This window comes from Protopterus annectens, chromosome 12.part0 (genome assembly GCF_019279795.1).
Source record: "Protopterus annectens isolate FY-2018-M chromosome 12.part0, PAN1.0, whole genome shotgun sequence".
NCBI lineage: Eukaryota > Metazoa > Chordata > Ceratodontiformes > Protopteridae > Protopterus > Protopterus annectens.
The window spans coordinates 358,099,995-358,172,083 of NC_056746.1; the positions used below are offsets into that span (position 1 = coordinate 358,099,995).

At 38.4% G+C, this 72,089-nt stretch overlaps 1 protein-coding gene across 1 annotated transcript; it reads right to left on the reverse strand.

Annotated features, from left to right (window-relative positions):
* Nucleotides 1-40,114: 40,114 nt before the first annotated feature.
* LOC122816567 (hemoglobin subunit beta-2-like) lies at nucleotides 40,115-45,136 on the reverse strand. The gene is made up of 3 exons (XM_044089430.1): nucleotides 44,697-45,136; nucleotides 43,533-43,755; nucleotides 40,115-40,579 (listed from the first exon to the last, which is right to left on the reverse strand). Exons 1-3 carry the CDS (start codon nucleotides 44,786-44,788, stop codon nucleotides 40,448-40,450), a joined length of 447 nt encoding a protein of 148 aa, XP_043945365.1. The 5' UTR covers nucleotides 44,789-45,136; the 3' UTR covers nucleotides 40,115-40,447.
* Nucleotides 45,137-72,089: the final 26,953 nt, after the last annotated feature.

Genomic DNA, 72,089 nt, shown 5'->3' on the forward strand with positions numbered 1-72,089 from the left:
TATTTCAGTTTTCAAAGTCATAGTTCAACCTCTTTTCCATCTTTTATATTTTTGTTTCTCACCTTAATCAAATATCTTGTTTTTATGAAAATAAATCATCCTGAAGTTGTGTGCCTAGATTCTGATAGCAAACATTTTTTTTTATTTTTTTGCATTCAAACAATTTCTCTTTTAAAATTTTTCACATTCCTTCTGAAGTTTTTCCACTGAACGCACCACTCCAATTAATTTTACTTAGTGACTATTTTGCTTCGTATAATCTGTTATTAATCTTCTGTACATTGATTTAGATTTCAATTTGGAAGAATTATCTAGCAACAAATTAACCTTTATAATTCTATGATCACTGCACATCAACAGTGGTAAAACTTGATATGAAGTAACAATAATCTCTTTAGGAATACAGACAATATTTAATATGTTTCACAATCTGGTAGGTTTGTTTTGCAATCTGAAGCAATTGTTGCTCCTGAGAATACTTTGTAAATAATTTTCTTACTAATTTTGTTAAATCAATATTATTTCAGTCTGTTTCTGGTAAATTTAAGTCTCCAGCCATTATTATTCTTCCCTTCTTTGTTACATGCTAGAAATGTATGAATTATTCTATGTCATCAGCATTTGTGATTGGTCGCCCACACACTCCAAGAACTGTTATATGTTCCAGGGTTATTTTTTATCACAATTAGAGCGTCTTCTGCGTGGAGACATGTGTGAATGGGCGTACCTTCGTTGAAGGTTGTGCGTCAGGCCTGGCAAGCCGGTACATAAAAATCAACTGCCAATCATTAGCGGACCGGAGTTCCGCTGTGGCGACCCCTAACCGGGAAAAGCTGAAAGACACAAACAAACAAACACAATCTACACAGGACTGGTATTATCATTAAACATGTAATAATCACAGGTCTCATAACAGTCTTTAATTCCTATCATAACACCTCCAGTTGATTTTTATTAAAATCTCAGTACAGCAAAAAACATTTATACTCTGACAGAAATGATTTATAGTCATTAAACAATAACAGCATCAATCATGTGGGAATGCAACAAATTTTCTAATAAAACAACTTTATTATTAATGCTCCTAGCATTAACAACCATCAGAGATGCATCAACTGTTGCTATTTGTGAACTGTTAAATGTTTGACCTGGCAAATGTCCTGCCTTGTATTTGTCAAATACTATGAAATATCTGCTACAGAAATTAACTTCTCTGATCCTGATGAGTGCACACCATCCTGTCTGAACACGTGTGCCCAAAACTAAGCTCAGATGCTCTACAAATTTTCTTTTTTTAAATAGGACATTTTTGTTCATGCAGGTATTTATCCAAAATATATTTTTATTCACTGTGACCTAACTCTCCTTTCTATATGTAATTTGTAAAAATTATGTCATAAAACCTGTAGAAGCTATGCTGTCTAAGAGGGTTGTATGTTCCCTACAATCAGAGATCATTTGTACAAACCTGAATAAAAACAGATTCATACATTAAGGCATTCTAAGGCCTGCCTCACACCCTTTTTTTTTTTTTGTTCCTGGCAAGCACTATTCAATGTTCATTATCTTCTATGCAAATATAAGAGTCAGTTCCTCTAATAACTGAATCTGCAATTACAAGAATATCTTTTCTGACCAGATTTGAAGAATCTTCAGCTTCTAATTCAGTAATATCTGCTCTTTCAGTGGTTACAAAGGAACAACTTTATCACCGTTAATCTATTAAGTCTACTGCTGTCATTACTTATTACATTTGCAAGCATACAAATCTCATCCAGCTGGCTTGGTACATCCAAACAATGAGCCATGTTGTCAATGTCTAATTTCTCATTTTTTTCTTACAGGAATGTTATTTAATTCCTCAATGTTCAATTCTGATTTCTTCATTTTCACCTGCCTGTTGCCTCTTTTTTCTACATTCTCTTTTGGAAAAATTATGCCTTTTTCTGTAGACTGAAGGAATTCTGGTAGCAAATAAATGTTATAATTCAATGTAATCAGTGAGTTATATAACAAAGCAGCACCTTTACTATATATTCTCATTTATGGACAGCCATCATTTTCTTTTCTTCCTTGCTATTTGTTGTGAAATTCATTCTTTCATTTTTTTTTTATTTTCTTCTTTATGGTCTGAATCCTCAGATTGCTGAATACTTGTATTGAGAATTCCAAAGCTGTCAGTGGTATTTATTTATTTATTCATTACATTTGTTAACCGGGTATGTCCGACTGGGTCAGAGGCCCATTTTCAGTGGAGACCCGTGGAGAAAAGCTCCGCAGTAATACATGACAATACAGAAACATAGTAACATAGTAACATTAGTATAATAGAATTATTTTACAGCATCCAGAAACAGTAAAAAATCAAAATCAAGGTCCTTTTAACTAGTGGAGACCCAGGAGAAAGACTCCACAGTAGTACAATGCCAACAAGTAGTAGTAAATATAATATAATACAATCAGTAAAACTATACAATTACATTTGCAGAGACAATCTAGTACCAGTAAATATAATACAACCAGTAGGACTGTACAAGAGTAAAAACAGCAGATAGAATATAAGTTAAAGTTTGCAAAATAGACGTTAGAAGGTCAGGTGAGGAAGGTAACTAAGGGTGGGGAAGTACATTAACCTGGGGAGAGGCATGAGCACAGCCAGTGACCAGTGAAGTGTTCCTTTAAGAGTGATTTTAACTCATTATGTACAGGAGTTTTTGTTACTGTGTCAGGAAGGGTGTTCCAGAGTTTGGCAATTTTGTGTGAATAGAGAGAGTCACCATGTTGGTTGTGGGAGTTGGATACTTTAAGTAGGCGTTTGTTGGAGGATCTGAGGGATCTGCTATTAGTATTAGATTGAACTAAAGAGGAGATGGCAGGGCAGTTGTTGGGGTGGCAGATTATTTTTTGGACTAAGGATAGTTGATTGAGAGATAGAAGGTGGGGGTGCTCTAGCCAGTTTAATGTTGAAAGAGCTGAGCGGTGGTGGGATCTGGGTGGGTAATTAATGGCAAATTTAGCAGTTGTATGGTTACATGATTCTATTGTTGAGGTCAGATTTTTGAAGGTTTGTAAATATGAGAGAGCCATAGAGAAGGGTAGATAGAAGGTGTGTGCGAGCAGTGGCTAGCCTGGCATTAGGAGTTAGGGATGATTTGGCTCTGTATAGGGTACCTAGTTTGATGTAGACTTTTTTGATGGTTTGGGAAAAATGTATTTAAAATTTGAGGTTGTTATCTATGGTGACACCTAAAAGCTTTGCGTGGGTAGTGGGGGCAATTTTGGTACCGTTTGCAGAGGTGATTGATAGTGAGATCTGGGAAGTCATGTGTTTTTTGGTACTAAAACTATGATTTTGGTTTTGTTGGGATTTAAAAGGAGTTGGTATTGGGAGAGGTAGGCTTCAATGTCCTGAAAAGAAGACTGCATTTTTAGTTGGAGTTCTCGGGGTAAGGGGGCAGAGCAGATAAGGGTAGCATCATCCACATACCGTACTATGGAGGCATGTTGGGTTGCTGTACTAAGGTTGTTTGTGAATATGATGAAGAGAAGTGGACCTAGAATAGCACCTTGGGGTACACCCACAGAGATGGGGAGTAGGGGGGAAAGAGAATTTTCCCACTTTGTTGCTTGTTGACAGTTGGAAAGATAGCTGTGGAACCATGTTAGTGAGGGTATACTAAGGCCATAGAAAGATAGTTTATTTAGTAGAAGCTGGTGGTTACGGTGTGAAAGGCTTTAGATGTGTCGAGAAATATGAAAGCGACATGTTGGCCTTCATTCATGAGACGGTGGATGGTGTTAGTGAAAGTAAAAAGGGCAGTGCTGGTGCAGTACTTTGGTCTGAAACCATGCTGAGAGTTGGAAAGGATGTTATTTTTAAGGAAGTAGGATATGAGCTGGTTGTGGATGCATTTTTCTAAAGGTTTCCCAAGGGGGAAAGTATGGCTATATATATATATATATATATATATATATATATATATATGGTTAGATCTTTGGAGGGACCACCTTTGTGGAGAGATATGATATGAGACATTTTCCATAAGAGTGGGACATAATGTTCTTTGATAGAGCAGTTGATCAGGATTGAGATGGGGTATGCAATTGAAGGGGCTGCAAGTTTTAAAAATTCATTAGGGAGTTTGTCTGCAGCTGTGCAGCATGGTTTGAGTTTGGACAGGAGAGATTTTGTGTACTTAGTGTGAATGGGTGAGAAGAAGAAGGGGCTATGATTGTCAATAGCTGGGGTGGGGACAGAAAGTGACTGGGTTGGTTGGTTGTCTAGAAGAGAGGCGACGGTGTTGATGAAATGGGTGTTAAATTGAGTAGAGATAGGGACTGAGTCATTTGAGGTAGCAGGCAGGGGGGTAGAGGTATCCCCTGGTTTTAGGAGTTGGTTGATGGAAAGCCAGAATTTTTGTGGGTTGTTTTGGTTTATTTACTGACAGGATAGAAAGTAAACTTGGTTGTCTCTTCTTATTTCTTTTTTTGTTAAGTTTCTTAGTTGTTGATAGTTAAAGAGGTCAGCTTTGTTTTTGAAAATATGATAATCTTTGTCTCTATGTCCCATTAGTAATTTGTTGTCTTTGAATAGCCATGGTAGAGGCTTGGCCCTAATACCAACTCTTCTGGTAGGGGTTAGATTATTCACTATTGTAAGGAAGGTTTCATTGAAGTACTGTACAGCATCATCTAAATGTAGGTGCTTAAATGAGGACCAGTTACATTGTTGTAGTAGAAGGTTGAAAGTAGTGGGGGAGAAGTTTTTCATGGAGGTGATGCATTTGTAGTGAACATTGGTTTGGGAGTACACGCATTTCCTGTAAGGTTGGATAGTGGTCACAGCGGGAGTCAGGTAGGCACTCAGCTGAGAAGCCAAGGCTAGGTTTGTTAGTTAGGATCCAGTCTAATGTTGACTGTTTGCTAGTATGATTGTCAATACGAGTTGGGCAGTTTATTGTTTGGGTGATGTTGAAGAGATTAATAAAATTGGATGGGTTATTAATAGCACAGGTGTACCAATCTAAGTTGAAGTCATTAAGAACAATAGTTTCTTGGGTGAATGTAGTGGCTGCCCAGGAAAGTAGGTGTTCCACAGTGGGGAGGGTGTTGCCTGGAGGGAGGTAGGTGGCGATTATTATTATTGCCTTGTTGGGGTTGATTTCAAGGTGGGTAATTAATATTTCAGAGTTGGGTAGATTGGGAGGAGTACAGTTTAGTTGGGCAACTTTTAGAGTATTTTTAAATATAACTGCAATGTCACCTCCACATTTGTTGATTCTGTCTGCTCTTAAGATGATATAGCCTATTGTTAGAATGTTGCTGTCCTTAATGTAGGGCTTTAGCCAGGTTTCTGTTATAACAGCAATATCTGGTGAGCAGGTGGATAGGGTGGCATGGAACTCACTGGTCTTATTCATGATGCTATGGAGATTTAGGTTTAACAGGAGTAGATCTGAATTAGAGGTTGTTTAGAAGGGGGTAGGGATGTGAGTGAAAAATACATTGAGTTGAGATGGTGAGACTGGAACATGTGGAGGATATTGTATGTTGTGCATAGCAGTTGTTGGGGCCTGGGTTAGGATGGATGTCAGCCTGAGGTTTAATTTGGGTAATGGAGTAAAGGAGAAGAAGTTTAAGTCTGTTTGTTATTTGGAGGCATATGGGTGTTGGGGGTGTAGAATAATGGGTGTGTAAGTGTTTGAGAGGAGAGAGAGAGAGAGAGTGGTTGAAGAGTTGTGGGCTGATGTTACTATAAGAGTGGCAATGAGAGTGGTGGGGTGACTGTGGGAGTGTAGGTGACTGGAAGTGTTTGATGTGGAGTGATGGGGGAGGTGGAGTTGTAGGTGAAGTATAGAAAGTGGAGAAGCAAGGTATTGGTGAGAAGGGTGTAAAGGTAGTGCATGATAATTGGGAGGGTTGGAGAACTGGAGAAAGAGATGGAAGGAGTTGGTAGATAGGTAGTGCTAGAGTTCTAGGAAGGGTGAGGATTGGATGGGGCAGGGTAGGGATGTGGTCAGTCTAGGTATAAATATAATGAATGTGGGAGTGGGGGTAGGGTAGCGGAGTGGAGTGTGCCCGAGCGAAGGGAAGGGCGAATGGAGTGGGATGAGCCATGAAACTGAGCTGACTGCAAAAACAAAAAAAAAAAACAATCAGTTTATGTCAGCTAGACTAGGTCAATATACTTAGCTCCAGTATTCTAGAGTCAGCAGCAATCCAGCAGCTACTATTAGCTCATAAAGATACTAAAAGAAGTCAGCGCAGCTTCACACAAAGAGGTATTTCATACACTAATGGGAGAAGCTGACCTTTCAACAAGTGGTAGTAGTTTCACAGTGAAGCCAAAGTTCCTGTAGCTTAAACAGAGCACAGAGAAACTACTTAAAATGAGAGGCTGCTTAGTTCGATCACAGGGTGGAGTTAGATAACTGGCTTTGCCAAAAGCGTTGGGTTTTAACAATGAGGCATTGGGGGGGGCTGGATCCTGTAGTGTGCTATCCTCTTGCCATTCAATACAAAATAACCAAATACTTTATTATTAAACTGTAATATTTTGTTCAATAGGAGCTGAGTGGTCTTTATTGACAACAGACACTTCCTTTCCCAAATGTGTCCTATTTGCTCTTTGCCTAACATTATTTATAGGATCATAGGTTCATAGGTGTGTACTAGGCTAATGGCCCTGGAGCCTTTGCAAGCCTAGCCCATGGGATTACCCTGGCATCGTGCCACCCAACTTAGTTCCCAGTGCTTCTGTCAAGTAGAGCCACTGGAGTGATCTCTGGGGTAAATGTTCTATTTCCCATCCACTCATCAAGATTTATCTTGAAGAGGGGGAGTGAACTGCTCAGTTTGACATGTATGGGACGTCTATTCCATAGCATGGGCAGTCTCTGGGTTATGAACCTGTCCCTCCAGCATGTTCTGTTGATTGTGGTAATGAGGTTGAGATCTCTGGAGTGTGTGGTATGGAGGGATTGGGATTTCTTTAGATGCAGCTGAAAAAATTACATGGATCTGCTTACTGCTTGGTGTGATGGATTTGCAGTGTTCTTATGACACTCAGTCTTGCTGGCTGGATTCTGCTAAAATTCAAAGTCTGATTATATTTGCATTCACAGTCTGTTGCATACAGAAACTTGCAGAATATACACTGATGAGAGAATATACTTTGCAGCATCAACTTTAAAGAGCAGTAACAAATAACTTTTTATAATAAATCAAACGAAACCACGTTGCAGCTTAAAAGTACTGTTCCAACTTTACTTCTCATATAGTACAGATGATGTGAGAGATATAACATTTACCTCAGAACACCAAATGTGTTCCTACCATATCCCTAAACAACTGGATTTATACAGCTCTTTATATACTCTTTTTAGTCATGCATAAACATATTTTGGAGAATTGCTTATCCTGTAGAAACAATACTAAACTTCCTTGTTTAACAATGTCTTGTAAGAGACCAGCTTTTCTGACAGTGTGAATATCCTGTAACAGTGTCCTGATGTCCATGTAGAAAAACATATTTTTGAGGAAAATCATTGTCCTGTATTCTATTTGAATCTGTGTATAGAAACATGTGTTCTTATGTCAATGCTGATAAGCATATCCTGTTTTTTATGAAGAAAAACATATTTTTGAGAAAACACATTGTCAGAGATCAGCTTTTCTGACAGTGTGAACATCCTGTATTTTATTTGGATCTTTGTATAAAAAGCAGATTTTGCATTTTTGTTCTTGCATACATCCTGTTTTGAGTCAGTAAGGGAAAAATGTCCATTCTTTAAAAGCAGATTTTTTATATTTTTGCTCTTGCATACATCCTGTTTTGAGTCTGTAAGGGAAAAGTGTCCATTCTTTAAAAGCAGATTTTGTATTTTTGCTCTTGCATACATCCTGTTTTGAGTCTGTAAGGGAAAAGTGTCCATTCTTTAAAAGCAGATTTTGTATTTTTGCTCTTGCATACATCCTGTTTTGAGTCTGTAAGGGGAAAAATGTCCATTCAGCAGATTCCTTTTCCAAGCCATGGTAATTTAGTATGGATGCTGATTACATATTACTAAACTCTATTTCTACATTTAAGCAAGCTTTATCTTATACATTATTTATGTTGCATAATTGCAGCAAAATTACTTTCAACCTTAGTATATTGTTGAGCACACTTTAACAATTCCGTCTTTTTTATTTTAAACTAGAGAAATAAATTCAGCATTATTTGGTAATACTTTTTCATTATGACAATTAACAACAGTAACTTGACTAGCTTTTGCTAAGCAGACTTTAATACATGTAAATAATATGCAACCAAGCATTACAATAACAATAAAAGAAATTAAAAATACAGTGATTTTTCCTGTCCATCCTGTAAATAGATTACTAAACCATTCACTCCAGTCATCATTCCAGTTTTTCTAGTATGTTGAGACACTTGTGCAATCACTTCTAAATGTGCTTTTACAGATTCTGTTTTGTCTGGAATAAATGTACAACACTGCTCTCCTATTAAAGCACATGTACCCCCTTGTGATGCTAATATGTAATCTAATGCCATTCGATTTTGCAAAACCATAGTTCGTATTGCTGTCATTTTGACAGTAATGTCAAGGACTGCATTGAAAGTGGCATTTGCCAATACCTCAACTAGTTTAGATAGTTTTCTCAGTTCCCAGATGGCTTTTGCAGCCCTGTACCAAGGGAAAATACCTGCTCCAGAGATTACATCATCTCCTAAATCCATATCTTTTAATTTAATATAATCAAGATTTTGATGATATATCGTGATGTATCTAAGGTGTCTACTGGATTTTCTGGACTTTCAATTACAGGTAATATATCCCTTTTCTTTTTTTGTATTCCTAATGTTTCCTTTTGGTAACTCTTTTACATGATGCATTGCTGGTACCACTAATCCTATATAACAGGTGCCATCCCATCCCTTTGGTAACCATTTATAAGCATATTTACCACAGATGTAATATAACCCATCTGATAGAGCAACACTGCTATTTACCAGACTGCCATTTACTTGCCCCATAGTAGGAGTTTTATCATGTACAACTGTAAAGTTTTTATCTGTTTTACTTCTCCAACATGTAATATTAGTTTTACAGTCATTTTTGTCATTTTGTGAAAAGTGAAATACTGCTGTGTCACTTAATATTAACTGACCCTTAATTGGTATTAAAATAGGAAAACCATGTGAAAATACTCCACGTACTGGTATGTGGTTGTGAAAATTTATCATTTCAATTGTTTGAATACAATTGCTATTACCCACTGGAACAGTTCCATTTTGTTGAAAACATGTGATCCCCTGTACTATAGCAGATAACTGTACTCTTGCTTTACATAATTGTACATTTATAACTTGATCTCCTGTTTCATTTATTAATACTCTCCAACTACTAAGAGAATTTAGTGGAATAGGTATTAGAGGCATTACCCTGTTATTTTTGGTATTAAACTACATACCCAACAATTAGAAACATTCATGCTTTTGCATACCAACATTGTCTTGCTAAGAAAGTATTAAAGATGGTGACCAGTCTTGTTCATTTTCCACATTTCTTTACTCTCTCTCTTATGTAACTTTACAGTTTGATTAACAGGTTGTAAGTATAATTTAATACTAAGCAATACAATAATAGTTAGTATAATAGCTATTATCAATTTAAAAAAACATCCTTTAAATAGAAATTCCATTGTTGAATCATTTTGCCTTTGGTCATCCGAAACTGGATTTCCAAAAGGATGCACTTTAAACCATGTCAATTTCATTAGGGTTTTCTCTGTTGGAAACCTACAAAAGAATACATTTAATCAGATTTACATTGTTCACTATTTTTATCATTCTTAGTTGATCTTTATGTACCAACATTGTTCTGTTTTTCTTTTTTCCTTTGATTTTGTACACTAATGGTCCAATTTGTTCCACTACTTCAAAAGGGCCTTGCCAATTGCTAGCCCGTGGTCCTTCCATTTGGAATGTTTTTACCAATACTTTGGTTCCACAGGGAAGGTTTTCTTCAGCTGGTATTATTGGCACCTTTTTCCATAGATGGAATGCTTGCTCCCTTGCATTATAGTCACATATACTAGTAAGTTGTTTTAGCCATTCCTGATGTTTGCTAATTTCTAGAATGGGCCTACCATTAGGTAAATCTGGATCAAATGGTAATTGTATGGGCATTTTGCGGCCTGTCATTATTTCATATGGGGAAATACCTGTTTTGCTGTTTGGTGTTGCTCGAATACCCATTAAAATACCAGGCAGATGATGTACCCATGTATTGCCCTTTTCCAAGCATGCCTTTTTTAGACGTTCTTTTAACATCCGATTCATACGTTCTACAATGCCATTAGATTGTGGATGGTATGGTACATGAAACCTTTGCTGTATGCCTAACAAATTACACATTTGTTTAATGAGATCACTAACAAACTGTGGGCCATTGTCTGACTCTATAACCCGTGGCCATCCCCAATGACAGAAAATATTTTTCCATAAGGCTTCTGCTGTTGCTTTTGCTGTCATGGTTTTGGTAGGAATTGCTTCTACCCATTTTGAAAAGACGTCCACTACTACTAGTAGATATCTGTAACCTCCCTTTGTTGTTGGTAATGGACCTGCATAATCTATTTGAACTGCATACCATGGCCCATCCGCTGGCTGTACTCGATGTAACTGAGGCCTTTTGCTTTTAGCATTTACCTGAAGACAGATTAAACATTCTTCTATAATCAGTTTGCAGACCTTTTTAAATTTGGGTTCCAATACTTTTCTTTTACAACTGCCCATAACTTATCAGTTCCTATATGGCCCAGTATTTGATGATTTAACTTGACCAACTGGCGTGCCAACTGAAATGGTACATATGGCAACTGTAACCCTTTGGAGGTCGTGTATGCATAGTACTCCTTTGGTGGTATACCTGCCAATCTGCACTGATCAGTTTCTTCTTTTAAGCCCTGTTGTTTTGTATATTTACAAGGTCTTTCTCTATTGACTCTTTATCTAGCTCTTTTAAGACACTAACTTCTACATTGGCATACTCATATTCTGGAAGTTCTTTTCCATTTTGTGCTGCTTGTTTGGCCAAGGTATCAGCTAACACATTTAATCTGTAAGTTTCACTGGCTGGCTTTTGATGTGCTTTTACTTTTAAGATGCTATACTGTCCTTGTTGTTTTGACATTGTTATAACTTTATATATGTCTTTTAATACTTCAGCATGCCGTAATGGTTTACCTACACTATCCACAAATCCTCGTCTTACCCAGGTTTCCATATGTAGTCTTAAAGAATTTACTACATAAGCACTATCTGAAAAAATGTTAATAGGATTGTAATACTTTAGCACATACAATACTGCCTCCAGTTCAGCTCTTTGAGCTGACATATGCCCTGGTAACTTGATTAGTTCAGGAGAACCCAATTGTGGATTCTCTGGAACTATGGCAAATCCTGTCCAGTATCTGCCTTGGTCCCAATATCGTGCTCCATCCACAAAGATGGATGGCTTAAAGTGATCAAAATCAGATGCTAAAATTGCACCTCAGGTGACATTATCTTTTCTAAACAGTTATGCTGTTTTCCTTCATATCCCATATGGTTTGACAAATGGTATTTATCCCTGTCTGTATAGTAACAGTTTTCATTCCAAAAGTGCCATCCATTTTGCAAAGACTGCCTGACTAATACCATCTGTAATTTTATTCATTTCAAAACTGTCTATCAAAGCTTTTACAGCTTGATGTGGTGTTTGTACTATAATGCTGGAAAATGCGGTCAAATATTCAGTTTGTTTAATACCCCAGTAAATGGCTAATAACTGCTGTATACATGGATGGTAACCCAATTCCACTGGAGTCATCTTTCTGCTAAAGAAAGTGACTGGGCGTAATGTTTTTTCCATTCTGTTGTCACTACCATGTGGCCATTCCTGTAGTAGTACCACAGACAGTGTTTTTTTCCCTGCTGCTGCTTGTAACATAAATGGTAACCTTGGAGTGGGCGCTATTAGTTCTGTAGCTTGTGCTAGTTTTATTTTTATCTGTGAAAATGCCTCCTCTTCATGAGATCCCCACTCTAAAAAGGTGGAGTTCTTTTGTTCATGTAACATTTTGTATAGCGGAGCAGCCACGGCTGCATAATCCTCTATAAATTCCCTATTGTAATTCATGATTCCCATGAATTTATGTAAGTCTGCTATAGTCAGTGGCTTTTCCATTTGTAAAATGCCTTGTACACGTACAGGGCAAGGAGATCTTCCTGTTGGTTTTATAATAGTACCTAGAAACTTAACTTTTGTGTCATAAACTGAATTTTTCACTTTTAACCTTAAACCCTGCTTGCTGTAGAGTATGAAAAACTCTCTTAAGAAGCCGTACATGCTCCTCTACTGTTTCTGACTGAATTAAAATATCATCAATGTAATGTATTACTGAATCATCCTTTTCCAAATGTTGTAGAATGGATCCTACTGTCTGATGAAAAATAACTGGACTGTTTTGAAACCCTTGGGGTAACCTTGTCATAACATATTGCTGGTTTTAAATGTAAAGGCAAATCTTGGCCAATCTTTTTTCCTGAGTGGCACTGCAAAAAAACATTTGCTAAATCTATTACTGTAAACCACTTACTTTGTGGCTTAATATGTGCAGCCAACTCTGGGACTCCTGGAATCAAGTGTGCTCTAGGAGTGGTATATTGATTAACCTTTAGTAAATCAATAACAAGGCGATAACTACCATCTTTTTCTTAACTGGCCAGATTGGTGAATTTGTAGGACTGTTGCCTTTTGTATAATCCCTTCTCTTTCCCATTCTGCAATACATTTTTCCATATGTTCTTCTGCTTCCCTAGGAATAGGATATTGTTTTTGAAAAGGTGGTATATAGTCCTGATCACTTCCTATTCCTACTGGGCTTTCTAGTTTCCCACAATCACTGGGACCCTTGGACCATAGATTTGGGAATTGCTGTTGTAAATGCTTCCATACATCCTCACTGTCTGTATTTATATAGCCTGTAGGTTTTCAGGTTTGTCAGGTAGAGAGATTGCATAGCAACCTGTATTTTGCTCTTCCTCTCTTTGTTGTTTGTCTCCCATCCACAGAATTTCATTAGGTAAATCAATTACTATGCCTAAAGGTCCTAGAATGTCCATACCAATAATGGTATTTGTGCAAGATGGATGCATTAAAATGCACCCTTCCATATTTGTCCCTCTTGACTAAACTTTATGTCCACATTTTGGCTACTCACTGCATAGCATCCTGTGCCATTAAATGCTGAAATGCAAACTTTTTTATAGGATTTACTGGTAACTGTCTGTTTGTGACAGATACTGCTGCTCCTGTGTCTATTAAGACATTTTTCCACAGTGACCCCTCTACCCAAATATCAATCAGTAGTCGTCCATCTCGACCCTTTTTAAAGGTAGTCAGGAAAGATACCAGAGTAGGGGGGGGCACATCCCTATTGTAAGGAAATCCACTCATCCTCTCCTTTATTATCAAATGCAATATGACACACCTCATGTTTTTGTTTGTCATCTTCTTCTGTGTCTGAATGATCTACATATTTAGGTTTTTCAATCTCTTTTTTTAACTGCTGCCTAGCTATTCCTTCTGCCTGTTCTATCAAATGTTTCGGATTTACAGGTGAAACTGTTTGAAAATCTACCAGGCATACTTTCCCTTTTCCTGTATATTGATGGCTCTTATAACTGTTTTTACTAATATTGTAAGGTTTTTGTACATGATCCTGCTTTTCTGACTTTTCTTGTAAATTTGTTTGCTCTCTTTTTGGAAACACTCCCTGTTCTTCTTTCTTTTTGCGCCAGGCTTTGTAATGATCACAATTTTGCTTAACATGTCCTATTTTTTTACAAAAGAAGCATGTTGGTGCCTTTTGCTCATTACCTGTGCTTGATCCTGGTACTACAAGCATAGAGGCAGGAGCTGGTGGTGCTGACACAGCTCTTTCAGCTGGTGGTTGGTCACACCATCTTTGACGTGCCCTGTTGTTGACTTCACCAATTACTTCAAATGGCTCACTATTATCTTCACATGCAAAGATATGGTGTGAGTATAAAGTCCCATCATCGGCCATAGTCCGTCCCTCATTAGTTTTTGTACCAAATCAGTGAGGGTATCAGAATTTTCTTCGTAGATACATTTAATATCCCCTGGAACCCCTTTGACTTGTTCTAAGAAGCAATGTATTAACTGTTTTTGTATGTCTCTTTTTCCCATGTCTCTGTCTGTTTTTATATATGATTTGAAATGCAAGTCTAAAATGATCACTTTGTTCCATTAATTTATCTGTTATAGTAATTTTAAAATTATCTAATAATTTGGCTGTGAGAGGCTGCCCTTGCGTAAATGCCATTAAAACGGCTGTCATACGTCCTACTTTAGTGTTCAACTGATAATCATCTTGCTTTAATTGTATGAAAGTTTTAAAACATTTGGGAATGAAAATCCAGAAACATCTAAGTAATGCATCTGTCCATATATCTGATCCTGCTGTATATGCCACCCATTCTTCAAATGTAAGCATGTTATAAAATATGCCTTTTTTATCATTCCACTGTGGTAAACTCTGTAATAATCTAGACTGCGTATATAAATCTGTAGTGGTTCCCTGTCCCTGTTCTATAATTTGGACTGGTTTTGTGTTTTTTAACTCTTCTTTAAGCTGGGATATCAAAATAGTATTTTGGAGGTTAGTCTCTGTTAATTCATCTAATTCTTCTTCCTTTTCCTTCAGATGCTGTTTAAGGTTTGTCATTTCTACCTGTAAGTGTTTAAGGGATATATGATATCTGTTATTGGATTCCTCTTTTGACTGCAGAGCTCCTATGCACTTTTGACAGAGATCTTGAATGTCAGTTTTGAACATTTTAAATTCATTTTGTTTCTCTTTTAAAAACTTATTAAAGTCTTCTGTCAATGTATCATAAACTTTGTTTCTGTCCTCATCTGTATGTGTAGCCGTGGCATCATTCCATGCTTGTACATAATTTTTAAAGGGAGTTACAAGATCTACAGGGGACTCTGTCAATAACAGATTTGATTGCTGTTGTAATTCAGAAATTAATGTACTAACAGGACATAACTGCTTTACATCTGGATATAATGAAAACTGTGTATTATTAATAATTTCTTTATCATGAACAGATCTGTCTGCACAGTCTAGTTTTTAGCAATATCATGCAATACTTGTTTATGGCATATTACACAAAATGCAGTTTCCTTTGAATCACACAATAAACATTTACTATGATATACTTCATTTTTTGTTGCAAATACCAATCAAATGTTTCAATCCACTTACATAATGATGGTATGTCAACTTGCCCTAACAAGGTTTTACACTTACTAATGTGTTGTGTATACCAACATTGCAATTTACTCCATATTTTATCTGGTTGTTCTGCTACATTAAGAGTAAAACTTGGCTTACATTTGCTAGAATTCTGCCTGATAGCATCCATACTAAAAAAAAAAAAAAAAAAAATGTGACGTAGAAAAAAAGTCTTACCAGTAAGCAAGAAAACAGGTGATCAGGCTGTTGTTGCAGATGGCTGGAAATTTTTCAAAGACACTTGAGAAGCTGGGAAAGCACAACAGGCAGCAGACTGCTGTGCTAGTGGATATTCCCCTTTTCTTAGCGAAATTATGGCACTGCGACTGGAACTTCAGTCTCACTCCAGATGTAGACGTCTAAAAAACTGTACTACTGCAAGCTGCATAAACTGGAATACTTCTGTTCAGAATTGACACATACGTACAAATGTTAGTTACTGCAATTTAACTGAAGTGACCCTCTGCAGGGCTTACCATCACTCCTCCTGTGGTTGAATGCAGATTGTAGGTTCAAATGCAGGCTAGCTCACCATTGAAAAAATTACATGGATCTGCTTACTGCTTGGTGTGATGGATTTGCAGTGTTCTTATGACACTCAGTCTTGCTGGCTGGATTCTGCTAAAATTCAAAGTCTGATTATATTTGCATTCACAGTCTGTTGCATACAGAAACTTGCAGAATATACACTGATGAGAGAATATACTTTGCAGCATCAACTTTAAAGAGCAGTAACAAATAACTTTTTATAATAAATCAAATGAAACCACGTTGCAGCTTAAAAGTACTGTTCCAACTTTACTTCTCATATAGTACAGAAGATGTGAGAGATATAACATTTACCTCAGAACACCAAATGTGTTCCTACCATATCCCTAAACAACTGGATTTATACAGCTCTTTATATACTCTTTTTAGTCATGCATAAACATATTTTGGAGAATTGCTTATCCTGTAGAAACAATACTAAACTTCCTTGTTTAACAATGTCTTGTAAGAGACCAGCTTTTCTGACAGTGTGAATATCCTGTAACAGTGTCCTGATGTCCATGTAGAAAAACATATTTTTGAGGAAACACATTGTCCTGTATTCTATTTGAATCTGTGTATAGAAACATGTGTTCTTATGTCAATGCTGATAAGCATATCCTGTTTTTTATGAAGAAAAACATATTTTTGAGAAAACACATTGTCAGAGATCAGCTTTTCTGACAGTGTGAACATCCTGTATTTTATTTGGATCTTTGTATAAAAAGCAGATTTTGCATTTTTGTTCTTGCATACATCCTGTTTTGAGTCAGTAAGGGAAAAATGTCCATTCTTTAAAAGCAGATTTTGTATTTTTGCTCTTGCATACATCCTGTTTTGAGTCTGTAAGGAAAAGTGTCCATTCTTTAAAAGCAGATTTTGTATTTTTGCTCTTGCATACATCCTGTTTTGAGTCTGTAAGGGAAAAGTGTCCATTCTTTAAAAGCAGATTTTGTATTTTTGCTCTTGCATACATCCTGTTTTGAGTCTGTAAGGGGAAAAATGTCCATTCAGCAGATTCCTTTTCCAAGCCATGGTAATTTAGTATGGATGCTGATTACATATTACTAAACTCTATTTCTACATTTAAGCAAGCTTTATCTTATACATTATTTATGTTGCATAATTGCAGCAAAATTACTTTCAACCTTAGTATATTGTTGAGCACACTCTAACAGCAGCATTTTTAACAGAGCTGGGTCAGACATGGCTTTGTCAAGCAGAGATCGGCTCTAAGTAGGCAACATGAGACAGAGAATAGTTGGAGTTTTTTGAGTCTGTCCATATAGTACAAGTGTTTAAGGCCTAGGATCCTCTTTGTGAGGTACTTTTGCGGCCTCTCCAGTTGTTGCAGGTTTCTAGTGAGGTGCATGCCAAATGGGGCATTGTACTCAATGATTGGCCTAATGAGGGAAGAGTAGAGGTAGACAATGACCTCTTTCTTCCTGGATACAAAAGCCTTAGTAATGAGATGTGCCACATAGAAGGACTTTCTGATCGCAGTGGCAATGTGGTGGTCAAAAGAGAGGTTGCTGTCAACCTGTGTTCCCAGATCTCTTATAACACCTTCTGTGTTCAGTGGACTACCATCGATGTGGTAATTTATGGGAACTGGGTTTTTCCCAAAGGGGATGAAGACACATTTTTTGACACTGAGCTTAAGGCCATGGTTCTGACACCAGTCATTGTTCTCAGTGAGGCCTTTCTGTAGGATGTCAACATCACTTGGGGAGTTAATAATAGCTCCCAACATGCAATCATCTGTGAACTTTGTCAACCAGAGTCCCTTTGTGTTGGCCTGGACTTCAGAGAAGTAGATACCAAACAGGAGAGGACCCAGGAGTAAACCCGGTGGGACTTCACTCATGACTGGTCAGCAGTCTGACTTGGAGTCAGCTACTTGAACAATGTGGGGTTCTATCTGTGAGCCAGTTTGCAACCCACCTAATTATATAGGGGTTGATGCCTAGCTTAGTGAGTTTTTCTATGATTCCTGAGTGGGGAATGGTATCAAAGGCCTTGGCCAGATCAAATTAGGCTGTATGAACCACCTTGCCTTCATCCACAGCTCTGGTGACTGACTCAAAGAAGTCGACCAAGTTGAGCAGGCATGACCTACACTTTGCAAAACCAAATTGTGTGAGATCCAGAGTTTGGAGATTCCCTATACCCTTGTTTATTAGGTCCATGATGATGCATTCCATAGCTTTTCATATCAGACTCATCAGGCTAATGGGGCAATAGTTCCCAGGGTCTGTAGTCACTCCTCCTTCGTGGAGAGGGATGACTGTAGCAGTGTGCCATTCGGTAGGGACAAAGCCTGAGGTGAGACAGTAATTGAACAGGGCACACAGGTGAGGTGCCAGTTCACTTTGTAGTTCATGTAGAACACAGCCAGGAATATTGTCAGATCCCATAGAAGCTGTATTCTTGGCCGTGCTGTTTTAACCTGTGGAGCAGTAATACTGGGTGCCTGGCAATCGACTGGTATTGCTATTGGTACTTTGGGGGGGGAGTGGTAAAGTAGGTACTGAATCTGTCGGCCAGTATATTGGCAGTATCTGTTGGCTCGTTATAGAAAGTACCACTGTGCAGTAACTCAGAGCAAATCTGGATATTGCTGTAAAGATTCTTTACATAACTATAGAAGGCCTTGTGGTTGTCTTTACTATCTGCTGCAATTCTGTTTTCATAGCTAGCTTTAGAGGATTTCATGAGGGATCTCAATTTTTTGTTGAGGGTGATGAGAGTTTTTCCAGTCTTGGGACTTCACCTTATTCCACATCAGTTTCCTCCTACTGTTGTAGAGTTTGTTTATGGCAGGGGACCACCAGATTGGCTTCCTTTTTTTGGAGGAGAGTGTCTTAGTTCTATTAGGTATAGCGATATCCATGCATTTGTGTACATGTTCGTACAGTGCATTGGTGTATGATTCAGCAGTCATGCAACTATTCTCCATTTGCATGGGTGCCGTGAAGTTAGCCACCTCTGTTTTTAGGAGCCCAAAGTTAGCTTTGGAGAAGTTTTTCATGGTGGTTACCTTTGGGGGTGGGGTGGGAGGGATGTCGATTTCCAAGGTGATTAGTTTGTGGTCGGATCTAACCAGGGAGGAGTTGACTATTGGTGTAGAGCAATGGTTGCCCATGTTAGTAATGACCAGGTCAAGGATGTTGCTACCTCTAGTGGGAGTAAGAATGAGCTGGTCCAGGGCATTGGAATTAATGAATTCCAGGAAACGTTGGGCAAATGTATTGGTACATGAGTAGTTTTCCCAGTTAATGAAGGGGTAGTTGAAGTCACCCAGTATGAAAGTGTTAGGTTGGACCATAATATTCTCCAAGGTGCTAAGGAACGTGGAGTGTGAGTCTTGGGACATTGTTGGGGACCTATAGCAGGCTATGACCTGAATCTCTGTCTTACCCAATGTTAGCTGCACCTGAAGTATCTCTGATGCGTTATGTTAGGCTACCAGTCTGGAGGTGTGCGCATTCTTTATGAATATGGAAACACCGCCACCTTTGGAACTTCGGTCCAAGTTCTGGGGCCAAAAGGTGTGGAATGAGTTATAGCCTTGTAGTGCAGGGGTGCTTTCTGCTGCCTTAAATCAGGTCTCTGTTATAGTACAAATGTTGATGTTCTCCATTTTAAGGAGTGCTTCGATCGAGTGCATTTTGAGATTTAGACTTCCAGCGTTGAGCAGCATGACCCTCAGATAGCATTTGTTTGTAGCTGTTACGGTGGTAATTTGGTCTTTGGGACACCACCTATAAAAGGCAATATAGAGATGGGAAGAGCCTTGGGCAGTATCCAGAAGCCCAGGGGTGACAGATGCAGGCCATCTCTGGCAAAGGATTGAAGTCTGTCAGTCATGTCATCCCAGGCAGATAGATACTGGATCCCCTTAGAATGACACAATGAAACTTAGCCAATTGTTGAAATCAATCATTTTTTGCTTTTACTGTGGTATCATTCTGGGTGATGGTAGGATGCTGCTTAGGGCTAGGGTCATACTTGGCTGGGCTACATAATCCAAGAGCTCCTCCGTGTCTCTTTTCATGTAGTCTAGGGAGGTACGTCTCAGGTCATTCACACCCACATTTACAATGACAGAGTCATATTTATACCTGTTGTTGAGGGACCTGAGTGTGTTCATTATCTGGTGGATCCTGGCACCTGACAGGCAGCTGATGGTTACTTTCTCCTTATTCAACCTAGTGAGTGGGACATCTGTGTGCCTCACTATTGAGTCACCTATGACTAGTGAGTTGGGCATGCTGTTTTGTCTTAGGAGCTTTGGTTGAGTGGCACACTGTTTAGGAGAGTTATGTGTCTCATGATTAGTGTTGTGTTGTTGTGGTCAAGTGCATTTCTGCCTTGGAGGTCTCTGCTGTTTGGGTAGATTTTTATTGAGAGCCTCCACGAAGGTGTGTGTGTGGTTTGTAATTTTATGTGAAGGCAGTGCTGGTGTGTGTTCTGGAAGGCTATGTATTCCATGTGGTATGGTGCAAGTGCTGATCTTCTCCTCTTGATCAGCTATTCCGGTCTTGGCTGGAGAGTGTGTGGCTTCCAGTTTGGATATGTAAGTGGATCTCTCGCAAGCCTGAATGTTGGGAGGTAAGAGGAGAGGGTTGTCAGTGTACATGAGGCAGTTGCTACATTGCCCCCGGATGCCCAAGTTCACATAGGAGAAAGCACATGGAACTGTCCTTTAGACATACTTGGAGGGGTGGGCATTAATAATAAGTACTGGAGCTGTTTCCTTGTAGAACGTTTAATGATGGTAGCACTTTTGTATGCTACAATAATTGCTACAAGAAGTCTGGTAAAGTGCTAGACTAATAAGCTAGTAAAAGTGCAGGAGAGGAGAGAACTATCAGATCTAAGGGAAAAACTGAAGAGCAGACTTTGGCACTGCTCAGAAGCTTACAAACAGTCCTGGATACAGCAAATCTGTATCTGGACTAGACTAGTTACAGGAAAGGCGGGAAGCAAGCGCAAATGTGAGGTTTTGTACCAGAAAGTTGAAAGAGATAGAAAAACTGCCCAAATGGCCAATAAAGTACAATTTCTGGGCCAGAAACCACTCCTCTTGTGGTAGATAGGCTACCTAGTGCTTACCACTGCCACTGATAATGCATCATTAATATATGTGACAACAGTTCCCCAGTTAAGTGCAAGCATCCTCAGTATATGTAGATTTGCTAATAATAATGGTAATGGTAAGCAAATCGTCCAACTTTTGACACGTGGGACACAGATCACCAGTGTTATCAGGTACTGCCTTTACATATACATAGCATTTAGTATACAGTACCAGAATCTTGGGCTTTAGCAAATCATTAACAGCATACTCATTTAAGGAATACATATTTACTGTAAATGAATAAAGAATTGTGAAAGAAAAGGATAATCAAAATCAATTACCACAGAAGTTGCAGAGATTTTAAATCAACTTCTGTGAGGAAAATCACACAAACATTATATGACTTAATAGTAAATTAAGTAGAATAAAGTTATTGCTCTGATTGTACCAATTGCGAATGTTGACAAAAGCTGGAATTCCTTTGCATCGTGCAAATGCACACAGTAGCTACTGCTGACTATTGCTTGCAGTTGTACCTCTTTTTAACAGTAAAGATCAATAAATTACAAAGAAACACAGAATTATTTCAGAAAAACTCTGGATTGTCCTGTCCATAGTCCGTGTGAATTTATAGCTGACTAGGCCCCTTGAGATGGCTAGAGTCTGCATGCCTAAAACCTACCCCTTTCTAACAACAAACAGTGAAAATTAGAGGTAAAACAACAAAATATCAATAAAGTAAATTTTCTTATCTACAAGCTATTCTTTTCCTCTTACAAAAAGTGAAAAATACTGGTGAAAAATATAAATCAAAACAAATCTTCGCTTACTTGGTAACTGCACAATCACAAACCAACACAGAGTTGTTTAGATAAGCAGATAGTACTATATAGAAGATATGATGTGGCGCACCAATTTAGCAATGTATATTAGTATACCAAGTACTCATTGGCTACTATGTAGTGCACGATTATGTGGCTGTGCATGTGGTGCAGCATGCAGCAGTTCAGCCAGCTAAGCACAGAGCAGCAAAATACAGTGGAGCATAAATTAATAGGAAGTAACCAAGCAGACAATCAGTATAAGTAGTATTAGCAAGTCATTAGCATATTAAACATTAAAACAATGCTCAGTTCTGTTCTCTCACAAGCAAATTGTAATCGTCCCAAACAAGTAAAGATAGCCATTAGCCTGGCACACATTTTAAATCATGGTGGCACGTTAGCTGAAGTGCAATAATTTAGTGAAAATGAAGCCACATCTCTGGAGGTCATCACATCTCTGGTGGTCTAGGGATCAGAAATGTAGTCAAAATCTAGCAGGGCCTACTTTTAGCGGGAAGCCAAGCTAATATTAATTTTGATTATGATTATTTTGACAAAGACTCTAGGGAAACACCCTATTTTTTCTGGTAGTTTCTAAAAGAGATCATCAGATGGAAAGAGTTCAAGCATTAGTATGGAGATAATGATGACTTGGGAAGAGTCTGAAGATATTTGTAGTTCAGTGGATGAAGCTGGACTTTCATAGGAAAAATTATGAACATTAGGAAATGTACATTATTTACCAATGTCTGAGTCAGAGATGCTGTGATCCATGGCAACACAGCATTTGGAAGATGCACCTGCAGGACTCATTTGTGCTGTTGAGATGACAGTGAGCCTTGATGATAACATAAGTAAAGAACTGCAAGATTGGACCATAGCGAGTGACAAAAAATGCTCAAATCTGCAGCCATTGTCTATAGGAGAAAGAAAACAATAAAACAGAACAAAAGCACAGCAGTGTAATAACAATGCAACATATGTGAAGCAAGGACCCTCTGGGAAGGTAACATTTTATGCAACTCTCTAAATGATGGCAATTATACACATGACAAATGAGGATTCATACTAGCCCATCGAAGGAATTTCGACAAATGAAAATCTTTCGTTGAAACCACTTTCGATGAACAACTCAACAATCTTTTTTGCTGGAGACAAGCCTCTCTGCACCCCCATACCCCCTGAACTTATATTTATCAACTCTGATGTCACACAACAGTGGAGAAAGAAGTAAACTCTACTACCATGGAACACAATTTTAGTGAACAGCACTCGCTCTTTTTACTTTTGCCGAAATTACGTTTGATCTTTCATGTTCCTGACAAATGAATCATATTATGACATCTCTTTTGAAAGAGAAGTGTATCTATATATATATATATATATATATATATATATATATATATATAAATGTTTGCTGTGCTGGAAGAAACAAGAAGGCTGCTAATAGGTTTAACAATGTCTTTATTCAGAGTAACCATATTCATGAACCGTTTGTATTTTGAGAGCTTTCATTCATTTTAATATAGAGTTCCAACTTCTTCAGAAAATTATGTGGTACAGTATTACATGAGTTTAAAAGTGATTAATCAGTGTGGTGAGCAGAAGGGGATTAGGCTTGGGTTTTTACCAATTCCATTTCGGGATGCTCTTAATGTTTAAATGTTCTTTGAGCCCTGAGGGTTTGTCTGCTCTAAGGAGGATTTGCCACCTGAGTTCCTTTATTGAAGCAAGGTGTCAGTGTTGCTGAGTCAGTGACTTCCTCTATGGCTGTAAAGTGGAATTGGGTGATGTGGGGGCAAGCCAGGCTATGCCTAGCTAATGCGTTGTGAGGATCTTGTTTCTGCATGGCTTCTGCATGCTCCTTAATCCCGATCTTCAGTTTCCTTGTGATTTTCCCAACATAGTATCCTTCACATCTTGAGCATACTGCGAGGTACACTAGCTACATTGGGAATTTCACAGTTCAAATGGTACCTAATGTGGATGACAAAATTTAGAGCTTTGAGTTTCACCTGGGGGGTAGAGATGACATAATCGCACCAATGGCAGTGCCTGCATTGGTGCTTATCTGGGAGTGTGTTGGGGATGTGTGGTTGGAGCCTCCTTACTGATTCAAAGGTAGCTTTGAGAGACTTGCTGGGCTTGTAGCTGAAGCTGTGCTGGGTCCCTAAGGCTTGTGTGAGCTTGGGATGCTCAGTGAGGTTTTTTCAAGGATGTTGCTAATGCTTTGGGCATCGAGTGAAATGGTAATGTGGAATCTGAGAGATTGGTCTTCTGTGCACTTCCCTTTGGGGGTGAATGCATGTTTTAGGATGGGTGGGTATTTCATGTTCCTGAGGATGATCACCCCTGCCATTTCTCTAGAGATGAGGTCCTCGGGATAATGCCTTTCTAAAAAGAGTTGTTTGAGGTGAAGGCATTCGGTGTTGAAAGAATTGTCTTTGCTAATGATTCTGCTGAGCCTGATGTATTGCCCCTTCACAATATTGTGCTTCATGAAGTGGGGGGTGCTGGCTATGGAAATCCAGATAGTTGTTCCTGAAGATTTGTTTTTTGTGGAGGGTGGATTTGAAGTGGTGGAATTGTGGGCCCATGGTGAGGTCCAGGTTGAGGTCCAGGTTGAGAAATTGGACCTGGTGCCCCCTCCCCAGAGATGGTGAATTTTAGGAACTACATGCTGTTTTCCAGGTTATGGAGAAATGTGTCCAATTCTGAGCTGGTACCTGCTCAAATGAAAGAAATATAATCAATAAAGCATTTGTAGAGACCACCTTGGTAAAACCACTTATATGGGTGTGGGTCTCATCCTCCCATGTGCTGAGGATGAAACAAACCTTCAGGAACAACTACCTGGATTTCCATAGCCAGCACAGCCACTTCATGAAGCACAATATTGTGAAGGGGCAGTGCATCAGGCTCATCAGAGTCATTAGCAAAGATGATTCTTTCCACACTGAATGCCTTCAACTCAAACAACTCTTTTTAGAAAGGCATTACCCCGAGGACCTCATCTCTAGAGAGATGGCAAGGGTGATCACCCTCAGGAACACCAAATACCTACCCATCCTAAAACACAGGTTCATCCCCAAAGGGAAGCATACAGAAGACCAGTCCCTCAGATTTCCCATTCTCATTTCACTTGATGCCCAAAGCATTAGATGCATCCTTGAAAAAAACCTGGTCGCTCCTCACTGAGCATCCTGAGCTCACACAAGCCTTAGGGACACAACACAACTTCAGCTACAAGTGCAGCAGGTCCCTCAAAGCTACCTTTGAATCAGTAAGGAGGCTCCAACCACACATCCCCAACACACTCCCAGATATGCACCAATGCAGGCACTGCCATTGGTGCGATTATGTCATCTCTACCACCCAGGTGAAACTCAAAGCTCCAAATTTTGTCATCCACATTAAGTACCATTTAAACTGTCAAATTCCCAATGTAGCTAGTGTACCTCGCAGTATGCTCAAGATATGAAGGATACTATGTTGGGAAAATGACAAGGAAACTGAAGATCGGGATTAAGGAGCATGCACAAGCCATGCAGAAACAAGATCCTCACAGTGCATTAGCTAGGCATAGCCTGGCTTGCCCCCAGTTCACCCAATTCCACTTCGCAGTCATAGAGGAAGCCACCGACTCTTTCAGCAACACTGACACCTTGCTTCAAGTCAAGCAACTCAGGTGGCAAATCCTCCTTAGAGCGGACACATCCCCAGGGCTCAAGAAACATTTAAACATTAATAGCATCCTGAAATGGAATAGGTAAAAACCCAAGCCCAATCCCCTTCTGCTCACCACACTTATTGATCACTTTTAAGCTCATGTAATACTGTACCACATAATTTTCTGAAGAAGACTGATCTCTATCTTAAAATGAATGAAAGCGCTCTAAATGTAAATGGTTCATGACTATGGTTTGGTTACCATGAATAAAGACGTTGTTAAGCCTACTAGCAGCTTCCTCATTTCTTCCAGCACAGCAAAAGTTTTAATTTTCAATTGTTTATCTACTTTTGCACTAGTTTCTCATTAAATATATATATATATATATATATATATATATATATATATATATATATATATATATATATATATGGGATTCCATAGGTTTTGGTCAAATGTTAGTTCTATTGTGGACAGATTTTGTGGTAAAAATCATTGGTAGTGCAGTTGATCAAATTATGTTATAGCTGAGTTGCTGAACATTGGCTATAACATAATTCTCTTCTATTTCTCTTGCTTTGTGCTTGTACTACTGTAGAGTTAAAATCTGTATGTTCTGGGGTTTCGGTGCAGAGCAGGAAGGTTTGAGTGCAGGCAGTTAGGGAGTTAACTGTGTGGGTGACAAAGTTCTCCACACAAAAAGTTCTATTTTAAATGTTTTGTAGGGGCGATTTTTATGCGTATTTTTGTACTGTTAGTTCTGTGAATTCTAATGGTATTTCTAGATCACATATTTGGTAACTGTGGTTAACATCAGTTTTTCTGGTAGAGTTTCTTTTGTAACTTTATATTTGTTTTACTAAGATAGCAGGAATGTGTAAGTCTGTGGTATTTCTTGTTTTGCTGAATTTGCCTGCAATACATAATCTTATTTAGTAGAATGAGGCAGGAGTGAGACAGGAATTTTCAGGTAAGTGGCACTGATTTTGAAGACGTAGTGTTTAGAATAATTTCCTATTGGTGATCAGACAGTAATGTAAGTGAAATGTTTTTAGTATGAGATTTTTACATTTATGTTAGTGTGTGACTGCAAATGTAAGCTTGCAATGATTGTTTTGGGATGTGTGATGGTTGCGAAGAATATGATCAACGAGGAAATTTTTTGTGCATTGTATTGTGATCAGTTTTCTCTATCGTCTTTATTAATATACGTGTACACACACACACACACACACACACACACACACACACACACACACACACACACACACACACACACACACACACACACACACACCACATAAACAAACGCATACAACACTAAATGTATCTCCTTACCTTGTCCTTACTCTGTATCCCTAACTCACAAACATTCCTGTGCACACTCCTATTCTAGTGACAATACATTTTGTTTATCTGAAATGTTCTGCATTATTTGAAAATGAAACACTTGCATTTATACAAGCACACCTCACACAGCATAGGAAAAGTCAAGTTTCCCAATATCAATATTTCTGGCAGCTGAACACAACAGCCATCAATCAAAAAACACATCTGTTCAATTTGTCAATAAAAGCACATAAAAGCCAAAGGAGGAGGTGAAGAAAGAAAGCAAGGATCATTAGATGTAAGCATACATAGAAAGTAAAACAAATAAATAAATAAAACGGGAAAATGAAAACAAAGAAGAAAGTATATGTGTAATATATTGCATTTGGATAGAAATATGCAGGGTCTTATGGAATAGAAGTGAAATAGTTAAATATCTAGTACTGATAATGAATATGCATAAGGCAGAAACCCAGGCACAGACACACTCGTGCTCACACAGAATATATAAATCGGGTTGAAAGGTGAAAAGTAGCGCATCTTATTTATTTATTTTTTTAGTTTATGTTTAATGAAAGCTTTACTATTTTTTTTTATTTTATGTTTCATGAAAGCTATACTATAAAATACTCTTTCTAACATGTCTTTTGGAATCTTCTATATCCATATGAGTTACCACCACCTCAGACATATGGGATATCTTTTTAACATTTCATCCAAAACACTCCCACTATGCTTCACTAAAGTGCCTATATTGGAAAATGAATCCAAATACCTGTGTGGGAATAGAACACATGCCTTCTGATCTTCTTGATGTTATAGACAAGTGCTCTGTCTTATGCCCCTGACAATACTGAAATGCACTTTTTATTCATTTATTAACTGGGCAAGACCCACTAAACATGAGTGCCTATACCTCTCAACTGTCCACATTTTCACAGAATGTTCAGATTTTTGCCTCATGTTTTGGGTCTGTTCCTCATAAAATCTGTGATTTTCTGGTAAATCATTGAGGATTGCAGTCACTAAATAATGACATAGATTTGAGTTTCCAACTTCATATCCTTCAGAAAAATGCATGTTAATGTAAAACCTGTTATTTTAGCAACTTTTTAAGTTTATAACAGCAATATTTAAAATGTATTCCTGATGTTGGCTCTCTGTCCGAACCCATATTATTTTTGCCAAAAACACAAGAACTCAAAAAGCAGAATATAAATACACACCAATCAGCCAGTACTTCACCAGTAATTCCTTTATTACTCCAACGATCTGGTACCTCGGCAGTTCGCCTTCAAGGATCACATTTTAGTCCACCATGGCAATACATTTTATACCATTTGATTAGAAACAATTAATTAATTAATCAATTAAAGTTTCAGTGTAATAAAGGAATAAACATTATTTAAAGTGACCTTAGGAAAAAACATTTTCAAAGTTCATTTGTTTTATATAAAATTGTCTATACATATAAATTAATAAATAATGAATATATTAACATAAAAAATATACTTTGACATACAAATAAATATAGTAATATATGTATATATATTTTTGTGAATTAATTTATATATATATATATATATATATATATATATATATATATATATATATATATATAAATATATAATATAAATACACAATGTCGTATAATAATGCTGAAAATAGTTTTTAAATACCCAATTCCTGATTTAAGCCATTTGGTTTCAAAGTATTAAATTTTAGTATCATTCTAGTTTCTAACTCTAATAATTTATTTACTATATTATCTCCCCTTTGAACAAAAGGTTTCCCCAAAACACTAAATCTCAAAGTGTTAGGACAACCACCATGTTTATCAATGAAATGTTTCGCAACTGAACTGGATTCATTAGAATTCCTTATGTCTTTCAAATGTTCCAGTATTCTTATTCTCACCATCCTCTTCGTTTGTCCTATATACCAGGTGTTAATACAAGAACACCCCAATATATATATTATTTTTGGCCTTGTCCAGGATTCTTGCGTTAGGAGTTTGAGTGGTGTGTTTCTTTACAAAAATGTACCAGAAGCTTTAGCTTGCTTAAATAAAATACCTATGATCATGCAAAACATTCAAGTGGCAGCTAAGAGTAACACTGCAAAGTTTATTCATGCCATACTAAAGTCAAGAAAGACAGCATTCTGGGGAGAAGATCAGTCTAAAATGAAGATATCAGAGGTAGTGACAATAGTAATTGCACACTGTGGTAGCCTAAAATCCAGTAAGTACAAAAAAATAACCACTGGAACCACAAATAGCTTACAGAGTTACTTTTATTAAATAAAATAATAAAACCATAAAAAGTGCTAGTAAAAACTTTTGCCCTGCTGGGTTCTTCAGGCAGTGGTAAGCACTAGGTAGCCTATCAACCACAAGAGGAGTGGTTTCTGGCCCAGAGATTGTAGTTTATTGGCCATATGGATAGTTTTTCTGTCTCTTTCAACTTTCTGGTTTAAAAGCCCGTGTTTACATGGGTTTTGTTTATGCTCCATGGATCTGGTTTTGGCATCTTGCAAACTACAAGAGCAACAAGAAGGAGAAAAGAGATACTAAGGGCCTCCATTTTGATTTTTTCATAATTTACTGCTCTCTGCACTTTTTTTTTTGTTTTTTAATTTATCTGCATTTATTTAAACTGTAATTGCCTTAATATTGCTACATACTCAAGTGTGCTAGCTTGTACTGAATTTAAAGTGTCTTTGCTACTGTTCTGCTTTTCTGAAAAAAAAAAAAAAGAAAAACATTCTAAGCTTGTTTCCCACCTTTCCTGTAACTAGTCTAGTCTAGATATAGATTTGCTGTATCCAGGACTGCTTTGTAAGTTTCTGAGCCCCCCAGACCTTTCTGTGTTGGAGGGAAGCCTTCTAGCTTATCACTGGGAGTGGTAAGCACTAGGTAGCCTATCTACCACAAGAGGAGTGGTTTCTGGTCCAGAAATTGGCCGTTTGGGCATTTTTTCCATCCCTTTCAACTTTCTGGATTAAAAGTCCATGTTTGCACACCGTGCAGCGGCACTCAGCTAAGGTAACTATTGCTGGTGCCAGAAAGTTTGCTCTTGAATTCTACCGTTAGAACAAGCTTGTTCTTTTACTTCTTGCACTTCAATTAGTGTAATTGGCTAGCACTTTAACAGGCTTCTGTAGCATTTATTGTACCATACTTAGGTGCTATCAGCACTAGCTGTTCCTATGCAGTAACAGCACCAGTACTTACTAGTTATGACCACCCCTCCTGGTATGATTGTAGGGCAATTTCCTGGGCTTCTCCTGCTAACCTGGTACACTTGGGCATTCTGAGACAGTGTGGCAACTGTCTAATGTACACAGACAACCCTGTCTTCTTACCTCCTAACACTCGTAGCTGTGAGAGATGCACTTATATCACCAAAATGGAAGCAATGCACGCTCCAACCAAGACCGGACTATGTGGTCAAGAGGAGAAAGTCAACACCTGCAACTCACTACATAAAACACACAGCCCTCCAGAATACCAACCATAACAATCCATACATAGAAGCACAAACCATCCACCCACCTTCGTGAAGGCTCTCAATAAAAATTTACCCAAACAACAGAGACCCCCCTAGGACAGAAATGCACTCGACCACCACAACACAATACCAGCCCCAGAACACATAGCTCATCACCACAGTGTGCCACTCAACCCAAGCCCTTAAAGATAAAACACTTTGCCCAATGTACTAATCATATGAGACTCAATTGTGAGGCACACTGATGTCCCATTCACTAGGTTGAGCAAGGAGAAGGTGACAGTCAGGTGTCAGGATCCGTCACATAACACATGCACTCAGGTCACTCCATAACAAGTACAAATATGACTCAGTAATTGTCCATGTGGGTGTGAATAACCTGAGACATACCTCCCTGGACTACATGAAAAGAGATGTGATGGAACTCTCGGATTATGTGGCCCAGGCAGGTATGCCCATAGCCTTGAGCAGTATTCTACCATCACCCAGAATTATACCACAGTAATAGTAGAAAATGATTGACTTCAACAACTGTCTAAGTTTCTGGTGTCATTCTAAAGGGATCCAGTATCTGTCTGCCTGGGACAACATGACTGACAGACCTCAATGTTTTGCCAGAGACAGCCTGCATCTGTCAACCCTGGGATTCCAGGTACTGGCTAAGGCTCTGGCCACCCCTATAGTGCCTTTTTTTAGGCAGTGTTCCAAAGACTAAAATTCCACTGTAACAGCTACAAACAAATGCAATATGAGGGCCATGCTGCTCAATGCTAGAAGTCTAAATCTCACAATGCACACACTCGAAGCTCTCCTCAAAATGGAGAATGTCGTCATCTGTGCTGTAACGGAGACCTGGTTTAAAGAGGCAGAAATCACTCCTGTGCTCCCAGGCTACAACTCATTCCATACCTTTCAGCCCCAGAATGCGGCCGGAAGCTCCAAAGGGAGTGGTGTCTCCATATTCCTAAAGGATATGCACACCTCTAGACTGGTAGCTCAGCATAATGCATCCGAGATACTTCGGGTACAACTAACACTGGGTAAGACAGCGATACAAGTCATAACCTGCTACAGAACCCCAAACATGTCTCTAGGCACACATGCCAACTTCTTAAGCACCCTGGACTCTATCAAGGTCCATCCCAATACTCTCATACTGGGTGACTTCAACTATCCTTCCATCAACTAGGAAAAATATTCAAATACCAGTGTACAGGCCCAATGCTTTCTGGAATTTATCATTTCCAATGCCCTGGACCAGCTCATTCCGAACCCCACTAGAGGAAGCAGCATCCTCGACATGGTTATCACCAACATGGGAGACCATTGCTCCACACCTATAGTCAGTTCTTCCCTGGTTAAATCTGACCACAAACTGATCACCATGGAAATCTCCATCTCACCTACACCCCCTGCTAAGGTGACCACCCTGAAAAACTTCTCTAAAGCAGACTTTGGGCTTCTAAAAGCAGAGGTGGCTAACTTCTCGACACCCATGCCAATGGAAAATAGCTGCATGACTGCTGAATCATACACCAATGCACTGTACGAGCATGTACACAAATGCATGGACCTTGCCATACCAAATAGAACTAAGATGCTGTCTTCCAAAAAAAGGAAGCCAATCTGGTAGTCCCCAGCTATCAATAAACTCTACAACAGAAGGAAGAAACTGTTGCAGAAAAAAATGAAGTCACAAGACTGGAAAACCTCCCTTATCAGTCTCAACAAAAAGCTGAGATCCCTCAGACTCTGATGAAGCAATGGTAACATACCGTGAAAGCGCTTACTCTTTCTATTTTTTTTATGAATTAAAGTTTCTTATTTGAATTTTGCCTGCAGCTGTGTCGGTTCTGGTACTTTTATCTGTCCAAATATAGCCAACATACTGGCCGACAGATTCAGTGCCAACTTTACCTCCCCAAAGACCCTATCACAATACCAGAAGAAAGCCTGGTACCCACCATTTCTGTGGCACAGGTAAAAGCTACATTGTCCAAAGCCAAGAATACAGCGTCCATGGGACCTGATAATATCTCTGGCTACGTCCTACATGAGCTACAAAATGAACTGGCACCACATCTGTGTGCCCTGTTCAGTTGCAGCCTTACTTCAGGCTCTGTCCCTAATGAATGGTGCACTGCAACAATCATCCATTTCCATAAAGGGAGAGCAACTACAGACCCTGGGAACTATTGCCCCATTAGCCTGACAAGCCTGGTGTGCAAAACTATGGTGCTCATCATCATGGACCTGCTTAACAAAGATATAGGCAATCCCCAAACTCTTGACCCCACACAGTTTGGCTTTGTCAAGGGGAGATCCTGCCTGCTGAACTGGTTGACTTCTTTGAGACAGTCACCAAGGCTGTGGATGAGGGTAAGGCAGTCCATACAGCCTACCTCGACCTGGCCAAGGCCTTTGATACCATTCCTTACTCAGGTATCATTGATAAACTCACCACACTAGGCATCAATCCTTACATCATTAGGTACTGCAAATTGGCTCACAGACAGGACCCACAGAGTAAAAGTTGCGGATTCTAAATCAGACTGTCGATCAGTCATGAGTGGAGTCCCACAGAGCTCGGTCCTGGGGCTTCTCATGTTTGGCATCTAGTTCTCAGAAGTCCAGGCCAACGCAGGACTCTTGCTAACCAAGTTCACTGATGACTGCAGTCTAGGAGTCATTATCAACTCCCCATGTGATGCAGACATCCTATGAAAGGGCCTCTCTGAGACCAATGACTGGTGTTGGAACCATGGCCTGAAGCTTAATGCCAAAAAATGCGTTATCATCCCCTTTGAAAAAAAAACACAGTTCCCACAAATTACCGCATTGATGGGAGCCCACTGAACACTGAAGGGGCCATAAGAAAACTGGGCACTCAGGTCAACAGCCACGTCACCTTCGACTACCATATTGCCACTGTGGTCAGAAAGTCCTTCTACATGGCACATCCTATAACCAAAGGTTTCGCATCCAGGAAGAAAGAGGTCATCATCCCTCTCTACTCATCCCTCATTAGACCAGTCATCGAATATAATGCCCCGTTTGGCATGTATCTGACCAGACACCTACAACAGCTGGAGAGGCCACAAAAGTACCTCACAAAAAGAATCCTAGGCTTTAAACATGTCTTACATGGACAGACTCAAGAAACTTCAGCTGTTCTCTGTCTCTTATCATCTACTTAGAGGTGATCTCTGCTTGACTTACAAAGCCATGTCTGGCCCAGGCCTACTTGAAATGCTACACCTAAAGAAATCCCAATCCCCCCGCGCCACACACTCCAGAGATCACAACCTCATTACCACAATTAACAGAACAAGCTGGAGGGACAGGTTCATCTCTCAAAGACTGCCTATACTCTGGAATAAGCTTCCCATTCATGTCAAGCAGAGCACCTCACTGGCCCTCTTCAAGAGAAATCTTGACGAGTGGATGGGTATCAGAAATTTCACTCCAGGGATCACTCCAGTTGCACTACTGGATACGGGCACTGTGAACTAACATCGGGTGGTATGGTGCCTGGGCAATTTTTTTTTTTGGGGCTAGGCTTGTAAAGGCTCGAGGGCAATTAGCCTAGTACACACCTATGAAACTATGAACCTAAGACAAGAGTATAATAAAACAGCACATACTCATTTATTGTCTTAATGAGTCACATGACAATAATGAATTAAACCTTTTTCTGAAATTTTCTCAGCATTGGTTTAAGTGAGACACTGCCATTAAGCCATGGGATTATGGTAGTGTCTCACTTAAACCAATGCTGAGAACATTTCAGAAAAAGGTTTAATTAATTATTGTCATGTGACTCATTAAGACAATAAATGAGCATGTGCTGTTTCATTATACTCTTGTCTTGCCTGAAGAAGCCAGCAGGGCAAAAGTTTTTGCTAGTGCTTTTTATAGTTTTATTGTTTCATTTAATAAAAGTAACTCCGTAAGCTGTTTGTGGTTCCAGTGGCCATTTTTTTTACTTGCTTTGTTCTGTGGATTTATAAGTCACTGGATTTACTTGAGTTACTGGGCTGCTGTGTTCATTTTTTCATATGCTAAAATCCAGCCAGATAGCACTCAGATGTGTACCTTGTAACCCTCTAAGCACAAGAAATCTGGACAAAGCAAAAATAATGGGGAGGGGGTGGATAAAGGTCTAAAATCAGGACAATTTTTAAAAATTGTACTTACACACTTAGAAAGTTGCTAGAATAGCAGCTTTGATTAGCATGCATTTTCTGAAGGATGTGAAATCTGAAACTCAAATTTATGTAATTATTTAGTGAATTCAGTCCTCATTAATTTGCCAGAAAGCAACAAATTTTATGAAGAACAGATGACGGCAAAGATATGGACATTGTGCAAAAAAACTGACAGTTTAGAGGCATGCCCATATGACAGGAAATGAACACACTTTACAGCTTAAAAGCAACACTAGTGAACCCTGTGATGCTGTTACATAAGGAGATATGCAATAGACAGGATTCTTCCCACCGTAAATGCTGCAGGTACCCATAACCTTTGGTTGATCTGAAGGTGGTGTTTCAGTCACTAGAAAATGTACAGACCAGCATAGTCCTGATGATGTGGAAAGAAAGGCTGCCAAAAGAATCACAATAATGGATATGAACACAGTCACAAGAAGAAGAGGCAAAAATATTCGGTCTAATCGTGACAATCACTAACTCAAAGATTAATTTTTTTTGCATTTGAATCCAGAAAAATGCTAGTATGAGAATAGAGGGGAAACATATAAAGAAAGACAAAATAATGGAACGTGATTATCTGGCACTGATGGAGTGAAGCCTGACAGAGCAAAGCATCATCTTTACTTCCAAAGTGAAGGAAGTAAAAAATGAGGGTTTACCCCCTCACATTTCCATCTCTTCTTACATGCTAATATACAGATTTGTAAAGTGTGTCTTTATGAATCCTGATAAACTAATCTTGGTGAAGATCTGAAAAGGCTAGCAGTGCATGCTTTAAAAGCAATGAGGAGTTGTAGAAATGAACCATGAAAAGTGAGACATCCTCAAAATGGACATTTGTTTATTGTGATTTTATATAAATGTCTTAGCATAAATGTGTGGGGATTTCAAACTAATTTAGCCATACCATAAAGCATAGTAAAGAGGACAAGCAGAAATAATTAGGGAAGAACATCTAATGAATCTCTCATGCCAACTCATATGGTGTTTAAGAGGCCAATCCCTAAAATAGGTATTTGTTTTACTGCAGTTTTTTAATATTTTTGGAGGTGTTCACAAACATGTTAATAAGAATTGTTGTAGGATTATTGCTGGAAAAGTTTGAGTGGAGTAGGTACAAACATACTTCTCAGTTTCTTTGCTCATGAATTCTGGACAAAATCAAAATAATTTGGGAGACAAAGGCCTAAAATCAAGGACAGTTTTTACATTTTTACTATTATTCACTTAAAAAGTTTATAGAACAAACAGGTTTTGGATCAACATATATATATATATATATATATATATATATATATATATATATATATATATATATATATATGGATCTACTTCACATAATCGAACATCCAAATGTTCAACTTACATATGGCTGAGACTATATGATCGAACATTTGAATGTTCGAAAATGTGAGAAAAAAATAAAAAACAACAACAAAAACACCTAAATAGTGCTAGCAGGGGGGGGGGCAAGCCCACCCCGACCCCACCCTCCTGCTATTTAAATATATCAGCTCCGAGATTGCACTAGATTGCGGTAAAGGGAAATCTTTCCATTCCGCACTCTATGAAGATCCCCATTCAGACCATTAGAACTTTTAAAAGCTCGATCATATGGTCTCGGCCATATGAAAGTCGAGCTTTTAAACGTTCAACCATCTGAAGGGGACCCATATATATATATATATATATATATATATATATATATATATATATATATATTACATACATATCTATGTGTATTTTATATTTACCTTTGTCCATGTGGCCTAAGTTATGACTCAAAGTGATCATTTCACTTACTCTTTAACAAATTAATAATTTTTTTATTTAAATGAGTAAGTGAGTAAGTGAACTAGTCCAAGGAGCGTTTTCAACCATGACCTGGGCCAGATAGGAAAATACAAAGTTCAGAATCAAGACAAACATTTGAAATCTACAGAGTATGGTATTATGCAAATATATACTGTTGCAAATATGGATGTTGATTGGGTGGAAGGAAAATAAAGTGAGCCACCACTCAGACCGGGTCGTAGCTAGTCAATGTGCACATGCACATAAAGTTGGCCACAGGCTTCATAGTAGATCAAGGACCGGAGGGTTATTGTAAATAAACAACAAGAAATACTGTGTTTTGTGTGAGAAAGATAAATAGATTGATGTACTCAGAGTCTGCACAGATGGCATGTAACAAAAATGCTATTATCTATACGTAAATGGTCGGTGTTGGTAAAAACAGAGCATTTAGAAGGGAAAACTCTGTTAGATACCCCAGTTAACCCCAGTTTCTCAACAATAGTCCACATCCTTCAATGGGGTAAGTAGTCCTAGGAGAGCATCATGGTGTTACAGGCAGTGTACAACACTTAGTGATCTACCCACTGAGAAGCATACATTTTACCTGTGAGGATACAGGGATCATTTATCTCTTATAAACCATGAAGGGTAGAGTAACAGTTCAAAGCTGTTCAGCCCATCCTAACTTTCTGTTAGCAGAGGCTGTTGACCATTTGGGTGCTCTTCATGGAACAGTGCTGATTACATGATGTTTCCACTGTGGTAAGGCACTAGCAATATAGTACCTTAGTCTGTTGGCAGTATGACTGGTATAGGGAGAGAGCTAGCTGATATGATGGACAGAAGGAAGGTTGGTATATTGTGTGTGCAAGAGACCAGATGGAAGGGGAGTAAGGCTAGGTGTATCGGAGGTGGGTTCAAATTGTTTTATCATGGTGTGGATGGGAGGAGAAATGGCATAGGAGTTATTCTGAAGGAACAGTATGCTGATAGTGTTTTGGAGGTGAAAAGAGTGTTGGATAGAGTGATGTTTATGAAGCTGGAAATTGATGATGTAATGATGAATGTTGTTAGTGCGTATGCTCCACAAGTTGGGTGTGCAATGGATGAGAAAGAAAAATTTTGGAGTGAATTGGATGAAGTGGTGATGACTGTACCCAAGGGTGAGAGAGTGGTGATTGGAGCAGATTTCAATGGGCATGTTGGTGAAGGGACCAATGTGTTCTTCATGTAGAGGAAGTCAGTTAGGGAATACTGTGTTTGACCATTGCAAGAAAATGCTTCTTTTGGCCATGTGCTCCACAAACCTCTAGAAGGATATCAGAGTCAAAGATAAGAAAGAAAAGTGACCCTCACCCGCCAGCTCACTAGCAGCCAAGGCCTGTGTCAAAGCCTAGCTTACATCCATACCTCTCAACTGCCCAGATTTTCACAGAATGTCCAGATTTTTACCTCATATTTATTGTCTGTTCCCCATAAATTTTTGTTTTAGTTTTGGCAAATGATAGGCAATTTTTTTCGGATGGAAGCCAGAAAATAATGACAGGCATTTGAGTTTTAGCCTTCATACCCTTCAGAAAAGTCATGCTAATGGAAAATGGAAAACCTGTCATTCAATCAACTTTCTAAGTTTATAAGATTTGTTATTGTTACTAGTCTTTCATCTTTTCCTGGTTAGGGGTCGCCACAGCAGAACTCCGGTCCGCTAATGATTGGCAGTAGATTTTCACGAACGCCAAGGTGCCAGCTCGACATCCAACCTTCAATGAAGGCATGCCCATTTATGCATGTCTTTCGAATGCCCACCCAACCATGGGGAGGACATGCAGATTCCACACAGAATGCACTCCCCGCACTCTAGCCGAGAATCAAACGGGAGAACCTCTTGCTGTGAGGCAACAATGCTACCGCTGCACCACCGCGGATTTTCCCTTTTTTGGGAACTTGTCCACCATTATTTATGACTTTGTCTAGATAATTTGCTCTTAGAGGTTGAGAGTTATGCTTACATATCTGCTTCCTGGAATCTCCACAGTCAGTCTGAGACAAGGGAAAACATCCTCGTGTAGTCAATCCCTCAATGGACAGATGAGCATTTTTGTTCCTGAGGAATGAGGCCTCATCAGAGATAAAGACAACTAAGAAAATACATGTTTAAAAACTTTAAAAGGAATGACTTTATAAAACCAGTGTCAGTTATTGTGGAAAGGTCATGTCACACAAGGATAAAAATTGGGCTTGCAGAAACAGAGTGGCATGGAAATGAACAAACAATGTTTTGAAGAAGGAATAGAAATCCACTGGACCAAACCTACTAAATAAGAGTGGAGTACCAGTAAAAAAATCAATCCAGGACCATAGGGATGCAGGTTATGGACAAATTCCAAACCACAATAATTCAATGTGTAAGGCCAGGCCACCCAAGCTATCCATTTACTCCTTCAAGGGGTCTCCCATTAAGAATAAGGGACCATCCAAAGTTCAAGTCTCTGCCTCTCCTCAGAAGGAAAAAGGGTGTTTTGTGTGATCCTGGTGACCTGGAAAAACAAAACAAAATTTTCAAATTCACTGTATAAACTGAATAAGAAAGCTGCCAGGTGCTATTATCAGAGGCATATGAAACAACATAGGCAAGGCAATTTAGTCAAACAGATTGTCCAAGTAAACTTTTTCTGAATATGTTACTGGCATGTAAATTGTCAAATTATAACTGTTGTTAGTAGTAGTATTTAAAGAGTTTGAAAAATGCAAGCAAATTGTGGTATTACAGATGTGTGGTAATTCACAGGAGTACATGTGAATTATTACAGATGTTTGGTAATTCACAGGAGTACATGTGAATTATTACAGATGTGTGGTAATTCACAGGAGTACATGCGGCCACTTATAAGACTAGAAAAGTGCAAAGCAATGGTAAATAATGGTGGTATATTAACACTTTTTAAAAAAAAATGTTTATGTGAGAATATGGTTGCTGGAGCAGAATTCTTTGCAGTACAGAAGTAATGTAAGTAATATAAAAGTGGATTGCCTTTACTAGACTAACATGAACTGTTTCCAAAGTTAGGGAAGTAACTATGGGATGAATAGATTAACCTTGTCTTGGGACTTTTTAATAAGTATTTGATTTGTAAGACATGTAAGCTCTCGTGCATGGTTTGATAGCACTCCTAGGCAGGTGAACAGAGCCTATATGTCTTACAAACCACATGGTGCCCCTAGTGCCCTATTACAACCAATAAACTACATGACATATGTGCCCAAGGGATTTGTATGTACTCTGGTAAGGACTGAGCACTCTGTTTGGCAGTTTTGATTATTTTAACACATATGACTAACGTTATGATACTGTACAACTTATATTTTATTCAGTTTTCGTGCATCCAACTCTTCTTCAGTACTACTGGATTGGGTTATGTAACCCATATGCTTAACAAAATAATTGTTCAAATCTGGGTTACTAGTATAAGGTGCATATGAATGAAATAATCCTTTCTGACTTTCACATCACCTTGTATTTACATTGCTAAGGTATTTCATTTTCTTATGAAATGCATAACATATCATGCTTTTTTTCTTAATCAGAAACTATGTCAAGTATCCTCAAAACAGTTATGGAGAAGGCATTCATCTTTTCAGTCAGGAACAGATAGTGAGTAGACACAACACACCAAAGCTCTGACTTGCCTAACAATGTTCCATTGACTATTTTATGTCTAATGATTTTATTACATGTTTATTAAGTAGTGATTTATGAATAATGATAGCCGAGACATAAATGTATTTATAAAGAACTTTATTTTCTAATTACACCTATGAACAGATATTAACATATATCTCATCTATGAACAAGTTAAGAATGGAAAAGTACTAAATAGCTCTTATAACAACATGGCCTAGTAAATGTCCAGACAGCAATAAAATAGGCCAAATGCATCATAAAAGGTAGTGTAGCATCCTTGTATATTTTTATTCATAGATGGCTCCCTCACTGAATGTCGCTGCCTTCAGTACTAGCCTCTGAGAACTGATTTGTCTGATAATGCAGCAATTTATTCGCACACCTTACTTGATTGTGTTTAAGAATGCCCATACTACTGCACTGCTGTTGTTTAATGATACTGCTTGGAAAGACCCGCTGCAATGACACCCATTAGTTTCTGCCAGGCGGCTTGAACATCAGCATTGAACTTCTCAGCTCCGAATTTGGCTGCCAGTACAATAACTAAACACTGCCCAAGAAGCTGTTGGAGAACAAACAAAAACAGCATTAAGATGCATATTATTTAGGTTTATTCAAAAACACTTCTTACAGCAATTAGAAAATATTCACCCGGAGACAGTCACTTATACAGAAAGAAGCAAATGGAAACCTGATATACATTATTCATTTTATTTGCAGATAGAGTTTGGATTACTTAGAAAATGCACATCTGGAGACTGTGATTTCTGCAGGAAGTGGTAAATACAATGCATTGCCCCTGATTGTCTTCCCTGCGGGGGAGATATGATGAGAAAGATATCAAGCTTAGCCTATACTTATGGAAAAGTTGCATATCATTCTGCTGCGCTTGGCTGAAAGCCTCTGAATGAAAATGTTGACAACGGTCAGCTCAAACAGCACCAACAAACCAACATGGCAGAAACGAGGTCATTTAAGACAATGGTAACTGGAGCTATCATTCAGAAATTCAATTGCCTGTTTGTACCAATTAAACCTCACCTCAGTTGACCCATGCATGCACCACAGGTGGACAAATTGTGCACTGCATGCTCTGACAGGTTGCCTAATGGCACTTAACATGCACACAGATCCTCATCAGGGGTATCAGGGATGGAAAAAGTGGATGTCTTCTACATCTAGTGATTTTTCTCCATTTATGAATTTCACTGCCATAATGATTCAGATAGCTTAGCTTTGTTTTACGGTGGGATCTGTAGAAGAAACCTCAAAACATAGGAGGCTGCTACAATAAAAATCACCTCCAGGGGGAACTTGGAGTAATTATTAGGATGTGCTCGGTGCCCATCAGTAACAAGAGAAAAGGGACAAAAAAAAAACAGAGTTTAAGACCAGTGAAGTATCACATTGCCCTCCAGTTTGCCCATTACTTATTATGTTAGCTGCAGGCCTTATTTATCTTTCAGTTTACCCCCCACAAAAAAAAAATGCTTGAAAGGAAGGCCTTATGTCTGTGAAATATATTCTTAAATTTAATCAGCAATTTTGACCATCCTACCTGTCAGGAAGGTGTTCTAGTTACTCACCACCCTTCTGAAAATGTATTGCTTTGTCATATCTGCCCTAATTGTCCATCTTGTATCAGACTGGCTTTTAGATATTTCTTTGTTGAAATATTCAGCTTACTTGTTCTAAATGTGGTACTAAACATTTTATCATGCCCTCTTCTTCCTGCATCTTTCAGTACCGTGTCATGCTCTTTTAATCTAGTTTTTTCATGGATGTTCATTCAGACCATGCACTCTTTGCTTTACAATGAACTATCTCTATCCTATCTGTATCATTACACTGAAATAACTGTCCTTCTCATCCTAGGAGGTGTGGCTTTGAGTGATGCATGCAGGTGGTGCTAATGAAGATGATATGTTATGCATACCTTGTACCATGTATGTCCCAATTTGTATGATTTTCTTTACTGTGTACAGTGCATCCTCTAGTTTTATTTCTGCCTTTCAATGTTGCTTACATTTGTGAATGACTTGTGCTTTAACAGGGTCCTGTTGCATTTCTGCATGTAATTTATGCACTTTTAAACTGGGCCAAGAGCTGTGGTCACACTGCAGCCTTCTTCACAGACTTGATTTGTTTCCTGTTTCATCCCTTCAGTTCCCATGGAATTGATACATGCAGTTGTGTCCCTTTCTGTTCTCATATACAGGCCCTGATTCATAGCAGTTTCTCCAGCTTAGTGCACGTGTCAGTTCTGTTTGGTGAATACTGGATTTTTGCATATTTCACAGACACACACACACACACACACACACACACACACACACACACACACACACACACACACACACACACACACACACACAGTCAGAATGCAATTTGTGGCATAGATATAGACCCGGTGTGCTCTCGGACATTTAACCACAGGAATTCTCTCAGCTTTTGTCTCAAGGGCCAGCTTTTCCAAAGCAATATGTCACATCAGGGAGCTACAGCTCTGAGGACAAAAAAATAGGAAACTGCATGCAGTCAGAACAGGACTTAAATGTTTTTCTATATCACAGAACACCAGACCTATTTAGAAGATTTAAAAAGCTGTTTAGGGAGAATGCCTAGTCAACTTGCATGTGCTCACATGTATTCTTTTCAATTTAGTTCAGTCAAGATATTTATCAGGTAAACTGACAACTGTTTTCCAGGAAGTATGTAGACTAGTGATACAATTATTCATTGTCATTTATGCTTTCATTTTGAAATGTTAAAATATACAAAGATCTTTGTTGTTTCAACTAATGAATATTTCAGCCTCCATAATTTCCTTCACATTAAACAACTTATTTTTGTAATTGAATATGTGATTCTTGCTTGTTATACTTTTGTTAGACAGAATTATAAATCATTTTGAACTTTTTTATACTTCATAGATTAGTTGTTGTTGTTGTATCTTTCAGCTTTTTCCAGTTAGGGGTTGCCACAGCAGAACTCTGGTCCGCTAATGATTGGCAGTAGATTTTTACATACCAAGTTGCCAGCTCTGATGCACAGCCTTCAATGAAGGTACACCCATTCACGCATGTCTCCACACAGAAGATGCTTTAGCTGAGAATTGAACAGGACAATGTCTTACTGTGAGGCGACAACACTACTGCAGCACCACCACTGCAGATTACTAGGCTAATTGCCCTTGTGGGCCATTTTAAAGCCTAGCCAATTACCCCATGTGAGAATCGAACGCTGCACCTTGGGTATGTAAGGTAAACACCTTAACCATTATGCCAACCTCCCACCCCTTGTGCTGCCACTGTATGATTTTAAACAAGGCAAGTGTATTTAATTAATTTTTTTCTCATGCACTGAATCAAGACACGGAAAAAGATTTGCCTAAGGCCTCTCCTGGAATGTAAGTAAAACTTAAAATATCAATGTACATTCCCAATGACAGTGTGAGTCCATATTCATAGCTGCATTCCTGTTGCACTACACAATATGGCTTTGTGTGAACATACCCTAAAATTTTCTGGATCTACATGGAGTATTTCTGAATGGAGACGACTGAGATCTGTCAGATTCTGTTTGATGTTGGGCAGATCTACGAGCGCATCACCAATAGCAGTCAAGACTTTCGCACCGTGGGCCTGCACCCGGTCATTTGATGCTATAGTACTTGTAGTGCTCAGGTTTCCAAATGAAGAAAAGTACTTCTTTGTCCAAGGATATACGACCATGAGCCTGTGAAGTCAAAGAAAAAGCACAGCTGCTAAAAAATGATGATACATGGAAACACAAAGCAATAAGTAGAAATGAAGCCCTCATACAGTCCTTATTTACAGCAAAACAGAAGTGCAGCTATTCAAAGAAACAAGTTTCAGTAAGAGAAAAAGGGGTGTTTCTTCATATTACAGAATCCTGTACAGGTAGAATAACCTTTTTACCAGCCCTTGGCTATGCGCCACAATGCAGATATGAAACTTGAAAGCTTACATAAAAGAAAATCACATCTCTTTTATTTCTTTATGATGACTGCAGCTGGTTTCTGAAAGTATCAATAATAATTTAATCATAAAATAAACTAAAACCTAGCAACTGAAAATGTTAGCAGAAAATGAAAGTGATCCATTTTATTTGTACTGTTTTATTCTCTAATTATTTAAAGTACAGTGTCAAACTAGGGATATACTTATTAGTTTCTTCTTGCCCCCCCCCCCCCCCCGTCCAAAATGCAAATGGGTGTAGTGCTTTGACCCCTTTTAAATTTAGGAGTCATATTTAGTAGAGGAGTACATTAATCAGACATTAATAAACCATATTATTTGATATATTGGATATAAATAAAATTCAGCTTTCCAATGTTACTGACACTCACTGGATATATAGAGCTAAACATTATACAGGCAGTACACAAAGCACATAAACTGATAGTATAGCCTGAAGTATATATATATATATATATATATATATATATATATATATATATATACTTTGCTGGCTTCTGCATGGGATTATTATACCTGTGTCCTTATACCAGGGCATGCTTGTAGTAACAACACCACTCGTGAGTTTCTGACCCTCAGTTTAGATATTAGTGTGCAGGAAACATCCATTCATTCAAACATAATTGCTTATGAATATCTGCAACAATGAAAAGAATTAAATAAAAAAGCACTGTTTACCTTGTCAAAGTGTCATGCCCTTCCTCGTGAACGTCCACATTCCCCCATATAGAAGTAATGGCAAATTCTTCCTCACTTGTCCAATGAACCATGGTGGGGAGGCTTCCGTATGGGTGGTGCCTTTTTTATTCTTATAAATTTCTCCAAGGTTTGTTTCACTTTTTATGAATTTATATAGGTACAGAATGAACAAAATCCCTTCCTGCCCTATCTACATTAACAGCTGGATCCTACTAATGTTGTTCTGTCTATACTTTTTTACATTCAGCCAGAGTTCTCTGGTCACTTTTAAGAAATATCAGGCAAGTAATCAGTTTGCCAGCACAGGAGGGCTGAGAGTTCATGATAAGGCTCCCTCCTCCTTAGCAATTCACAGGCTCACTGTATTGCTCATGTTTTGTTAAACCTCTTACTAGCAGACACAGTAGGAATTCATAGCTGGTCTGGAGCTTAGTGGTGTCTCACGGCTGCCTTTTGGAACCATTGCAAAATATTCAATTAACTACGTAATCATATTGGCTGTTTTGTTAAACACAGCTGCTGTGCATACAGTCATCAAAATCCTGCATACAGAATTAGGGTATTGTAAGCTCTGCTGGCATATCTATACACAAATTTATATATGTACACACACACACACACACACACACACACACACACACACACACATGTAAGCAAACAGCACAAACATCACAACTGAACATTACTTTCTAGTAAATGCATATCAAAACTGCTTTAGGACTTGCAATTTTTATTTATGTTAGACCTGTCAATGTATGAATGTTTAATGTGTCAAAGCAAGGCCACACACTACTCAAACTCCATCATTATCCACTGAAGTTACATGCTCATAACTACCATACCTTTACGGGTATTACTGACTTTGTATGTGTATTAGCTGTTCCCGTCTTGTGTGCAACATACCTGAACTGTCAAGGACAGCAATGAAAAGCTATGTAACATGGACATTTTTATTTATCTTAGATAAAGGGGGTGGTAAAAACAGAACCCATGAACAATCATATAAATGATAAAGTAATGTGGAGACCTTTACCAATTCTTCCACAAAGCAGTACTTCTTGTGTAAATTGGATTAACACCACTGCATGTAAAAAAAAAATCATAATTCATACCCATTTATAACTTGCTTATAATCTGCTAATTAAGCTCATCATCTAATATAAATTGCCAGATATTTATTATATGTTTCAGTACATTTGGTCAAACTTTCCATTTGTAGAAAGAATTTCCAGTTGTCGAATTGTTCAAATACATACTTTGTCAAGTGCAGAATAGTCAAATTGTGAAATGTTGACTGTTAAGAAAGTAGGAGTGGGTAGTAATGCTGACACTTTAATTTGTTATGAAAGTTTCAGCATTGGGATTGAGTGTGTATACCTGATTGTTTGTGGGTTATGGTTAGAGTAAAGCCTATGGACGGAGACAGGTGAACCTATGAACCTATGAACCTATGGTATATGAAGGCACTGGTGTGTTTGAAGCATGTGTGCTTGTGTGTGTGTGTGTGTGTGCGTGTGTGTGTGTGTGTGTGTGTGTGTGTGTGTGTGTGTGTGTGTGTGTGTGTGTGTGTGTATGTGAGTCTTGTTTAATGGAACTGTTAAAGAAAGAGTGTTTACTACCCTATTGTATAGGGATGGGGGTTAAGGGCAGAGGTAGGGCTAGGGTTAACACACATGAGTAAGGGTAGGCTGAAGGGCTTCACACCACTGCCCATCCTTATTCATGTGTGCTAAACCTAACCCTACTCCTTCCCCTAACTCTAACTTACCCATTAGGGTACTGAACACCCTTTCCCTAACAATAGTACTGTGTAGAAAGATTATATCTGCAAGATAGTGGTTTATGTGTTTTTTTTAACTGATCAGAAAAAGAAAGCCTTTTCCTTTTCCAAGTGGTTTGCTTATTTGAGGGAATAGCATTTCCACTGAAGGTACGTTTGACTATATTTTAGCCTAAATATATCTCACCAATTGTTGTGTGTGACCAGTAGTTATATACACTTGTTACATTTGTTGGAAAGGATCTGTGGTAAAGGTGTAAACTGATTTGCTGAAATTATTTGACCAAAACTCAACAAAATTAAGTTAAAACGTGGTGGATATGTCCCCATATGAAGGCTTCACACCTGTACCTCTTAACTTTAAATAGCAACTCTGAGGTCATGATACTTTAACTAATATACATCAAAGGTTTAAAAATGCCACAAAACACTTGCCAAGTTCTTCCATATCCTTTCAGGGACAGAACCCAGCAGGTCTCTATTTACACCTGCAGAATTTTGCTAAAAAGTAAGTTGGCTGATTATTCAGTTAACCAGTTCATTTATGTTTTTTTTGCTTATTTACAACAGGTATAAACATAACCACAATGTTAGAGAAACAGGTAGTAGCTGATACAAGACTCTGTAGGTTACAATAATATAGTGCATTTGAAAGTCATAAAAACACATACAACTTTTTGCAGTCTTTTTATTTGACACACAAACCCATTAGCAAATTCTGTTTCTCTACTTTATGAACATATAGCAAACTGGCTCATATAGTGAGCCTATCTTATGAAAGATGGCTGACCCCAGGTCCCCAGGATAAAGAATATGCCACAACAGATGGGCATTGCCACCATGTATCTCATATGCTTCGAATCTCAGTTCAGGGTTCCTGGTTTCCTTTACCACATAAAAATCCATGCAGGGAACCCTCTAACCTCCTTAGTCTTGTAAGGCCTGTAGCTTAACTCAGGAGATTCTGGCATATCTTTGCTTTCAGACAAAACCAAACATTACTCTCTTCAGGATAATGACATACTAAATTAGGAGACATACAGTGCTGGAAATCAGGGCAGGGACATAGGGCAAGCACATCATCTGCAGTGCTGTGATTTTGTCTGAGACAGAAATAAACAATTTTCGCGGTGTAGTAAAAACATGTTAATATTATCCAACAGCGTAAAAGACAAATCAGTGAAAATATCTCAGTTGCAGTCTACCTGCCTATTGTTGCTAAATACTTGACATTTGGACAGGCTAGAAGCTGCCAGTAATTTCCCCTTTCCCATCATTACTCATGAGCATTACAGCTGACTTTTTCATATCCAGTAAAGGGCCAGAAAATATTTGATACCATTAATACGATATGGTACCTTAAATTATTTAGTCCCAGCATGGGGGTTAGAACACTCTCTATACCTTTTAATACCTGATCTCATCAATACGATATGTTACTTTAGTTTATTAAATCCCAACATATGGTTCAGAAAACTCTCTGTACCTTTTAATATCCGATACCATCAGTATGTTATGCTACTTTAGGATTGTTTAACCCTAGCATGTGAGTCAGAAAACTCTCTGTATGTTTTAATAACTGATACCATCAATATGTTATGCTACTTTAGGATTATTTAACCCTAGCGTGCGAGTCAGAAAACTCTCTGTATGTTTTAATAACTGATACCATCAATAAGATATGGTACTTTAGATTATAGATTATTAAACACCAGAATGTGGGTTTGAAAATTCTCTGACTTTTTAATAGTTGATCCCATCAATGCAATATTCTACATTAGATTATTCACCCCATCATGTAGTCAGAAAATTCTCTTTACTTTTTAATACCTGATACCATCAATAATTATGGTACTTTAGATTATTTAACCCCAGAATGTAGGCCAGAAAACTCTCTTTACCTCTTAATGCAAACTTTCTCTACCCTTTAATACTCAATACTTCAATGCAATGTGCTAATTTAATTTATTAAACCCCTGCATGTGGGACAGAAAACTCCAGCTATGCAGCTATTCACTGAACAAGAGCAGATCACCTTGGTGTTAGCCCTCTGCTTGTCCAAAGCTCCTGATTCAGTGGTAAGTTAAAGGGTTCCCCTTCAAAAACAAATAATAGCAAGGAAAGTGGAACAAGTATTGAAAAACTCTCCTTTATATATGCAGCAGCTCTTGAGGGGTTTCTTATTAGGACTTAAAAGAGAACCCCCAGGCATAACTCAGGAACCTTCATGTCAGCTATTTAGACAACATCTTACAGTAACGCATGCATGTTTGCCTCTTCATTTGAAATGTACATGAACAAGTATCCACAGAACAAGTACAAATACTCACATATATCTAACACAGGATGCGACATGCATAACTGTTACAGAAAGCCTTTTTGTACATTACTCACTTGGCATTTAAACCAACCAACCAACCAAATAAATAAATAAATAGCTGTCTAGCCTGGTGATTTCCTATGGTCTGTGATCCTTTTAATTAGTAATACTTTATATATTTTGCAAAGATTTGTACAGATGTACCATACAATGGAGTCCTACAGTATGCCAATCTCAATAATGTAGAAATACAAAAAGTTATTCTTCTATAGTGGGCCAAAAACCCTTCAGCCTCCCATACATTCCCCATAACTTATAACAAGCCCCAACAGAATTGTACCTTGGTCTGAAAAAAATCCATATTTTTTGTATTTTCATATTTTCAAGTTTGCTGTACCATGCAAGTCTGTCCTGTTATATGTCTAATACCACACATTCTTTAGGAACTGCATGAACTATGACATCACAGAATAATACATAACTAGGTGGCATAGTGAATGGGACAGCACAAAACACCCCTGTTGCAGTATATTTGTAAGTTGGAAAGTGCTTAGGGCTGTTATGTGCTTTTGTAATTACCACAACCATGACACAACAGTGTTGTTGTAGTATCTTGAGTATTAAATGTTAGCTGGTACACATTGTGAAAAGTAAAACTCTGCTATGAGGTGCATTCATTTCCAGCTGAAGATGTTTTTAAACTCTCTCTCATCAATGTATCTGGAAGGTTCTTCTATTCTAGACTATGTATGATTGTTCGATACTGCTGCTGTTCTCCTACAAAATGTTGTTCTTGTATTTAGACGTCTGCTTTCAGAGTATAAAACTTTCATTTTTGGTGACAAGAAATAAAAGAACTATTAACATTAACTATTTCCCACTAGTAGAGCACACGCATCTATTTCCATTTCCTTTAACCTCCCCCATAATTCCATAGTCCATATGTTTTTGTCCCTTTCTCTTCTCTTAGCTGTATAGATTGCATTTAGTAAAACAGGATAAACTGCTTCTAGTGTAAATAATTATTTCCTTATCATCTACATTTTATTTAACCTTGCTATTCACAGCTATGATTTTCACTATCTACTATTCATATGTTTAACTTCATAACTTTGTCAATTATTTTTCTATTCATGTATTGTCTGTTGTAAATTAATGTTTCTGTTCCCTTTTTGTATTCTTTGTCATACTGTATGATGATTATTTTTTTTTTTTAATTTTTGGTGGGTGTAAGCACATGCTGGACCTGAAAATGGCCCATTTTATCAGTGTTCTACTCATGTTAACAAAATAAATACATAAAATAAAATAGCTTTTGTAGCAACCTAAACAGGACAAAATAAAAGAAGAAAATGTTAGTTGTAGGTACCTTGACTGGATAAAAAACCCAAACCGTTGGGATAATACAATGAAAGAGTGGAACAGTTTGTTTAATGACATTTACATTACAAATGCAAACCAAAAAGTGTTACCTGTTTTAATGCTTGTTGAACAGAAGCCAACTGTTTAGTAAAATGTTTCCTACAGTCTAAGAGTCCTTTGCACTATTTGTCACACACATGTGCTATGGACATGGGGAAGATTCAGAGATTAGAATTCCAAAAATCAAAAGCCGTGTTACTAGCTACTGAAGTACCTATTCAGTATTCAGCTGATACAGTTGATCCTTTTTTGTGATGCTTAACTTGATAGCATACGTGTTGTGCTCTCACAGAGAATGCCTAATGGTAATGAGAAACCAACTAGTTTTAATCTCATTCATTGACTCTTACTGAAAAAAATACCAAAAAATGAGTCAAGAAAGGTTTCTCAGACTTCCAGTATGGTACAAACAGGGTAAAGATGCATCTTGTGTCTCTGTCCATAATTTAAATTTATAAGTATCAAAGACTGGTAGAGTAGCTAAGAAGTTCTACAAAGGGCAAGAAAGTTACAGTAAAGAATAAATACACAAACTGAGAGCCTTAGTGTCTAAAAGAATATTTAGATGTGTTTAGAAGTCCTCTTCACTGAGAGACAGAAGTCAGCTGTAGGAACTTGCCAGACATGCAGATAGGTGAAGAAAAACATTTATTTATTCATTTTATTTTATATTTGTTGACCGAGTTTGTCCGACTGGGCTACAATTGCCGTTTTCAGTGGAGACACGAGGAGAAAAGGTCCAACAGAAAAATAGAAATATAACATATTGAATACATATAGAATACATTCATCAGTACCACACATTACTGCATTACAGTGTCATACATTACACTGTGGCAAGTGAAATACATATAGAAATGCATTCATCAGAGGGATACATTCATAATTACATATTATATACATAATAGTGGACTAGTTACATAGCTGAAATATTTTACTAGTTATGTTTGTACAGTGATGTAGCAAGAGGAGAAGATAAAGTAGTAAGTTTGTTTATTGAAAGGAAGGAAGAGAGAAGGGAAGTAGAAGGTTATAGGGGAGTGTTTATGGGGGATAATTACATTGGCAAATCCATTTTTCATGAAGGTATTTTTTGTAGCGGTTTTGAATTGATTGGGATGTTCAAGGGATCTTATATCTAGTGGTAGGCTATTCCAGCCCTTGGAAGGATTAAAGCTATAGACTAGGTGACCCATTTTGGTCCATGGTTTGTAGATTTTTAGTAGGCCTAGTTCAGAACAGGGGACTAATCTAATGGGTAGATAATGAAAGATTACAGATGAGATAGTTGGACAGAAAGAGGGTTTGTAGAGAATGGAGTGAATAATCTGAAACTGATTATACTGAAGCAGGTTAGGTAATTCTATCCAGTTTAGTTCTTTTAGTGAGAGACAGTGATGGGACTTGTAAGAAGTTTGGGCAGCAAATCTGGCAATCCTGTTATAAGTTGTTTCTAACTTGTTTAGTAGTCCAGTGTTGAGGCTGATGAGAATTTGGGAGCTATAGAGTAAAGTGAGTAAGAGGTAGGCATTTGAAAAGGTTAGTTTTGCTGTTTTGGTAAGATACTTTTTGTTTTTATAGATGAGACCTAGCTTGAGATGTGTTTTTTGGATACAATTATTGACGTGTAAATCAAAGGCTAGTCTATTATCAATAGTAACACCTAAGAGTTTTGTACTGGTGTCCACCTGTATTTGAGTATTATTTTGTGACAGTATGGAGAAGGAAGACTTTATGTAGTTAAGGGTTTTAGGGAGAAAGAGTAGTAATTTGGTTTTCTTTGGATTAAGGATAAGTTGATTTTCAGATAGCCAGTTTTCTACAGAGTTAAAAGAGGACTGTGTGTGTGATTTTAGTTGAGTTGGTGGTTCGGCAATACTGATAAGTGTAGAATCATCTGTGTATTTTATCAGTGAGGATCCAGGACAGGAAGAGAAGTTTGGTAAAGATGTTAAAAAGGAGTTGCTTAAGGATGGAGCCTTGTAGAACACCCGTTTAAACAGGAAGAAGAGGGGAGAAAGCGGAGAGCCATTTGACTGATTGGAGTCTATCAGAGAGATAGATGTTAAACCAAGATATGGTGGATGGAGAAAAGTGTAAGTTTGCTAGTTTAAGGAGAAGGAGTTTATGAGAGACCGCATCAAAGGCTTTAGAGAGGTCAATGGAGAGACAGGAAATAAGTTTGTTACTGTCTCTAGCTAGTGATACAGAGTTCATGAAAGACAGGAGAGCTGTAGTAGTGCTGTGCATGGGACAAAAGCCATGTTGGGTAGGTGTGAGTAGGTTTTCTTACAGAAGGTTGTGTAAGATTTGATTGTGTATACATTTTTTCAGAATTTTGGATAGTGGTGAGAGTATGGCTATGGGTCTAAAATTAGTTACATCTATGGAGTTTCCTCCTTTGTGTATTGGAAGGGTGTAAAATTGCTTCAAGATGGAATGGAATGTGGATTCTGTGATAGAGAGGTTTATTAGAATAGAAACTGGGAAAGCAAGAACATCAGCAGCAGCCTGAAGGAATGCGGAGGGAATGTTGTATATGGATATGGAGCAAGGTTTTAATTTAGATAGTAGAGTTTTAATATAGTTAGTGGAGACAGGTTTGAGGGAGAAGGTAGTGGTAGGGTTACTACTGATAAAAGAGTTTGAGCTATTAGGTCTATTATTGTTGGTGGAACGGTTTGTGTCTTGATTTAGTAATTGGGATATTGAGTCTATAAAGTAGTTGTTGAATATGGAGGCAGTTTCCTTGTCAGGATAAGGGTTAGAGAAGACTAGTGCACCTGGGTGTGGTATTTGATTTACAGAGTGGCAGAACGTTTTAGAGTTGGATTTAAAGGTAGAAGATGGATTATTATAGAAGTTTTTCTTATCTTTATTTATGTGACTTTTGGCAAGATTTCTAAGTTCTTTATATTTCTGGAGGTCTGGTTGATGTTTAGTTTTAGTCCAAATTTTCCATGCTCTGTCTTTTTTTTTTTTTTAGTAGTGCATGAGTGTTTATGGTCAACCATGGGGATATGTTAGACTTTATGCAGACTGTTCTAAGGGGTGCCAGAAAATTTAAAATACTAAGGAAAGTGGAGTTAAAAAAGTGGACAGCTTCATCCAAGGGGAGTAGTTTTAAGGGATTCCAGTTCACTTTTGATAATAAAGATCTGAGAGTTTCAGGATTAAAGTTTGTTAGTTTTTGGCGTTTGTTAAACCTTTGAGGTTTAGTTTGATTGATTGTGTATCTGAGTATTTTTGTTGGGCAATGATTACTTAGGGAATTTGGTAATGTTTGAGGGTTATGGCATTTGGGAGGGTGTGAGACAAAAATCCAGTCAAGGAGAGATGAGCCTGTATGGGAATCATTGAAATAAGTGGGATCAGAGATGAGTTGAGTAAAGCCATAGAGATTAAGGTGTTATGAGGAGTTTTGAGAGGAGAGAGATAGCCAGTTAATGTTGACAACCCCAAGAATGATAGTTTCATTTGGGATGTGTTGAGAGATATGAGCAAGCATATTTTCCAGTAGGGGGATGATATCACCTGGTGGAATGTAAATTGCTACAATGGTGATAGTGGAATGGCTATTAATATTTAGGTTTACAGATAAAATTTTGACTGGGGAGAAGGCTTGGGATGTAAAAGTACAGTTAGAAATGGTAAGGTGGTTAGAGTGTAGGATAGCAATGCCTCCACCTTTCCTTTTTGGTCTATCTAGATGGTGTATGCTATAACCGGAGGGCAAGATCTCTATGTCTTGGCGTTGGGATTTCTACCAGGTTTCAGTCAGAACAAGGATATCTGGAGTATGGTGGGAGATTCAAGCATGTAGTTCACTTACTTTGTTCAGAATACACCTAGTGTTTATTGGATAGAAGGAAAGATGTTTGGGGTTAGGGGCGCTAGCAGTGGGGTGTGTTGGACCAGGGTTGGGATGAATGTCTCCAGCTAAGAGAATGTTTTTGTGGAGGTAGATGAGTTTGACCATATTAGCAGTGGGAGTGTAGTATTTGGTTTTGTGTTTGGTAGGGGTGAGTTGGGTGTTAGGTAAGTGTATTTTTGGTAAGGGAGTATTTAATGAGAAGATAGATGGAAAAATGGAGAGGGTTTGGTGATTATTTATGTGGCTACAGCAATTTGGGTTTGTAGGGGAGGTATTTTTGGAGTGTAAGTGGATTTTAAGTGATGTGAGTGTAAGGAGGAGGAGTAGGAGACACAGTAATAGGATGGATGTAGTTAGAAATGCATAGATTTTACTGTTCGAGGAATACATATTGTAGGGTGTTTTTAGTTAACAAAATGCACGGGGGTATAGTTTATACATCTATTAGATAGGAGATAATAGTGTATACCAGCTAGCACCAGTAGGGTGGGTGAAGTTAGAATATTGTGTTGTAGCAACAAGATGGTTGAGGTATAGACTATTATGGAGTGAAAGATAGGAAGGGGTGGGTGTCTGTTGTGTGAGGTGCAAAGTAGTTAGCTATAAAGGGCATGATATGTGGGGTGGGTGGGAATGGGGCGGGAGGGGAGCGAAGTGAGCCCGAGTGGAGCGAGGGTGAACGGAGTGGGGGATCCAAGCCCAGAGTCAAGCACAGTCCAGAAATAATCAGTAAACTCTAACAGAATAAGGCTATGTACTGTTAATAGTAAGAAAAAGAGGTTTTGTTGTGTAGTACTATCAGGTAAGAATTATCTTAGAGCAGGCTGGGTAAGAAATATCTTAAAAACAGGACAAGGAGTCTAGCATTTAATACACATAAGTTTGTTGAAACTAACAGGCAGTCTATTAAGAAATGGGGGGGGGGGTTCCTTGCTGCCAAGCTACCTTACAGCATACCAATTTGCTAGAGAGTACAGTAGATAATGCCTTAAATAAGTATATTGTAAAATGTAAAAACTAAGCCAACATACTTTGCAGATAAAGAGACACTGCAAGGTAAGAGAACAGAGCTGTGTGATGAGCGAGTTTCGTTGCAACCGTTTAATGCAGCATGCAGGACTTAACAGTATGCTGTCAGTATGGAGAGGAAAAAGACAAACTTGGCTGATAGCTGATGAGAGAAACAAATAATAATAAAAATTGTTACCAAATATGGTATTTAGCACACAAAAGATAGATGGAGGTATTTTAGAGAGGACAGAAAGAGAAACTCAAACAATATAAACACAAACTGTTAAGACGATCACATCTACATTCACTCTAGCACAGTAGTACAAATGCAATGCTACACAAAATCTAGCTTTAAAATGCTGCTACAGTTAATATTATACTTAGAAAAAAACCCCACAGTTAATACAGATGTGTAATCAGGGTGAAAAAGTGTTACAGTCCTCTAAACATAGCAGAACACACAGTCACAGCTAGACAGCAGGCTATTATACCTGTTGTAGTGAGCATTATATACTACAGCATAATTGAAATGTATGACAAGAAAAAAAATAAGTTGTTACTAAAGGAGGTAAAACAGTAAGCAAACAAATGCATTAACCAATGGATAAAACTCACAGCAAGATAGCTTGGTTCATGGTAAGACAGCTAAAACTATTGTAGATGAACCAGGCAGTAGGAAAAAGTTATGCTCTAAGATGTTTTTATGGAGATTTAAAAAAATCTTTATCAAGTTCAAAGATTATATGGGAGATATAGACAGGGCTACTAACAAAGTTACAGAAGCTGTAAATGAATATACAGAACAGCTGCAAAATATGATTAAGGAGAATGATTTGTTAAAAGCAAAAATAGTATTGTCAAAAGTTAGACTGGACTATATCCAGACAATTATAACTGCCCATTAAGACTGATATAGGAGAAAGAACATCAGGATCAGTGGTCTTCCTCAAACTATTGAGGGCAATGACTGTAAAGCATTCATGGTCAATCTTCTAACAAAGTGGACTCATGAATGAAACCTGTAAAGAGATTGTGCAAGCAGATAGGACTGCCTGGAATCCAACAAGAATTCTCTAAGTTTTAATTTCTCCAAGTGTTTTGGGCTTCTAATACCATCATGGACCCCATCCCTAAGTCAAAGTATGATTAAAGTTTGTGAAACTGATATTGTTTTAGTCTTTGATGTTAGCAAATAAGCTCTTCACAGCAGCTGCAATGTGCCAGAACTGACTTCTTCTGCAATTCATATGAAGTTAAATGTTTCGGCAGCATATCTAAATACCACTGTAAATTCTTTTTTATGAGACCCATTGTTCTTAGTACTGTTGGAAGAATCTGGGTATCTGTCTAACACATTGGCCTCATTTCTGTCTGTAAATCCAATTATTTTATGACTTTGAATTTCTATGTATGTAAGACACAATAATCACTGGGTGTACCAATTTTAATGATCAATGCTACTTTTGTCATTTTTTTCCATGAACAACCATATGTGGTTTTCTTGCGTCTATTTTTGAACTATTGGTAATGGGTGATCTCATGTGATAAAATTCATCATTCTCTGTAATGCTTTGTGGCTCATGTTTCCAATGTTTCTCAGCTACTTCAGTATTATAATATTTGCACAGTTCCCAGTGCAGTAGTCTTGCCACATTGTTATACCTTTCAGTATACAGGCCCTCTACCATTTGTTTATCACACCTAGCAACAAGCTGTGTGACTGTTTCTAGTTCTGTTTTACAGAATCTGCCTTTGTCTGTTTCTCCTACATGTCCAATGAACTTTGTAAACCAACGTGTATGTAGTCCATTATCCTGGGCCACCAATATTGACTTTTCATCTTTTGGATTAAATTCACCTCTCCTTAACCATTCCTGCATCAGATTCTGATAGATATGAGGTTGCTCCAGGAGGTTGTTCCAGGAGATTTCTATACTTGCAGCTATATTTATGTCATCTGATCCTTCAATCCCTCCTATATAATGAGAGCAATTTTAATGCGGTTCACTTCCTACAACCTCAAAGACAGATTGCTTTCTTATCTGTGGAAACCAGGAATGTGTCTGCTTTAATGGGAATTCAGGATATTTGTGGAACATGATTTCTCAGCAGCTACAAGGAGAAAAAGAATGGCATTCCTTCTATTGTACAGAGGCTATGTAAGCTATTTGGATACCGATTTAGATTATTGTACCCAGCAGTCATTAATGTATTTTTTCCCCCAAGAAGTAAAGTCTTTTGATGATCCAGAGGCTGCACTGAAATTGTTACAGGATAAGAGATGATTAGAACAGGAGACGGACAGAAATGAGCAACATGAATTAGTGCAGAGAGGTGAGCATCCACAGCAGATATGCTAGAAATCAAGAAAATCTTCCCAGTCTTCAAAAGAACAGAATTCAGATAGACAGGGCAGAAACAATGCAGTCTCTGTACTGTAAACAATGCAGCACAGTCCAGAGTTGTGAAAAGTTATGGGACGTATAAAGAACAAGGAGAAAGCTGCTCAACATGATCGCTATAGTTCCGGCACAATATGCATGCAAGCAACAAGGATTCTTTTCCTTCCTTCCTTTCTTTCTCTTCCTCTATGTTTTTCATTTTATTGCCCCATTTTATTAGTATGGTAGTACTGTTTTAGTGGTACAGTAGTATTGTTTTAGTAGTATAGCAGTATTGTTTCAGTAGTATAGTAGTATTGTTTTAGTAGTATAGTAGTATTGTTTCAGTAGTATAGTAGTATTGTTTTAGTAGTATGGTAGTATTGCTTCAGACAAGGAGTTTGTGAGCAAGATGTCTATTTCAGCCACTTGGAACAGTCAAAGTATGAATGTATCGCTATTAATGAGATGTGAGCTGCAATGACTAATGGCAACCTTTTGGAATGGTTAATGTATTTGTTTTAATCAGTTTAACAAATTATTTGAATGTTGTGTTAGGAGAGGGTGGGAACAAGGTTCTCTGTATCAAGGCTATGAGGTGAAGCAAAAACCTCCCTCATAAATATAAAAGCTGTCAAAACAGTACACGAGCAATGGACCCGTCCGGTGTATGAGGAGTCTGTAGTTTCATGTAGCTTAAGACAGACACTAGAATGTAACCATCTGTATATATGGACAGAGCATAAAAGATTAGTCCAGATAAAATCACTTTAGCTAGCAGATTTAGGAGACTGTCTTGCTGATACCCTCCCTGTGTAATGAATAAAGATACCTTGTTGAAGTTTCCAGTAGTTAATACAGTTATGCAGTTAGATGGGAGAGTGTTCTGAAGGTGTCTTTATTCACTCGAGCCCTCTGGATTACCTCTGTCATTTGTATATAGAGTAGACAATTTTTGCATGGGTAAGATAAGAATTTAAAATTAAATAAAAATTAGGAAAACTGAAACAATATAATAATAAAATATCAGAAGATAGCAGTTTTGGAAGAAATGGAATGTTCCAGAGTGATGCGTCTATAATATTTAGACAGCGGTTTCTATAGTAATGGTAGGCTGCATGAACAGAAAGTTATTCTCAGTGGGCATGTCAGAGCATGGCATTTTTGCATGGAAAAGGGAGGGCACAGCAGAAGATATTAAATGGAATAGGTGAGGGCCAGACAAGGTGGCAGAGGAGAATACAGGGAGAGGACCTAAGCATTTTGTGCATGCAGTATGTGGTAAAATAATATCTAGATTTTACCACTGTAGGAGAAAGGGTGTAAAGGTCCTTGGAAGATATGTAGGAACTAAATTAAAATATTTAGAGATTTGTTGACCTGCAGGGAAAATTATCAACCACAACAAATTGCATTATTAGAGGGAAGACCATGGAAATATAGCCAAAGTAGTAATTAATGAAATGTTGTTAAACTAAGGAGAAATCAGGGAGGTGATGAATTAGTCAGTACCAAATGAGGGGTTACAGAGTCCCAGGGTGTGAGATGCAAGAGTGGAGGGATTGACTTAACCAAATGTTGTCAAGTAAAAGAGGAGGAAATGTTTTAAGGGGGTAATGGATAGAAGAAGGAAGGAACATACCAGAAAAATAGGAGAAAGTTAGATTGTGGCTGGAGATGGTAATGTAGAAAGTATTAGCAAGGGAGAAATAGGCACTCTGCATAAACATAAATATGTATAAAAATGTGATGTATATATAATTTATGTAAGAAGGTTCTGGAGGGAGAGATGGGAGAAAGTCATGTCTCACTATGCAGCTGTGTTTGCACTGACTCATTTTGGAAAGATGTGAGGCATCATGTTCAATTGGAAAATGGTGCTGACACCTTCTCCTTTGAAGAAGTTAACTATGTATATAGTTAGCTATGGGCAAGTGGTTTCATGTGTAAATAAGGTTTATTTAGGGGTTACATTGGGGTGGGTGTGGTGGTGCAGTGGTTAGTGTTGTCACCTCACAGCAAGAGGTTCTCTGGTTCGATTCTCGGCTGGGGTGCCTTCTTTGTGGAGTCTGCATGTCCTCCCTGTGATCATGTGGGTTTTCCCTTGGTGCTCCAGTTTCCTCACACAGTCCAAAGACATGCAGTTGGTAGACTGGATACTCTAAACTGGCTGTAGGTGATTGTGTGTGCATGAGTGAGTGGTGCGAATGAACTACCGCAACAGGATGAGCCACCTGGCAGTGTAAACCTTGGTTCAAGATGATTGTCATTGTGGAAGTGACACCCCAACCCCATGTGCAAAAATGGAAATGAGGTTGAGGATGGCTGGATGGGTTAAGGGTTACATTACCTTATTTGTTAATTGTTCTTAGTGAAGTTATTAATATTAGAAAGAAGGTTGACCACCATAAACAGGATAGAAGATTAAACGTAAGGGAAATACTAAGTGAGTATAATGGAAATACTGGAAAAGAATCATGCTCCTTACAGAAGAAATTATTGGTATTATTGAATGAAGAGTTAAACTGAGAATAGGCACATGAAAGGGAAGATGGGAAAACAATAAAGAGCTAAGATGGAAATCACAATATGAACATTATCATGGAATGTAAATAGCCTTACCAAGCCTGTTAAGGTGGAAAGGGTTCTGCAGGCCCTTAAGAAGGAAAACATGAGTTGGACATTGCTTCAAGAGACACTTAGATGAAGGATTTTGTAGTGAAGGCCTGGACATCTTAGTAGGAAGCTCAGAGAAGGGAGTTGGTGATAGTAGCAGAAAGAAAGGAAAGGATGTTAGAAGGAATTTTGGAGATAAGCTTCATCAGCTGTATCAGCTGCAGTTAGTAACAAGAAAGGAAGATGAAAAGGGAAGAGAAGAGACAGGGATCTTAAGATAGAGGAGTAGTACATATATAGGATGAGACAATAATGAACAGAGAATAGCTGTCCAAGAATTGTATATATCCATATATCTATAAAGCTTTATCTATTTATCTATCTGTCTTTCTATCTATCTAGTGTGAGACAGAGAGAAGAAACACAAATGGTGCAAATATTTTCAAAGCAGGTGCAAGGATGAAATATATAAATCCAAGCAAAGAGATTACGCTGATGATGCTTGATTAGCAAAACTGGTTTGTTTGTTAGGAAGCCATGGCCTAATAAAACCCTACAAGATTTAATTTTTGAGTGCTGGATAATATTTGCTCATACTTCATCAATACCAGGGCTTTGGCAGCTTGCTTAATGCAGTAGAGATTATGCATGAGGGGAATGAAGCGTTTACAAACATTCATGCAGGAATACTGAGAGTGTTCAAATATATTATGAGAAGTTATACAAGCGCAGAACAGTCTTCACAAAGGACAGATGAGATGAAAAGTTATTTGGAGGAGAGCTGTATGTCACAATTATCAGGAAAACAGGGAGATTTATCAGTCAATTAAATTTCTGGAGAGGAATTGAGGGAGGCAATAAGGGCCCCAAAGGCTAATAAGTAATATAAATGTATAGCAGCTTGATTGAAGTGTGGCCTTTAGCTGGGAAAAAGTGCAAATCTGGACAAAAGTATTTAATGAAGTGCTGAGAAAAGACTCTGTTCCAAATTCCTGGAAAATGGGGAGTGAAAGTGTTGGTTAAAGAAGGAAAGGAACCAATTTAGACTTCTTATTGACCAATCACAGTTTTTAATCATGATTATCCGTGTTGGTGGTGGTGCTGCGGTAGCGTTTTCTCCTCACAGTAAGATGCTGTCCGGTTCGATTCTCAGCTAGAGCGTTTTCTGCATGGAGACATGTGTGAATGGGTGTACCTTCGTTGAAGGTTGTGCATCAGGGCTGGTAACTCGGCGCGTAAAAATCAACTACCAATCATTAGCGGACCGGAGTTCTGCTGTGGCAACCCCTAACCGGGAAAAGCTGAAAGACACATTATAAAGTCTTTATGACCATATTGGCAATAAGGTTATGCAAATACATGCCTAAGTTAGCCCACCCAGATCCGTGTGGGTTTATACAAGATAGGTATACATTTGATAATATAATCTGTAATTTACTGATTATGAAGAATGCTGGTAAAAGAATAAGGAAGTGGCTGTCATGTTATTAGATGCAGAAAATACATTTGTTAGCGCGGGTTGGGAATACTTATTGCTGTGATATACAACATAGGATTCCCTGTAAGATATATATTAATTAGTGGGATATATGCAGGGACAGAGGCCTATGCAAAGATATCAGGGTTAATATCAGAACCAGTTAAGTTGTCCAGAACCATGAGGAAGGATTGCCCTTTCTTATGACCACTATTTGCCATGTATTTAAAACCTCTTGCCACTAAAATAAGATTGTCTAGGTTAGCGGGTTGTAAGTGGGGGGTATAGAACTTCAGGTTTCTCTATTTGCCGATCCTCTCCTCCTTGATTAATCCCAGTAGTCATTTGTCATCACTGTTCATTTATTCGTATTCTTATTTTATTTTGAATTTGTTAACCGGGTAGACCACTGATCCCAGTAAACCTATTTCAGTTTCAGCCTGGTGGTAAACACAACAGAATCATGACATTGCATGCACAGTGGATATCAGAGTTGTATTGCATACTTCCAGTTAGCATCCCAAACTCTTCATGGCGTCCTGAACTTTTTTGGGTCTGGCTTGTTTAACAAAGTGACTTACCAGAAAGTAATAAACAGTAATAGAAAGGCCAAGCAGTAATCAACAAAATGATAGTAAGATCATTAATCTAGGATGTCTTTCAGTAAAGAAATTAATCATAGTTTGTTAATTATTTCATATTTCATATTTATGTTCATGTTTTTAGAGACCTACATGCCATTGAAGGATATGGTGTAAAACGTAATGATGAGAGACAGAAAAAATAATTGTCAATGTCCATTTATATCCCACTTTACTGGAGATGCTGCTAGTTGTTTGTTAGCAATCATGAAAATAAGCAATATTTCCATATGTACTTAATACTTCAAAAACAAAATGACTTACAAATTATTGCATGGGATCAGGTTGAAACCTTATATGCTGAGGAAAACTGCTATTGCTTTTTGCACTGCAAGTTGTACATCTTGAGAGATATCAAGACTTTTATATTGTTAATTATACAATTAAGTATTTGTTTTCTTATTTCTGTAAATATTTCAAAAACATGCACTCACAGAGGAATTTTTTGTTGTCACATGAAAGCTTAATGAAATACTTTTATATCGTTAATTATACAATTAAGTATGTATTTTCTTATTTCTGTAAATATCTCAGAAACATGCACTCACAGAGGAATTTTTTGTTATCAGATGAAAGCTTAAGCTTAGTAAAATTGTTCCAACAATATATGTATAGGTTGTTATGCTTGTGAAAGTTTAGCAAAAGATGTAATTCTGGGCTTGTGCACTTACAATGCATTCTAGCATTTATGGAAAGACTTTTAAAGCACTGACTATTATCACTGAAAGAATACTATTTGTACAGTTTTAATAGCTTGCATTGCTCATAACATATTTGCATTTGTTTATCTTATGTTTTTATGCTGATTTTTCAGAAAATGCTCTGGATTGCAAGGATGTGTGTATGCTGTTAAAGGTGTGACACTCCATACCACATAGGTGTTAATGAGTTAAACAGATGAGAGGCAAGTAGAAAGCCAGCACTTTCTTTCACAGGTAGCCATTTAGCTATTCTGTATATTACTGCAGTTTGGACATGTGTCTGGATGCAGAATTAATGAAGGTAAGTTGAGGGTGATATGACTGAATATGGAAGACCTGTAGAGGTTTAGGAAAGAGTATCCAGATATGTGGGGAGGCAAGGCAAATAAATATCTTGGTGTGTGGCTAACAGGCAGCCATGAACAATCAGTGCAGTTAGCACATTAGAAATTAATGGGGTTAATGCACTGGAAGTTGCATAAGTTCGTGGGGACAATAATTAGGTAATGGACCAGGGGATCCAAATATTAAACTGGTAAGTAGTACCTCACTTGGTATTCCTTTCCTGGTTATTTTACCATGCTTCACACAAAACTGTGATTTAAAGATCATAAATGGTGAAGGACATCTTGTGGGCAGGCAAAAAGCCTAGGGTGAAATGGGATAGGGTAATACTGACAAAGGGGCAGGAAGTCTGGGATTCCCAGATATCAACTTGTACATGAGGGCAATTCATTTGGTTACTATGGCTAAATGTGGATCTGGAAATTATATTGTGATATGGAAAAGAATGGCAAAGCAGGAGCAGAATGGTTAGGAACAAGAGATTGACTAGAGGTGACTTGGGGTGCACAACCTGAAAGTTATGAGTGTTATTATGAAGGGAAGTGGGAAAAGAGGTGAACAATAGGTGACAACAGGAAGACTACAGCACAATGGAGATGGAGACAACTTCATACAGCATTAGTTATCTGAGATTGATTACTACAGCACAATGGAGATGGAGACAGCTTTGTACAGCATTGGTTATCTGAGATTGATTACTACAGCACAATGGAGATGGAGATAGCTTTGTACAGCATTAGTTATCTGAGATTGATTACTACAGCAGCATGGGGATGGAGACAGCTTCGTACAGAGTTAGTTATCTGAGATTGATTACTACAGCAGCATGGAGATGGACACAGCTTCATACAGCATTAGTTATCTGAGATTGATTACTACAGCAGCATGGAGATGGAGACAGCTTTGTACAGCGTTAGTTATCTGAGATTGATTACTACAGAAGCATGGTGATGGAGATAGCTTCGTACAGCATTAGTTATCTGAGATTGATTACTACAGCAGCATGGGGATGGAGACAGCTTTGTACAGCATTAGTTATCTGAGATTGATTACTACAGCAGCATGGGGATGGAGACAGCTTTGTACAGCATTAGTTATCTGAGATTGGTTACTACAGCAGCATGGAGATGGACACAGCTTTGTACAGCATTAGTTATCTGAGATTGATTACTACAGCAGCATGGGGATGGAGACAGCTTTGTACAGCATTAGTTATCTGAGATTGATTACTACAGTAGCATGGAGATGGAGACAGCTTCATACAGCGTTAGTCATCTGAGATTGATTACTACAGCAGCATGGAGATGGAGACAGCTTCGTACAGCATTAGTTATCTGAAACTGATTACTACAGCAGCATGGGGATGGAGACAGCTTCGTACAGCGTTAGTTATCTGAGACTGATTACTACAGCAGCATGGAGATGGAGAGAGCTTCGTACAGCGTTATTTATCTGAAACTGATTACTACAGCAGCATGGGGATGGAGACAGCTTTGTACAGCATTAGTTATCTGAGATTGATTACTACAGCAGCATGGGGATGGAGACAGCTTCGTACAGCATTAGTTATCTGAGATTGATTTCTGCAGCAGCATGGAGATGGACACATCTTTGTACAGCATTAGTTATCTGAGATTGATTACTACAGTAGCATGGAGATGGAAACAGCTTTGTACAGCGTTAGTTATCTGAGATTGATTACTACAGCCGCATGGGGATGGAGACAGCTTTGTACAGCATTAGTTATCTGAGATTGATTACTACAGCAGCATGGAGATGGAGACAACTTCGTACAGCATTAGTTATCTGAGATTGATTACTACAGTAGCATGGAGATGGAGACAGCTTTGTACAGCGTTAGTTATCTGAGATTGATTACTACAGCCGCATGGGGATGGAGACAGCTTTGTACAGAATTAGTTATCTGAGATTGATTACTACAGCAGCATGGAGATGGAGACAACTTCGTACAGCATTAGTTATCTGAGATTGATTACTACAGCCGCATGGGGATGGAGACAGCTTTGTACAGAATTAGTTATCTGAGATTGATTACTACAGCAGCATGGAGATGGAGACAACTTCGTACAGCATTAGTTATCTGAGATTGAGTACTACAGCAGCATGGAGATGGAGACAGCTTCGTACAGCATTAGTTATCTGAGATTGATTACTGCAGCAGCATGGAGATGGACACATCTTTGTACAGCATTAGTTATCTGAGATTGATTACTACAGTAGCATGGAGATGGAGACAGCTTTGTACAGCGTTAGTTATCTGAGATTGATTACTACAGCCGCATGGGGATGGAGACAGCTTTGTACAGCATTAGTTATCTGAGATTGATTACTACAGCAGCATGGAGATGGAGACAACTTCGTACAGCATTAGTTATCTGAGATTGATTACTACAGTAGCATGGAGATGGAGACAGCTTTGTACAGCGTTAGTTATCTGAGATTGATTACTACAGCCGCATGGGGATGGAGACAGCTTTGTACAGAATTAGTTATCTGAGATTGATTACTACAGCAGCATGGAGATGGAGACAACTTTGTACAGCATTAGTTATCTGAGATTGATTACTACAGCCGCATGGGGATGGAGACAGCTTTGTACAGAATTAGTTATCTGAGATTGATTACTACAGCAGCATGGAGATGGACACAACTTCGTACAGCATTAGTTATCTGAGATTGATTACTACAGCAGCATGGAGATGGAGACAGCTTCGTACAGCATTAGTTATCTGAGATTGATTACTACAGAAGCATGGTGATGGAGACAACTTCGTACAGCATTAGTTATCTGAGATTGATTACTACAGCAGCATGGAGATGGAGGCAGCTTCGTACAGCATTAGTTATCTGAGATTGATTACTACAGAAGCATGGTGATGGAGACAACTTCGTACAGCATTAGTTATCTGAGATTGATTACTACAGCAGCATGGGGATGGAGACAGCTTTGTACAGCATTAGTTATCTGAGATTGATTACTACAGCAGCATGGGGATGGAGACAGCTTTGTACAGCATTAGTTATCTGAGATTGATTACTACAGCAGCATGGCGATGGAGACAGCTTCGTACAGAGTTAGTTATCTGAGATTGATTACTACAGCAGCATGGAGATGGACACAGCTTCATACAGCATCAGTTATCTGAGATTGATTACTACAGCAGCATGGAGATGGAGACAGCTTTGTACAGTGTTAGTTATCTGAGATTGATTACTACAGAAGCATGGTGATGGAGATAGCTTGGTACAGCATTAGTTATCTGAGATTGATTACTACAGCAGCATGGGGATGGAGACAGCTTTGTACAGCATTAGTTATCTGAGATTGATTACTACAGCAGCATGGAGATGGACACATCTTTGTACAGCATTAGTTATCTGAGATTGATTACTACAGTAGCATGGAGATGGAGACAGCTTCATACAGCGTTAGTCATCTGAGATTGATTACTACAGCAGCATGGAGATGGAGACAGCTTCGTACAGCACTAGTTATCTGAAACTGATTACTACAGCAGCATGGGGATGGAGACAGCTTCGTACAGCGTTAGTTATCTGAGATTGATTACTACAGCAGCATGGAGATGGAGAGAGCTTCGTACAGCATTATTTATCTCAAACTGATTACTACAGCAGCATGGGGATGGAGACAGCTTTGTACAGCGTTAGTTATCTGAGATTGATTACTACAGCCGCATGGGGATGGAGACAGCTTTGTACAGCATTAGTTATCTGAGATTGATTACTACAGCAGCATGGAGATGGAGACAACTTCGTACAGCATTAGTTATCTGAGATTGATTACTATAGCAGCATGGAGATGGAGACAGCTTCATACAGCATTAGTTATCTGAGATTGATTACTACAGCAGCATGGAGATGGAGACAGCCTTGTACAGCGTTAGTTATCTGAGATTGATTACTACAGCAGCATGGAGATGGACACATCTTTGTACAGCATTAGTTATCTGAGATTGATTACTACAGTAGCATGGAGAAGGAGACAGCTTTGTACAGCGTTAGTTATCTGAGATTGATTACTACAGCCGCATGGGGATGGAGACAGCTTTGTACAGCATTAGTTATCTGAGATTGATTACTACAGCAGCATGGAGATGGAGACAACTTCGTACAGCATTAGTTATCTGAGATTGATTACTACAGCAGCATGGAGATGGAGACAGCTTCGTACAGCATTAGTTATCTGAGATTGATTACTACAGAAGCATGGTGATGGAGAAAACTTCGTACAGCATTAGTTATATGAGATTGATTACTACAGCAGCATGGAGATAGAGACAGCTTCGTACAGCATTAGTTATCTGAGATTGATTACTACAGAAGCATGGTGATGGAGACAACTTCGTACAGCATTAGTCATCTGAGATTGATTACTACAGCAGCATGGAGATGGAGACAGCTTCGTACAGAGTTAGTTATATGAAACTGATTACTACAGCAGCATAGAGATGGAGACAGCTTCGTACAATGTTAGTTATCTGAAACTAATTACTACAGCAGCATGGGGATAGAGACAGCTTTGTACAGTGTTAGTTATCTGAGATTGATTACTACAGCAGCATGGGGATGGAGACAGCTTTGTACAGCATTAGTTATCTGAGATTGATTACTACAGCAGCATGGGGATGGAGACAGCTTTGTACAGCATTAGTTATCTGAGATTGATTACTACAGCAGCATGGAGTTGGAGACAACTTCATACAGCATTTGTTATCTGAGATTGATTACTACAGCAGCATGGGGACATAGACAGCTTTGTACAGCATTAGTTATCTGAGATTGATTACTACAGCAGCATGGGGATGGAGACAGCTTTGTACAGCATTAGTTATCTGAGATTGATTACTACAGCAGCATGGGGATGGAGACAGCTTTGTACAGCATTAGTTATCTGAGATTGATTACTACAGCAGCATGGGGATGGAGACAGCTTTGTACAGCATTAGTTATCTGAGATTGATTACTACAGCAGCATGGGGATGGAGACAGCTTCGTACAGCATTAGTTATCTGAGATTGATTACTACAGCAGCATGGAGATGGAGACAGCTTCATACAGAGTTAGTTATCTGAGATTGATTACTACAGCAGCATGGAGATGGAGACAGCTTCGTACAGCGTTAGTTATCTGAGATTGATTACTACAGCAGCATGGAGATGGAGACAGCTTTGTACAGAGTTAGTTATCTGAGATTGATTACTACAGCAGCATGGAGATGGAGACAGCTTTGTACAGCATTAGTTATCTGAGATTGATTACTAGAGCAGCATGGAGATGGAGACAGCTTTGTACAGCATAGTTATCTGAGATTGATTACTACAGCAGCATGGAGATGGATACAGCTTTGTACAGCGTTAGTTATCTGAGATTGATTACTACAGCAGCATGGAGATGGAGACAGCTTCATACAGCATTAGTTATCTGAAACTGATTACTACAGCAGCATGGGGATGGCGACAGCTTCGTACAGAGTTAGTTATCTGAGATTGATTACTACAGCAGCATGGAGATGGAGACAGCTTTGTACAGTGTTAGTTATCTGAGATTGATTACTACAGCAGCATGGAGATGAAGACAGCTTTGTACAGTGTTAGTTATCTGAGATTGATTACTACAGCAGCATGGAGATGGAGACAGCTTCGTACAGAGTTAGTTATCCGAGATTGATTACTACAGCAGCATGGAGATGGAGACAGCTTCGTACAGAGTTAGTTATCTGAGATTGATTACTACAGCAGCATGGAGATGGAGACAGCTTTGTACAGTGTTAGTTATCTGAGATTGATTACTACAGCAGCATGAAGATGGAGACAGCTTTGTACAGCATTAGTTATCTGAGATTGATTACTACAGCAGTATGGAGAGGGAGACAGCTCCGTACAGCGTTAGTTATCTGAGATTGATTACTACAGCAGCATGGAGATGGAGACAGCTTCGTACAGTGTTAGTTATCTGAGATTGATTACTACAGCAGCATGGAGATGGAGACAGCTTTGTACAGCATTAGTTATCTGAGATTGATTCCTACAGCAGCATGGAGATGGAGACAGCTTTGTACAGCATTAGTTATCTGAGATTGATTACTACAGCAGCATGGGGATGGAGACAGCGTTGTACAGCATTAGTTATCTGAGATTGATTACTACAGCAGCATGGAGATGGAGACAGCTTCATACAGCGTTAGTTATCTGAGATTGATTACTACAGCAGCATGGAGATGGAGACAGCTTCATACAGCGTTAGTTATCTGAGACTGATTACTACAGCAGCATGGAGATGGAGACAGCTTCATACAGCATTAGTTATCTGAGACTGATTATGACAGCAGCATGGAGATGGAGGCAGCTTCGTACAGAGTTAGTTATCTGAAATTGATTACTACAGCAGCATGGAGATGGAGACAGCTTCATGCAGCATTAGTTATCTGAGATTGATTACTTCAGCAGCATGGCGATGGAGACAGCTTCGTGCAGTGTTATTTATCTGAAACTGATTACTACAGCAGCATGGAGATGGAGACAGCTTCGTACAGCATTAGTTATCTGAGATTGATTACTACAGCATGATGAATTTCTTGAGTGGGAACTGGCTAAACAGCGATATAGTTTGCAGGATGGGTACTTTATATATTAAGCTGCACTAAGGAGGATTTAAAACAAGTCAGATAGGTTCAGAAAAAGATACATGAGTGGCAGAGTACAATAAAATAGATTATAGAGATTAGAAAGCAATAGAAAATTGCAAAAAGGGTTATTTCAAAGTTATATAAGTTCCTGAATGCAATGTAGATTGATGAATCAAAGAAGATGAATCAAAAATGGGAGAAGTTCTAAAGTAAGGATATATCATTATTGGATTGACAAAGGATATGCCTTTTGCCAGACAAGGTGATAAGGGGAAGAAAATTTGCATTTTTGCATGGAAATGTTTGGAAAAAATTTGCTATACCCTGGTGAGGTTGGGGAAAATGTCCACAAAGTTCAGTAGTGAATGGTGGAGATATAATTGTTGACAAGTGGGAGATTGGAAACACATATTCTGGGAATGTGAAAAATTGAGTGTGAAGTGGAAGGCAAATCTGTAGACCACAAAATGGGAAAACAGACTTGATGGAAGATTTTTCTTTCTTGGGGACAGTAACAAGTGAAAGAGTGAAAGAGAATTCAATCCAGAGGTACAAGAGTTGATATAGACATTAATGCTGGTGGCTAAAAAAACTCATTATAAGGAATGGCAAAGTACAATAAAACCAGAAGGAAACTAGGTAGTTAATTTAATGGGAAAAATAAGGGTAGAGGAGGGAAAAGCCACTAAAACATAAAAGTGGAAAAGCTAGTTCACTGCTCGATTGTATAGCGTCTATTTATGGAACAGTGGAAAAGGGAGTGTTACCTCAGATGTATGAAGCATATTTAAGCCTATTTTACAGGTGAAAACAATGCCACATAGAATACGCTGACTGTTAATCATGAAAATAGTTATAGGCTCAGTTTAACCACCATAGTATCAGTTGAGAGAACAATTGCATAACGTAAGTTAAAAAGACACATATCTGGCAGGGAAAGGTTGTACTATTGTGTTTTTATATCTACATAGTAGATTGAAGTGCAGCATAAAAAAGGAGTAAGAGTGGCAAAGTTATTTATGGGGGGGGGGGGTCAAATATGTACTGGGCTGCCTTCCATATTTTTGTTGTGCAGTTCTCTGGAAAATGTGCCTAGCTCTGACAATTGGCAATTGCTATTTATGGAATGATAAAAAAACAGATATCCAAATAGAAGGGAGCAGATGTCAATAAGCTGCAGGTATTAGTTTGGGTACAGGCCTTGTAGAAGTTTGGAGGAAAACAGAGAACAAGAGAGAGAGAAAGAAAAGAACTATTAACAAGTACGTTAAATATATTGGCATTGAATTTTAGTGGATTAATTAACTTGAAGCAAAAGGACAGAATAATCAGTGTGATAAAATTTAGTGGAATGCATATAGCGAGTTACTGAAACAAAATGAACTAACTCATACTATTGTTGTAACTAAGGGTTTAAAAACTGAACCTATTGCCACCTATATTGATTTCCACTGTAAACACATACTGACAAGTTTACTTTACATACTATGGGATTATTGGCACCTTTGGGAGTACTAAACTCTCTATAATTTAATGACAACATTTGCTTGATAGCTGTAGACATTGTGACTTTATTTACTGTCATTCCTCACCAAGTTGGTTTGGAATTCTTTTGTGATATTTTAAAATGTGATACACAGTTGTCTAATTCCAAGGTAAACCTATGTGTGGAATTTGTGGATATAGTGTTACAAGAACTTTCGGGTGGCCATGGTGGTGCAGTGGTTAGCGTTGTCACCTCACAGCAAGAGGTTCTGCAGTTCGATGCTTGGCTGTGGTGTCTTTTGTGTGGAGTCTGCATGTCCTCCTTGTGGTCGTGTGGGTTTCCTCCGGGTGCTCCGGTTTCCTCCCACATCCCAAAGACATGCTGTAGGTGGATTGGACACTCTAAACTGGCCCTAGGCCCAGGTGTGTGTCTGCCTTCTTTGGATGGTTGGGTGCCGGGCTGGCAACTCAACACCGTAAAAACCTCCACTGCCAATCATGAGTGGACAGGTGATCTGCTGTGGCGACCCCTAACTGGGAGAAAGCCGGAAGAAGTGTTACATACAAATTTTATTTATTTCAAGAGGGAACTGTTTTGGCAAGTTTCTGGTGTTGCCATGGATGCTAAATGTGGCCCTATGTATGCGAACAT

Coding starts and splice junctions, on each gene's coding strand:
- LOC122816567 (XM_044089430.1), bottom strand. CDS start 44,788: ATGGTTCATTGGACAAGTGAGGAAGAATTTGCCATTACTTCTATATGG. Junction 43,756..44,696: donor GGGCATGACACTTTGACAAG/GTAAACAGTGCT, acceptor TTGACTTCACAG/GCTCATGGTCGTATATCCTT. Junction 40,580..43,532: donor TAGATCCAGAAAATTTTAGG/GTATGTTCACAC, acceptor GTTCTCCAACAG/CTTCTTGGGCAGTGTTTAGT.